Source organism: Sorghum bicolor, chromosome 1 (assembly GCF_000003195.3).
Source record: "Sorghum bicolor cultivar BTx623 chromosome 1, Sorghum_bicolor_NCBIv3, whole genome shotgun sequence".
Taxonomy (NCBI): domain Eukaryota; kingdom Viridiplantae; phylum Streptophyta; class Magnoliopsida; order Poales; family Poaceae; genus Sorghum; species Sorghum bicolor.
In genome coordinates this window covers 26833847-26905411 of record NC_012870.2, presented here as the reverse complement: position 1 = coordinate 26905411, position 71565 = coordinate 26833847, and the positions used below count along the sequence as shown (strand labels likewise).

Below are 71565 nucleotides of genomic sequence, written 5' to 3'. Positions count from 1 at the left end.
CATCTTTCTTCTTTGCTGATGTGGCTTCAGTGACCAATTTCACCGCCTATAATTAAAAAGCGCAGTAGTTTAGAAGGAAAAATATCAGCAGTTGAAACTTATACTGTAGCAATGAATTGGGTTGCATGTGTACCGCAGAAAGAGTATAACCCTTTGCCGTCAATTCTCTTAGTTCATGCTCAAGGAAATCCTCTGATGGAGATTCGTCAACTGAAATTAACTTCCCCTCTATGAGCACTGTTATTTCTCCCTTTGGTTGTCGAGTTGCAAAGGCTTCATTTGCTTCACCTAAAGTTCCCCGCCAAAACTGCAAAATTTAAAGTAAGATCAAGACTACATAGCAAGCAAATATAAATCATAAATTTACAAGGAATGGGATAAAATATTATCTATGTTTGCAATGAGGATGTAGATGCAAAGAGCTCACAGCTCAGCATTCAGAACTTCATACGAAATACAAATAATTGAGTCCAACAGCCAAAAATATGTGAATGAGGTGGACATGATCTTGTTTTCATTTTTAATCACACTACCAAGTAGGCGAAGTACATCTGATGAGTTGGCAGTAGGTTCAGAATATCTCATGAAACCACAGCACTGCATACAAACTGAAGTACTTTTTTGAAGATTGTGTGATCAACAGACAATATTGTGATGGAAAAGGGAAGGACAATTACAGAATATAAAACTTGAAGACTACCTCTTCATGTATTTTTGTTATCTCCCTTGCAATAACGCATTGCCTGTATATCAACATACAAACAAAAACAAGAAAATCAACATGTCTGATAGAAGGCTTGGAGCCTTGGACAAACGAACTCCAGAATCCTAATATTTTTTTGTAATAATATATTCATATAGCAATTAATGATTGTAACACAATTAGCACAAAAAAAATGATTGTAACACAAAATACCACATTATATATAAACGCACAGAAATGCACTATGCTGTGATTTTCATACAACAGGATCTCAAATCATGTAACGGCATGCAGAGGTGACTTAGTATCTGTTACCTAGAATCACCAAAAGATGAAGCAGCATCAACAAGAAACTGATGAATGCCATGGGGAGGAACATAGAATATTTGTGTAGCAGCTTCATGAGCAGATATCTCAAGCCTATCTCTTCTTGACCGAGCATGCTTTGGTAAAAACCCAACTAAAATTGAAAATCAGGACTGACCCCAATAGTTCCTTACAACTGAAAAATAAACTGAGTAGTGAGTACAGTATCAGCATTTTTTACCAAATGTGAATTCATTTGATGGCAGACCCGATGCAGAAAGAGCAGCAATTGCAGCCGAAGGCCCAGGAATGGGAATGACAGGGATTTTCTCAGTTGCACATAGTCTAGCCTGTGAAAAAACAGTAGAACAAACTTAACGTCTCACAGGTTTAAATTAGGAGAAGCATTAGACTTAAAGCAAGAAGTTGGTGCTGTTCACTAGTTACAATGTTTTGTTCCAGGGTAAAGCGACTATGAGATGACAACTGCTGGCTTCTTCACATGATATGAGGATAGCAGCCAGAGATGTTCTCTAATAAATAGTCACATGTACGATGAACTTTGCAGACTTAAAATTAGGTTAATCAACTTACCAGTTCCATGCCAGGGTCACTAATACCTGGCGTGCCAGCATCACTTATCAGTGCAACTGCTTCGCCTTCATGAAGCCTCCTTAAGATACTGGGCTCTCTCTCACGCTCGTTGAACTTATGGAAGCTAAGCTGCAAGCTTATAGCTTAACAAGTTGAATTTCCCATATTCTACAACGTGATGCAACTATATAATTGACTCACAAGAGGTGTTTTGATGTTGTAATGTTGAAGTAGCTTTCCTGAATGCCTTGTGTCTTCAGATAGTATCACATTAGCACATTTAAGGACACGCAGTGCCCTGATGGAAGAATTACCCAAGCTTAATGCAGGAATATATTTCAGAAAATGATGTAAGAACACGGTGACTCTAATATATAGTATGCAGCTCCAATTAAAACCAGTGAGCCACTGATAAATTTTGCAGTGGGGTTAAACTGAGATCCATTCACAATACCAGCATAAAAGATATGTTTCACGAAAATCAAATTCTTTGTGAGATAGAAGAGGCTAGAAAGAAAAACTATAGCTAATTGCAATGACTAGATAAAATTTTAAAGTACGGATTTAAAACGAGCATTGCTCTGTTACTCCCTTTATTTGTTAAATGAACAAGGGTTAGACTCTCAAGCTTTTATAAAGAGTTATTTGGGGATATATAATGAAAACTAAGAAACTTCAATATTCTACCTTCTCTTTTGTATATGGTATGTTTACTTTTGATTTTATCACCTGAAAACCCCCTATAACTTGGCTGGCTGCATGGCATACCGGTTACTAGTGATTACCAGGAAATATTCCATGACCTAAAGTGATTTCAAGGCATAAGCACATGTACTCGAAAGTTTTTCATGTGCGAAATGGTTATGAACTGAGGTGCGAGGTTATAGAAAATGACTAATAGGTGAAGCAAGTATACCTTAAGGTGATATCTTCAAGGTTCCCAATTGGCGTTGCCACAAGATACAGACCTGATTCCAGATCCTGCATATTAAAATGAAATATCTGAAAGTGTCATGGCACAGGCGCTGGACAATAAAAAACAAACCATGTAATCATGCTTTTGCCCCTAAAGCGAGCAAATGCCTAAACTTAAAGGCCAGGAATCAGGTGGCAATGGGTAGCCCTTGTCCTCTACTTTCATCCTGAATATTTCATAAATCAGTAAATCCAATTCTAAGAATAGATTTACAGGAGCATGCCAGAGCCCTCATACAGGCCCAACTTTTCTTGTCATAAATCTACCCACACTCATCGACCCATAAGGCTAGAAACAGAGAAACATCTCCTAAAATGTTCGAGCTCTAACCAAAGAATAAATGTTTTGGTGCAGAAGCAACAAAAGAAAGGCAATTCCTTTCCAGTATTTGTTTTTTCTATTAGGAATCACTTGAAGAAAACAATCCCATAAACACTATGAAGAAAATCTAACAAGGGGCAGAGCTTTGTGTAGCCTAAAGTGGGCCATGACCCCCTTTTTTTCATCTCTCTAATACAATGAAATGCAGCTCTCCTGCATTTTCAAAAGAAAAAATCCACCAATAAGTGCTGATGAATTGGTAATCTAGCCCCCTCTATTAGTGCCTCAAGTTTGATTGGCCTCGGTGGCTCAATACTCTGGCTCGGCCCCTGCATCTATAATAATTGCCAGAGAGCATGATTGGCTTCACATAATAATCGTATAACGTCTTCAGAATCACATAAGAAGAGTTTTTGTAGTCCTAAATTCTAACTTGGTCAAACCTAAACCAATCGCACTGAGCTAGAAACAATTTTAGTTTGATAAACGAGCAAAGCGGAGTAGCCACTTTGATGCAACCACAAGTCCACACTACAGGAACAGTCCACGCCTCCACTACTGGAACTGTCCACAAAACATCGGAAGGTATTGCTGGGGCTGGGAGAAGGGGTTCACCGGTTCCGAGACGCGTGGCTCCGGCTTGTTGCTGGAGACGGCGGTGGAGAGGCGTCGAGCGAGCGGAGCCGTGGCTGCAGAGGCGAGGCGGAGAGGGGAGATGAGGAAATGGTGGCGGGGAACTGTCATGGCTGGAGCGAGGGCCTGGAGGCGGAGCAGCGACGCCATGGGATGGGAGGCGGCGCGGCGGCGCTGGGACTCCCAAGTCGAAGAGATGGCACACGAGCACTAGGCACCGTTGATTCGATGAGATGGCCCCTTTGGTCAGTTGCCCAAAGTCGAAGAGATGAGTTGTCTTCTCGTTGACTCGTTTGAGTGTCCATACTAAAAAAATACAAAACTCGTTTTCCAAAGAGTAAAAAAAATCTTTACTCAAAAAAAAAAGAGTAAAAAAAATCTTAAGTTTGACCAAGTTTACAACAATTATGAATATTTATATTTTCAAATATATTTATATAAAAAATATTATATACTTTGTCTAATGATACTTATTGCAAATATATATTTTAATATTTAGTTGATTTTGATATTGTTTGAGAAATCGGAAAGCAAGTGTATTCTATTTAAGGTTAGGGAGTAGAATCTTATTATATATTATATACAACAAAATAGGTACTCTTTATATTTTACAATGATTTTATATTATTTCTACTACGCATGTAGATATAACGACTGTAGGCCTTGTTTAGTTCCAAAAATTTTGCAAAATTTTTTAATTCTCCGTCACATCGAATCTTTAGACGTATGCATGGAGTATTAAATATAAATGAAAATAAAAACTAATTGCATAGTTTGGTCGAAATTGACGAGACGAATCTTTTGAGCCTAGTTAGTCTATAGTTGGACAATATTTATCAAATACAAACGAAAGTGTTACTATTTCTATTTTGCAAAATTTTTTGGAAGTAAACAAGGCCAATGTATCCAAAAGTGTGAGACATCTGGAGGTGTCTTGTCATAACCGTACTAACAGAAGCAAAATAATGTTTTGTATTGTGTGAACTAGGAGGTTTCTCATCAAATCAAAATCAGGATATATGTTAGGATATGTCCCCTAGTGTATTGTATTTTTTAAGAAGACTTCATTTAAGTAGGCATGTGATTTTTGTACAAAACTAAAACAGCTCGAAAATCATCTATATTGAAACATTATCAAATCGACGAATCACATAAAGTACATTTTAGCTATCTAAAATTAATGATCGATCCATGAAAAAAGACATACATGATCTTGCCTATAGTGATCCATGTGTAGTTCGTATATTAAGCATATTGGCAAAGTAACCTAAAAATGTGAATTGAGTCTAGTTCAGTTGATTAGGTTCCTTGCGGTGGAACTTATCCACCCAAGTTTAAGTTCTCAACTTGGCATAGGTGCCCTCATTTTCTGTATTAATTTATCTTATATAATTCGCAAAAAAAAAACTAATCTAAAAATGGTTGTGATAAAGTCATTGTAAATAAAAGAGATCTACAACTCTATAGGTAATCTCTTTTAAATTTTTTGAATAGGAAAACCTTGTTTGAGTAAATAATTTTAAAGCAAATGAAAAAATAACCAACTAATCAAACTGTGTCATTATAAAGTGAAAGAAAAATGCCCTAACTTGAAAACTAAAATAAACACACAAGAAAATAAGATGGGAAGAAATCTATTTGCACTTGATGAAAACTTTTATGGTATGGTAAGTAAGTTTATGGCAATCAACCACTTCAATATCACAAAAAATGATAAAATACAACTATTAACCTAAGTGATTTATTTTTATTCCTATTACTTTATTATCGACAGTCATGAGTTGTTTAGTCGCGTGGGGAGAAGGTCATGTGGCCCTTGGACCTTGGTGGTCTGGGTATTACCAATCTAGAGGTCCTAATTTTTTATATTTTGACTTTTTTTCTGAAATAAATTTACATTTAGCCCCTTAAATAACATAAACTAGTCTTTGAACTTAGAGGGTCGGTGCCAGAACTCATGTCTCCGAGGTAACACATCTCGGCGTCATAAATCTTGGCTCCGAGGTGTCTGGTCATGCACAACAGGACATTCTAGGTGGTGCTGACGTGGTCAGTATCTCGGAGTCACAGATCTTAGCGCCGAGCTCAGAGTTATAGATCTGGACGCTGAGGTCAAAACCATACGAAAAGATATATCTGCATCATTTATGTACACAATTGCAAAGATACTGGTGGGTATCATACTAGCAAAAAAAAATCAAACAATGAGCCTAAGCCGACCTCCTCGTAAGCTTGGGAGTATCTTAAATGATATACATAGAGAATTTATAATACAAACCGATCTCGAATGAGTATACTTAAACTGATAAATATATATATATATATATATATATATATATATATATATATATATATATATATATATATATATATATATATATATATATATATATATATATATATATATATATATATATATATATATATATATATATATATATATATATATATATATATATATATATATATATATATATATATATATATATATATATATATATATATATATATATATATATATATATATATATATATATATATATATATATATATATATATATATATATATATATATATATATATATATATAAGGTCCAACTATATTTGCTACTATATAAACCTGATAATCATAAAAAATATAATATAGGATAAATGAACGGTGAACCTATAGTTTGGGTGATCATGTCATATATGACTAGGCCTTATAAAACTGTCCGGAGGGAGTAGTAGACTGTAAAAGACATCAACATTTTATTCTTAAGTAAGGTTAGATAACGAGTCAGCTCAGCTCGACTCAGTTTATTATCTTAACGAGCCAGAAAGCTGACTCGGCTTGGCTTGTTACGAGCTAGAGCTGATTCGTTAAGCTCGCTAGCTAGGTATAAAAATCACACAAAATATTCTCTCTATTTCCTAAATATTATCTCCACTTCAAATTTTAAATCACCTTCTTTTTGGTACATAGATTTTATTATGCTATATCTAGATATGTAGTAGAATTGATGTATCAACAAAGTCAAATTGATTTATAATTTGAAACGAAGGAAGTATATATTAAAATGTACTCATATTCATATTGTTTATTGATTATATTTTATATTAATTTTATAGAGATATAGATATTGTTGACGGTCCTTAATGCTCACATTTAACCATCAACTAATCATGGAAAAGGATTTATATGCAACCAACATCCAGACTTAGGGTTTTATCTGACAGAATTCCACGAGTTTTGGTGTTTGTCTATTTCTGCAGGGGGTTATCAGGAAATACGGAGGAAAGGCCCACACGTCGGGTTTACATAGAGATATTAACGTGTCGCGCAATTTTCTATCATCTAGAAGACTCCAGAAGCCACGGGAACGAACGGAAAGCCGAGATGGCTCACGGACAGGCCCCCGCTCTACTCTCCTGGGCTCCCGCCCACTTCTAGAGTCCAATCAGGACACGTTTCGCGGATCACGCTCCACCGACCTAAAGGATCAAGGAAAACCGTGCGATTAATGTCGGTTTGATCCGACGGCCCAGATTCATCTGAAAAGACTATATAAGCAAGCCCCCTGGCCCCTGAAGATCATACCTCTTCTACAGAATCAAAGTTAGGGTTTCAATTCTTCATCCAAGTAGAGAGGATCCCTCTAGTTCATCTAGTTCTAGTTCTAGTTCCTCTAGTTCTAGTTCATCTAGTTCTAGTTCCTCTAGTTCTAGTTCTAGTTCGTTCTAGTTGGAAGGTAAAATGAGTAAGTTTAAATCTTAACAGTTTACCCTAACCCAGAGATGAGATCTTGTTTGAACGCATGTGTATCTTTAAGGCATGAAACCACTGCAGAAACTCTTGAGTCTATCCTTACTCAGAGACGAGCAAAGGTTAAGCTTGGGGGAGCTTGTTGACGGTCCTTAATGCTCACATTTAACCATCAACTAATCATGGAAAAGGATTTATATGCAACCAACACCCAGACTTAGAGTTTTATCTGATAGAATTCCACGAGTTTTGGTGTTTGTCTATTTCTGCAGGGGGTTATCAGAAAATACAGAGGAAAGGCCCACACGTCGGGTTTACATAGAGATATTAACGTGCCACGTAATTTTCTATCATCTAGAAGACTCCAGAAGCCACGGGAATGAACGGGAAGCCGAGAGGGCTCAGGGACAGGGCGCCCGCCCTACTCTCCTGGACGCCCGCCCACTTCCAGAGTCCAATCTGGACACGTTTCGCGGATCATGCTCCACCAACCTAAAGGATCAAGGAAAACAATGCTATTAATGTCGGTTTGATCAGACGGCCCATATTCATCTGAAAAGACTATATAAGCAAGCTCTCCTGGCCCCTGGAGATCATACCTCTTCTACAGAATCAAAGTTAGGGTTTCAATTCTTCATCCAAGTAGAGAGGATCCCTCTAGTTCATCTAGTTCTAGTTCTAGTTCCTCTAGTTCTAGTTCATCTAGTTCTAGTTCCTCTAGTTCTAGTTCTAGTTCGTTCTAGTTGTAATCTAGAAAATAGGGAGAGAGAAGAGGAGAGCGGAGGAGGAGCCGGATCTGTCGGATCTTCCTCAACATTATTCTTTTGCAGCAACTGGTTCGTTCTTCATCGTTCTCCAGGTTCTTCAATTCATAATTCCTAAGTTCTTTAATTACTTTTATTTACATTCAAGTTATTTATTGGATTCCCGCTTACATCAAGTGCTCTAGTCTTTATAACGCTAGAGTAGTAATTAATAGATTAGACGTGGTGTTTAGTCTTGCAATTACCTGGAATTGCACCCAATCCTGCGGATTGTTGTGGTAGCCCTAGGGTAGTGACAGCCCTAACGGTCGACGTATTCTACCTCGTTCGGATCGGTGTTTGTAGGACCGTAGTCAGAGCTTCCTAGCCCCCTTCTCATCTCTTTTTGTGGTTAGTGTTCTGATGTCCCGAAATAGATAATCTTGAAGTAATTCTTGATTCTTAGATCAACTAGAGAACTCTCAGGAAACTTCCTCTCTTCCCACCAAAAATAATTATATAGTTATCCTTGGGCGATCTTGATTCTTAATTAGTACACTCACGTTTCCTGTGGAAAATCGATACTCTGGAATACTCCCGGGTGAAGGCTACATCGGTATCCGTGCGCTTGTGGATTTTTCTGTTTGCGTTTAAAATACCCAACAGATATATACGATGTTATTTTTAAAAAATCTAGTCAAATTTCAAAAATTAACTTCTAAATACGAGATGAACGTGTATATGTATACTAAAATTTAAAATTTTGGTTTTAGCTACTGTAGCACTTTCGTTTTTATTTGATAATTATTGTCCAATCATGAACTAATTAGACTTAAAAGATTCACCTCGCAAATTATAGGCAAACGGTACAATTAGTTATATTTTATCTATATTTAATGCTCTATGTATGCGTTTAAAGATTCGATTTGATAGAAAATCTTGAAAATTTTTGGAAACTAAACAAGACATATTTTTATTTGTGTTTTGTACTAGTATACCATGAAAGCTAGCTATAGCTACTGTAGGCATGCATGCTACTTTAGTAGGGCTTTGTTTAGTTCACATCAAAAACCAAAAAAATTTCAAGATTTCCTGTCACATCGAATCTTGTAACACATGCATAAAGCATTAGATATAAATGAAAACAAAAACTAATTACACCATTTGCCTGTGAATCACGAGATGAATCTTTTAAGCCTAGTTAGTCCATAATTAGATAATATTTGTCAAATAAAAACGAAAATACTACAGTACTAAAATCCAAAAAAATTTCGGAACGTTCCCGGTCGTCCTCTGTCTTGTCTCAAAGCATGCAGACATATCTTTTCATCTAGTTTTTGACCTCAATGCCGAGATGTATAGCTCTCGGCACCAAGATCTGTAGCTCTGAGGTATTAACCACGTCAGCGCCATTTAGGATGTCCTACTGTACATGGCCAGGTACCTCGGAGCCAAGATTTATTACGCCGAAATATGTTATCTTGGAGTCATGAGTTGTGGCGCCGACCTCAGGGTCCAAAGATGAGCTTATGTCATTTAAAGATCCAAATGTAAACTTGTTTTAGAAAAAGGGTTAAAATGCAAAAAATTAGGTCTAAAGGTCATGGCTTGGGCTTTGCAGGCAAGATGGCAGTGGCATGAGAAAACTCGAGCTGATCGTCCATGGACAAATGACCTCGAACTCTCCTCTCACCATAATTCTCTTCTCATATTAGCTATTGTTGTTAACACATAAATTAGAAATGGGAGAAATACTCTGTTTTGGTCGGATAGATGGCTTCATGGTTGCACCATTGAGAGCCTTGCACCTTTGGTAGTTGATTGTGTGCCTCCCCGAATCAGTAAAAAGCGAATAGTGGCTAAAACCCTTGAAGATAATAGGTGGGTTCTTGATATTCAGGGGGAGTCTCTGGGGTTGAAATTTGTGAATTTCTTTAATTGTCGTATTGTATCTAGGAGTTGATTTGAATGACCAAGAGGATCATCATATATGGAAGCTAGATGTCTAGAAGTTGATTAGAATGACCAAGAGGATCGTCATATATAGAAGCTAGATGCAAAGTGGCAGTTATTCCTCCAAATCAATCTACAGAGCATTATTTTTTGGTTCTGTAACTTTTGAACCTTGGAGACAACTATAATGATCTTGGGCCCCCAACAAGTGCAATTTTTTTCTGTGATTGGCAATCCATAATAGGTGTTGGACAACAGATAGATTGGCGACAAGGGGTTTACCCCATCCAGATAAGTGCCCCCTTTGCGATCAAGAAGAGGAGACGATACAACACCTTCTAACTTCAAGTGTAGAGGAGAGGTGGTGGACTGTGAGAGATTCAGAGGCGCTCGGAAGGAGAGAAACGTCGGAACAGGCGTGTTACGTGTTGATTAGATTGATGACTGGAAAAGCCCCAGCCGTGGCTTACATAGGGGAGGTGTATCACCGAGATGAATGGCCAGGAGATAATTCAGGAGACAAATTAGCAACAACCTATCTCTTTCCTTTTACTACGCTAACTACCATATCTCCTGGCCTCTTCTATCTTTGGTGTACACGTTTACATTCACAAGATACAAACACGGTTACATACATTATATTCTAACACTCCCCCTCAATTGAAACTTCCTAAGTTGAGATTGTTCTTGAACATCTCCAAGTTCCGCACAGCCAGTGGTTTAGTGAAACCATCTGCAACTTGATCTTTTGTAGAAATATACTCAATATCAAGTAGTCTTCTTGCTACTCGTTCCCAAACAAAATGATAATCCACCTCAATATGCTTTGTTCTAGCATGGAAGCCGGATTTGTCGATAGATATTTAGCCCCAATATTATCACACCATAATTTTGCCTTTTTCGGTGCCTGAATACCCAATTCATACAACAAGGTTTGTGTCCACATTACCTTAGCGGTGGCATTAGCAACTGCTTTGTATTCAGCTTCTGTACTTGATCTTGAAACTGTAGACTGCTTCCTAGCACTCCAAGAAATAAGATTAGATCCCAAGAACACGGCAAATCCTCCAGTTGACCGCCTGTCATCCTGATCTCCAGCCCAGTCTGCATCTGAAAAAGCACTTACAAGAAGAGAGGGTGACTTACAAATCTTAAGTCCAATCTCCATAGTATGTTTGAGATACCTTAGTATTCTCTTTACTGCAGCCCAATGAACAGTAGTAGGTGCATGTAAATATTGGCAAACCTTATTTACGACAAAGGAAATATCCGGCCGAGTCAAAGTCAAATATTGCAAACCTCCTACAATGCTTCTGTAAGCCGTGGCATCTTTGGGACCAAGGGAATCACCTTCATGAGCAGATAGTTTTTTCGAGGTGGATAATGGTGAACTAACCGGTTTGCACTCCATCATATTAGCACGCTGCAACACATCCTTCACATATTTTCCTTGTGTTAGCAGAATTCCATTATTTATCTTCTTTACCTCTATACCAAGGAAGAAGTGTAGATCCCCTAGATCTTTGAGTGCAAATCCCTTGCTCAAATCCTTTAACAGGCATGTCGTTGCTTCCTGAGTAGAGCTAGCAACAATTATATCATCAACATAAATCAAGATATATATAGTGATAGGACCTTTCTGATAGAAGAACAGAGAAGTGTCAGCCTTTGATGCTTTAAAACTCAACTGACACAACTTACTACTCAGTCGTGAGTACCATGCCCTTGGTGCCTGTTTAAGCCCATATAAAGCTTTATCAAGTTTGCAAATATACCCATTCTTCGATTTGTCCTCATAACCAGGTGGCTGTTTCATATACACATCTTCTTCTAGGTACCCATGAAGGAAAGCATTCTGAACATCTAATTGGCGTAAGCTCCACCCATTTGAGACAACAACAGATAGTATAGTTCTGATGGTGGCTGGCTTCACTACTAGACTAAAAGTATCTTCATAATCAATACCATAGCGTTGTCTAAAGCCCTTTGGTACTAGCCTGGCTTTGTATCTATCCAAACTCCCATCAGATTTCCGTTTAACTTTATATACCCATTTACAGTCAATGCCATTGATACCTTTCTTTGGTGGGACTAAATGCCAAGTTTTATTATTAATCAGGGCATCATATTCTGTATCCATAGCTAGTTTCCACTCTTTACTATTTAGTGCTTCATCAAGAGACTGTGGTTCCCCAGAGGCTGTAAAACATCCATACCTGACTGTACCATCTGTATAAACCTTCGTCTTACGGATGCCATCACGTAGCCGAGTTCGTGGTCCAGGTGGTGTAGCAGCCTCAACAGCATCTGTTGTAGCCGCAGAAGATCCAGTGGCTGGTACAGACAAGGATCCGCCGCTGTTGATTCCGGCAGCAGCAGGGCTGTCATTTCCAGCGGCAGCATCTGTCCCCCTAGGCCTGCAGCCGGATCGGACGCAGGAGGCAGCACAGGCGAGACACCATGCTGTACCGCATCAGCGGTAGGAGGCGTGCCCTCGTCTGATTGGCGCGTACCAGGTGACGAAGCCGCGGGCGGGACATCAACCTGGGGTGCCCCCGAGGCAGCAGGAGCGGTACCGGCGCCTGCAGTGTCAGCGGGAAGTGACGCCGGATCTTCCTCAGGTTCCGCGCTGGGAGGCAAGTGGCTCCCCCTGTGATCATATGCTGCATCTTCACTATTAGTAGCATGGATAGTGGAATAAAAAACGTGATCAACTAGCTGTTCCGTCCCAATAAAAGGCACAAGACTGGGTGGGAGAAGTGCTATTTCAGCACGGAGGCGGGCACCAGCGTTGGAATGAAGGGTGGAAAATGGAAAGACCCCTTCATCAAATATAACATCACTAGAAATGTAGACCCGTCCAGATTGGATATCAAGGCACTTATAGCCCTTGTGAAGGTTACTGTAACCAAGAAAGGCACACTGCTTTGAGCGAAGCTCGAGTTTGTGGCGATTGTAGGGGCGAAGGTTAGGCCAACATGCACAACCAAAAATACGGAGAGAATAGTACTCCGGTTTTTGTTGGAGTAATTTTTCAAAGGGTGTATGATTATCAATGACTTTGCTGGGCAACCTATTAATAAGAAAAGTAGCAGCCATAAAGGTTTCATCCCAAAATTTTAGTGGCATAGACGCATGAGCTAGGAGCGATAACCCAACTTCAACTATGTGGCGGTGTTTACGCTCAATAACCCCATTTTGTTGATGTGCATGAGGAGAAGATACATGATGAATGATGCCAACTTGGGAGAAAAAACTATTTAATTTTTTATATTCCCCGTCCCAATTGGTTTGCATAGCAAGAATCTTTCTATCAAATTGTTGCTCAACCAATTTTTGGAATTCATGGAACTTTTGGAAATCTTTAGATTTATACTTAAGAAAATAAATCCACGTAAAGCGACTGAAGTCATCCACAAAGCTAACATAATAGCGTTGCCAACAAATTCAACTGCAGGACCCCAAACATTTGAATGAACAAGTTCCAAAGGAAAACTGGTTGAACTAACAGATCTACTATAAGGTAGCTGATGGCTTTTTGCTTGCTGGCAAGCATCACAAACTGATGTTTTATTGGACACAGACGAACAAGAAAGATTATTACTGTCTATGACTTTGGTACCGATAGGAAGCGAGGGATGGCCTAAACGATTATGCCATCTAGACACTATTGGCTTGTCAACAGCATTCGCCTGTTTGACTGGAGGATCGGTAGGAAGGGGGTACAATCCACGACGACATGGTCCCTCAAGAATCGTTTTCCTCGTAGCCTGATCCTTGATAAGAAAAAAATCGGGATGAAACTCAATAAAGGCATAGTTATCTTTTGCAAGGCGATGAACAGAGACTAGATTTTTTGCAGCTTTGGGGACATGAAGGACATTGTTTAGCTGTAAACTACGGAATTGAGTTGGAACAGTAGTATGACCAACGTGTTTGATTTCCATACCTGAACCAGACGCAGTGTGAATCTGGTCATTTCCGTGATATTTCTCCCTCGTCGTCAACTTGTTCAGATCACTTGTGACATGATCCCTCGCTCCCGTGTCGGTGTACCAGTTGGTGTCGACATTGTAGGCGTTCATGGTGACGGCGGCGTTGACGTGGCGTTCTTCTGGGACATAGTTTTCATCGAAACGATGCCAGCACTTGGTCGCCCTGTGACCTGTTTTGAAATAGATCTGACAGAGTGGTACATCATCAAACCCACTCGCATCAGGTCCTGGTTGACGCCCTCCATTGTGTTGCTTCGGTGCGCCACCTCCTCGGCCACGCATCTGGCCACGCCCACGCTGACCACGGCCACGAGCGTTGCCCAAGCCACGGTTGCTGCTGCCACGCCCACGATTTGCCACGTGAGCATAGGAGCCTCCATCTTGTAGCTCCAACCTGGTCTCAAAACTGAGTAATTGGGCATAAAACTCAGAAATTGAGATGGAATCTGTCCTGGCAGTGATCGATGTCACCACAGAATTGTACTCGGCATCAAGTCCATTACAAATATGTGCCACCAGCTCTTCATCATCTAGAGATTTGCCTACAGCAGCCATCTCGTCTGCAAATCCTTTCATCTTGGCAACATAGTCTGTAATTAACATGTTACCTTTCTTCGTAGTGGTGAGGGCAAGCCTCACATTCATCGTCTTGGCGCGGGTCTGTGCAGAGAACATCTTCTCCACGGTCGACCATGCCTGTTCTGCCGTTGTTGCAGCAATGATCTGCGCCTGGACGTCCTTTCCCGCGCTAGAGAGGATAAGCCAGAGAATCTGTTGATCCCGGGCATACCACGTCTCGTACGCGGGGTTGGAGATGGTGACGGTCGTGCCGTCCGTCTTCTTCTCGACGATCTCAGCATCGGGGCCTTCGTCTTCCCATTGATGTGCCCCTCGTATCTAGCACCGCGGATGGCAGCGAGGACCTGCGCTCTCCATAGCGCATGGTTGGTCTTGGATAGCTTCTCGGTCACTTGAAAACCGAAGAAGGTATTAGCGTTGGTACTTGAACTCGTCGCCATGGAACCCTAGGCTCCGATACCATGTGAGAGATTCAGAGGCGCTCGGAAGGAGAGAAACGCTGGAACAGGCATGTTACGTGTTGATTAGATTGATGACTGGAAAAGCCCCAGCCGTGGCTTACATAGGGGAGGTGTATGACCGAGATGAATGGCCAGGAGATAATTCAGGAGACAAATTAGCAACAGCCTATCTCTTTCCTTTTACTACGCTAACTACCATATCTCCTGGCCTCTTCTATCTTTGGTGTACACGTTTACATTCACAAGATACAAACACGGTTACATACATTATATTCTAACATGGACGACAACGGAAATAACGGCAGTGGAGAGGAGCGGCCAAGAGGCTCGACCAAATTTTCACACTCGCGTCTCTTCTTGTGTTCGCTTTGGCAACCGCCACCAGGTGAGAAACGAAGGAGGAAAAAGGGTTTTTAAAAGTGAGCTTTGTACTTTTATGCCATCCAAGATGTAACTGGACTGTTTTAGACCTTATGCTGGGCTCAAAATTTAAAATTGGGGCAAAATTATATCTCAGTTTAGTTTTGTCTGCGGTCTCACCGAATTGGATGAATTCAATGAAATTTGGGGCGAATCCCACAACCTTGCTTTTACATTCTTATTTGTCACCATCCACTGTTCAGTAGTAATAAGATTATTCAATAAACCTCTAAAGAACAGGGAGGGGCTAAGGAACAGCTTTCTCCTGTTGTCTTCCTAGTTTACCCATGGTTCTTGGTCCTTCTCCGGTACGCTCATCGGCGACGAGAGCAAGGTGGTCCAGCCACCAGAGTTTCTCTAGGCCCTCCAGCTAATATATCCATTTAAGTACAGCAATATTTTACAAGCATAATGAAGATCTACCATATAACAGGAAAAGTTCTTTTTTCTCGAGCACTATGTGAATATATCATAGTAAATGTAAAATGAAAAGAGAAGTTAGATGATAAGAACAAATGTTGTTCACATAATTACTTGATTCTACAACACCACATATTTAGATTCTAAAAATTTTCTTCAGAAACTTTATATAAATGACATCGACAGCATAGAAAAATGAAGTTCTCCATGAAGTAATGAAAACTAATGATCCAAACCACAACCACAGTCCACATACAGCTCCGGCAATCATCGAGTAGTAGACATAAACATCTTCAATTTCTTTACTCATGTCCAATAGTGGTATACCTGAACTGTTGGGACATGATATACTCAATGGGAAGCCACAAAGACCGTAGTTGTTGCTGTAAATTGAAGGATCGGCTAGTGTTTGGAGTTGACTACCAGTTGGTATCTCACCTGAGAGCATATTGTTAGAGAGATTTAGTAAACTAAGAGACATGAGTTCTGAGATGCCTGAAGGAATAAGGCCAGATAGTTCATTCCATGAGAGGTCAAGGGACTCGAGGAGTTTTAAATTGCCAATGTTAACTGGAATAGCACCGGATAGATTATTTCTTGATAGGTTCAGAAGCCGAAGGCCTTGAAGATTCGTTAGCTCAGCTGGAATTTCACCACCGATAGAATTGCCTGACAAATCTATTCCGGTCATCAGCGCAATCGCCCCCTGAAATTCATAAGTCTGAATCTTCCAGTTCACATCAACTCGATCGGCGTAAGAAAAATCTGCTTCTAGGTTTAAAATCTGATGATGGACTCTCGATTTCATGTTGAATTCAGTCTGTGGTTGCACCATGGATGTTAAGTTGGAGAGACCATGTGGTATTAGTCCTTGTAAATTGTTGCTAGCCAGGTCCAGAAATTGGAGATGGGAGAGCTGTAATAGCTGCAAGGGAATACTACTTCCACTGAACATGTTGGATCGCAACCGGAGAATTCGTAGCAAAGGTAACCCTGACCCTATCCATGATGGGATTGCACCAGAGAAGTAGTTGTCACCGAGATCTAGGACAGATAGCATCTTCATGTTCTTGATCACAGATGGAAAGTCACCTGAGAATCTGTTATTTGCTAAATGCAAAGATTCCAACGATAAACTAGAGTTTGTGGATGAAGCGAGTACATCCCCTGAAAGAGTATTGCTGGACAAGTCCATGAACACGAGTTCCTGCAAGTCCCATATGCAACTAGGGAGCTGACCAGAAAGTTGGTTGCTCGATAGATCCAAGATTTCCAATGACGTGAACAGGCAAAATGACAGAGGGAAACCTCCTGAGAAACTATTATCGTCCAATTCAGCAGTGAGCAGTTTGGTACTACGCAAGTCGGGGACGCCGCCAGTGAAGTTGTTGCTCTTCAAGGAAAGATAGTAAAGATCATTGAGCAATGAGATGGTTTCAGGCAGCTCACCGTCCAACTGGTTGTTGTTGAGGTCAAGGTCTTGTAGCGCCGTCAAATTGCCAATCTCAGCCGGGACTGTGCCTGTGAGGCTGTTGAAGGACAAAACCAGTATGACAAGGTGGGCCAGATTCCCCACCGAAGAGGGGATCGGTCCGGTGAGACAATTCTGTCCCAGATGCAGCATCTGCAAGCTCGCCATGCCGCCGATCTGCGCCGGAATCACGCCGGTGAGGTTGTTGCAGAGAAGCGAAAGCAGCTGCAGCTTCTTCGCCTCGCCGATCTCCACAGGGATGCTTCCGGTGAAGGAGTTGTAGTGCAGGTAGAGCAGTGTAAGGTCCGGCCAGCTGCTGAAAATGTCAGGTGGGATCGTACCGGAGAGCTGATTTCTTGACAGGGAGAACTCCCTCATCCTCCTCATCCCGGCGAAGGACGGCGGCAGCTGACCGGAGAGCTCGTTGACGGAGAGATCCAAGAACCTGAGGTTAACCAAGTTCCCCATCTCCGGCGGCAGTTTGGAGACCAGCCGTGTGGCCCTGAGGTCCAGCCGCTCCAGCGCGTACAGCCGGCCGAGAGACGCCGGGATGGCACCACCGAGGGAGTTGTTGCGAAGAACGAGGACTCGCAACTCCGGCAGCGTCCCCAGCGTCGCCGGGATGCCGCCGGTGAGGTTGTTGCTGGAAAAATCGAGCGACACGAGGGATGTTAGTTTGGAGATGGTGTTGGGGATGGCGCCGGCGAGGCGGTTGCCGCTGAGGTTGAGCCCCGTGAGCGCCGGGAACGCAGCGAGGTCCAGGGCCGCGAGCGTGCCGGCGAGCCCGGCGGCCGGGAGGGCGACACCGGTGACGCGACCGTTGCTGGCGTCGGCGCACGTGACGCCGGCCCATGACGTGCACGCGGAGCCCGCGGTCCCTGGTAACCACGAGGATAGTGGGGAGCTGCTGCTGGTGGAGTTGGGCGGTAGCAGCGTAGACTTCCATCGCAGCAGCGCGTGGGCTTCGCCGGCGGCGGCGGCTGGCGCTGGAGAGGCGATGGATGACGAGCGTTTCAGTAACTGGGACGTGAGCACGTAGAAGAGGAGGACGGTGATTCTCCACATTTGGCGGCCATGGCGATGGCATCCTCTGCGCGCGGTTGTGATTTGGGTTGGGAGCAGCAGAAATGTTTCGCCACCGGTGAAGAATTTCGTGGAACCACCAGTGGAATGTAGATTTTCGAAGAAATCAACCATGCTACAAATGTCATGGTCGTCTCCGTTGTTCACACGCATGCGACGAGGACGACACGACGTGTTCCGGTGTTCGTTCTTAGTCCACCACTCCACCTAAACGAGAAGGCAACTCCAAAGTCTTCTTTGCGTCCAGATAACTTCCAGTCTTCCACACCTTAATTCTCCCAAGACACGCTAAAAAAGCTAATATAAATTCTTACAATAGTTAAAAATATCTAACATTTAACTTAATACTGTACTTTAATCATCATCACTAGTAATAACCATAGAATGCGTTCTATTTTCTAAAAAAAATATTCACCTTTACCAGTATAAAGAAAAAAAATAGCTCACTAATTTGTATCTAAATTAGGCACCCTTGCCATGATATGATAAAATATAATTTAAAAGAAGCCGTAAAGCTATATCTAAAGTACTCGCATCTGCCGATATAAAAGATAATTTACAATAACCTATCTAAATTTACGCATATTTACCATTATAATTTTCTAAATTTGTTTTTTAATCACCTAAAAATACAAAATTAAAGCAAACAAAAAATGTTCACAAATCTACATGTAAATATCAATATAAATTATTGTGAAAAATAATTTAATAACCATAAGAGCAACCACAATATATATAGACTCAGTAGTCCGTATAAGTAACTTTTGTATCAGTCACCATCTAGAAGTCTAAATGGACCAAAATATGAGGCCTACTAAGAGCAACTCTAACGGTTATGTACTTTTTGTTGAGCAAAACATGGAGTTTGCCAACTCACAAATGAAAATGGCAAAGCTAAAAAGAGTTCATCTCCAACTGTTTCCCATAATTCTTTTGCAAAAAAATAGAATTATGGACCCACTTATTGCCATGCTTTTTTTCTTGCACGCCGCCGCCAGTTCGCGTGGTTTTTATTTTTCTTCGCCAGTTCGCCTGGTCACCGGCGATTGCATCTAGCCGACCAGCAAGTCCTCCTAGGGAGGCACGCTAGGCTAGCTAGCAGGCATGACACCGATGGATTCCAGGTCGCTGGAGACTCCACCAAGCCGACAACGGAGCAATCGCACAGGAACTCTGACGGTAGATTGAAGTGGGAGGGATTAAGTGGGGACATTAGTTTATCTATACGATGTAGGTTTAGTCCTACATCAATAATTGATGGTGGGAGAGCATAACATATAAGGTGGGATAACCCTCACATATCAGACTAGTCTTTTGGGTTGAGCTAAGCTCAAGGCCTTGATATGTTACGGTCCCGGTGGACCTAGGCCTGAGGCGGTGCTGGCTCATGGATATAGACAGCTAGTGTGAATCCGTGCATTGTGCACTCTAACAAATAATAACAGAGGCCATGCTCTAAAAATCTGGAGAAATCTCAAGGGTCACAGGGTGACGGGGGAGCCCGTGTGCGTTGTACACGGGCCTAGAGAACATCTTCTAAAGATCACATGAGGTTGTGTGATGTAAAGAGTTGGGCCCAATGTGTGACGGGGAAGATTGTTAGGTTTAGTCATATATCGGTAATTGATAGTTAACGAGCACAACATATAAGGCGAGGGTAGCCCTTGTGTTGGACTCAGGGCTTGTAGAGCATCTTTTGGAGATCACACGGGGTTGTGTGATGTGAAGAGTTAGGCCCGATGTGTGATGAAAAAATTATTAGGTTTAGTCCCATATTAGTAACTGATGGTGAGTGAGCACAACATATAAAAAGGCAGGGCAACCCTCACCTTTCATACTAGTCTTTTGGGTTGAGTTAGACCTAAGGCCTCAGTATGTTGTGGCCCCATGGACCTAGGCCTGAGGGGGTGTCGGCTCATGGGTTTTGCGAGCTAAGCTGGATCTGTAGCGCACTCTAACATTGATATGAACAATTCTCAAGGTCGGTAAGTCCTTGCAGTTGAGTTGTTCTTACGACTAGCCAAGGCAAAGTGGTCATAGTGCAACATGTATCTTGATTGTGTATGTGCAGGCGTTGGAGAGACTTGGTGGTTGATGGCGATGGTGAAGATCAAGCAAACTCCACATCAATTAATGTGCCTTGGGTGGTGAATGCAAACAAGAAGGCTAGACCAAGAGATAGAGGCCTAGAGAACCATAGTGATCTAGACCAACATGGATCTCTTAGAAGGGATGAAGACAACATTGACCAAATCTAAGTGAGGATCAAGAGTCAATTGCATGGCATGAACAACTTGGAAATTTGTCATGTTGAGGACGAATTGAACACGTGTTGATAATGGGAGGTTTGGCGATTTCATCAACCTTGAAATAAAATATGGGCAGCGAGGTGGAGCACCAGGTTAGGGCTCGGCATAAGAGAAAGGAGCTATTCATGGGAGAAGAGGAAAGGGAAGAAGTTAAATGTAAAAAAACATGTCACGTTGGCATGCCACATCAGCATGGAACATGTACATACCTGGCATGGACCTACAGTGAACCATTTAACAAGTTGAGAGACTTAGAAATGCATTTTTCAAGTTTGTGGAGCTAAGTGATACACCCTCCCTTACAAGTTTGAGGGATTCTAGTGTGTTTAACTCTTTTAAATTTTGTCATGACCTATATATGGGATGTGACTAACTAGGGAGACATCTCTTGCAACCCTAATTTTATTTGCCATAAGGTTAGCCAAGTGTTCAAGACAAGAGAGGCTATGTTACAGAGTGTGGATATCCTCTTGTTGTAGCTTTTCAATTTCTAGTGGGAGTATGATGGGAAGAGGATAAACATGGTTTGTATAGGTAAATTCCTCGTGATTCGATTGAAATTTTTTTGTTTGATTTCGTGCTCCCATACCTCTCCCTCTGGAATACAATATTTCTCTTTTTGATGTTTTTTTATCTATTGCGTTGTTGAGATTTGGTATGATTTTGGAGTGTTTTGGGTCATTGGAACTTTTCATATCATGTTTTGAAGCACAATTCTTATTTTACAAGCTACTCCCTCAAATACCTTTTACTTGCCTCTTTTGGTAGATTTCATGATTTTTTTGAGATGGATTTCTTTGGGTGTTATTGACCAGTTTGTAGGTGCTAGGATATCTTGGGAACATATTTAGGCTTTTCATTCAATAGATTTCCCGCAAACATCTTCAGTTCTATCTTTTGTGCTTACTTCGAAAACCTCATTTGAGAGACAAATTCCTCAATTTATTGTGAAACCTAGACCCTTTTGGAAAGACATTCCTCAATTCATGAATAGTTAGTAAACGTTTGGACCAAATTTCATAACTATTGGATGTGATTTAGAGTGTTTTGAGATTTTTTGAGTTAGTCCGAGAAACAAACCAAGCAGGTTTTTGGAAATTGGTTATTCCAATTTTTACAACTTACTCTTTTTAGTAGATCTTCTAGGGATTGATCCATCATGATGTCCTCTGAAATGTTATTTCAAATTTTATAACTTTAGATATCGTTCGATTGGTTTTATCTTTTTTTCTCCAAAAACTACCCATGTTGTTTTCTAGATAAGTTTTGGCAATACAGGTTATGCCGGTTTTTTATTGTGTTTTGTCGTTTTCACCATTGATTACTCGTTTAGCTTTCACATCTTTTAGCCTTGTTTCTAAGATTATAGTAGCTAGGTATATTGTGACTATGTGATCGTGATATGGAGCTTCTCATCCAACATGGAGAAAGTAGTCTATTATTACATGCGTCCCAAGCACAGGCCCACCAAGCGAGCATCTTCCCTGCAACTTATCTCCCCCACCTCCTCAACATCTCCTCTCGCGTGTGTGGGGCCATGTTTATTGGGAGATGTGAACCATTGGATGGTTGAAATTGTGAATCGCTGGTGAGGTCTACGTGCACACACTTTGATCTTCGTGTAAACTATGGCAAAAAAACCATTTAAATTCACTAAAAAATCATACATATAGATGATATGATGATACACAACCTTATAAAATATTTTGTCCAAAACTCAAATTCCTTTGTGAGATATAAAAATAACAAATTTCAAGCTAGAAAGCTGTCCACAGGATTTGTTAGAAATTTGTTATTTTTATATCTCACAAGCGAATTTGAGTTTGGATAAGATATTTTACAAAGTTGTGTATCATGATATTATCTACATGTGATTTTTTGGTGAATTTATATGACTTTTTTTATCATAGTTTGTACGGGTTTTTATAAAAATTATGGTTTCCGCCAGATATTCCCAAGGTTAAATGCCCTGTCACCTTTTTGGTCCTTCCATTTTCTCTCCAAAGCACATGTATTGGGAAGAAATGGATTTATCCAAACAAGCTTTTTGCTAGATCAAACCTACAAATTATTCAGAGCCAAAATCTGTAGGTCGGATATTGATTGAACAAATGCCAGAGGCCATTTCCTTTTATTTTATCTGATGGATGGAGCACATGGTCCACGGACTTTCCTTGTAAACCCTATATATATATATATATATATATATATATATATATATATATATATATACAAGTGCTATTCTACACCTTAGGTGTAGAATATCGTTCAGTATTCACATTTCAGTATTGTTCAGTATTTCGCGGCCCTGAGTGTAGTATTAGATGATTATATATATATATATATATATATTTTTATATACATATAGATATAAATATATATCTATATACATATATACATATATATCTATATATATATACACATATATATATATATATATATTTATATATATATATATATATATATATATATATATATATATATATATATATATATATACAAGTGCTATTCTACACCCTAGGTGTAGAATGTAGAATACTATTCTACACCAAATTGTTATACTGAGCAAAATTCAGTATCGCTCAGTATTCGTGTTTCAGTATTGTTTAGTATTTCATGGTCTTGAGTGTTGGACAAGTTGATACTGAACACTCTCCAGTACGGCTCAGTATTTTTTCTACTCAGTTTTGACTTGCGGTGTAGAATAATATTCTACACCTAGGGTGTAGAATATATATATATATATATATATATAAACCCTGTATGTGAGTAGGTCGTGCGCATTGGCGTTTGGAACTGGATGATTGCCTGTTTGTCATGTCACCCCGCACATTGCATCTGCCGGCAGCTCGACTGTGGATGCACGGAGGGAGCTGGGTGTCGGCGGCACGCGCACGTGTAGACGACTGACGAAGCAATCTTGGAAGCCATCTTTCCATGATCGGAAAGATTCGTAACGAGGACGACACGAGAACCGATGCAGATTAGGCCACCAGTCATCATCACCATCACCGTCACGGCGGTGACCCGGCTGGGCCCCACGACCACTCAAGATTAACCAAACCTACGATCCTGGCTGCGGTGACGAATTAACCATGGTATAAAACACTGGAATACAATAATTTTTACTAGTAGCTTAGCTCGAGAAAATGCAGGTCTGAAGCTGTGTCTGTGTGTGGCCTCTACGCATTCCTCTTCAATAATCTTCAAGACATGGACAGTGTTGAGTTGATCTGAAACGAGACGCCAGCTGGAAGATTCAGAGCACGATTGATTGAAGATGGAGGAACCGGCGGCAAGATTCATGGTGAAGCAACACTGGAACTCTGAAGAAAAAAAAATCAAAACGAGAATGGAATGAAACACTTACTGCAAACAAGAAGACTTCATATTGCTGCCAGCAGCAAGCACGCGAGTTGTTCAGATCACAGCAGAGATCAGATCACCGTCTTCTTCTTCCCTGACTCCGTGATGGATTGAGCTGTTGAGGGGAATGAAGCCTGGTCCGAGACCGTCCGATCCAGAGGACGCCGCCGGCCGACTGTCCGGCCGGTCTCGCGCCAGACGACATTCCCCTCAACAAGACGATCGTCAGAACCAAGGAAGACGGAGGAGGAAGAGGACCGACCGCGAGTTTTTTTTCCTTCCTTTCTTTCTTATACAGGCTGCCTGGAGCAAATGATGCTGCCTTGTGGCCGGCAATGGCGTCAAGTCCACAAGCAATCCCCTTTCTAGCCGAGCTGAGCTTCTTTGCTGCTTTCACACTACATCTTGCATTGCCTGCACAAGTACACCAACAAATCTTTGCATTGCCTGCCTGCACATCACAACGCGATGTCTGCAAATGTCAAAAGGAGGTTTATGTCAAGGGGACTGACTGAGACATTTAGTCATGGTCATGCATTTGAATATGGGCATACACATTTAATTAGTCGCAAATCGCAATCATGAGTAATATATGCTCAGCTATGATGATTATGCAAAAAACTTGGCACCAAGATTCCGTGAATAATAGTCAACTAAGCAGATAAGATTATAGACACAAAAGTCAATTAGTCCTTTCTGAAGTTTTAGCATCATCATTACGCTTATTCTTGGCTATGATTAAGCATAATATTGAGTCGCTGCTGAGGGAAAGGGATTAGTAAAAAGGTTTGTTCTTTCAGGAGTGCTTGACTCCGACATCAGTTCATGATTTTTATTCCCCATCAAAGACCAAATTATTATAGGGGGTTCTTTATATTAGCTTTGCATAATTGCATTGCATTGCCCGGCTGTTTTGATTCCAGGCTTAGCACTTAAGAAACTACGGCCTTGAGGCACCGTGCTCCTGCTGGCTGCTGCTACGCAAAATATCAGAGAACAACAGTCTTGTTCTCCTCTTTATTTCTTTAGTATTGCACTTTGGCATTAATGAACAAAATATTTTTCTTCACCTAAGTTGTTTATTTCTTGGTAAAAGATCGCCTAGTTTGTTTTTGTTATTTCTTTTTCGGTGGGTAGACCATAGCAGAACTTCACTGTCAGGCTTTTCGATGGCTTTTGTTGTTTCTTTGCTTAACCCACTTGAATAACTTAACTGAAACATATTTGTGAAACCTAAATGGCACTTAAATACTTGGAAAAAACTTACTGGCCCCTGCAACAGCAGGAGCCCAGGAGGGTCCTTTTGTCAAGCTTTGAAGATCTTTCTTTTGTGCTCATAAGAGTAGTCATGAACAAATCTGTTTCTTATTTGCCTAATAATTCCTTCTCTTTCTCTTTTTCATTTCTCTGTTCTTTTTGTTAGAATTTATTATTCCCTCTATTCCAAATTATAAGGCATTAAGAATCTTAGAGAGTTAAAACATCTTAAGTTTGACCAAAATGATAGAGAGAATTATAAAGGTTTATGACATCAAATAAATATACTATGAAAATATAATTAATGAAGAATCTAATGATACTTAGTTGGTATAATAAATGTTATTATCTTATCATATAATTTTGGTTAAACTTGAGATGCTTTGACTCTCTAAAATTCTTGGAATGTCTTATAATTTGAGATGGAGAGAGTAAATGTAAAGCCTTTTTGATTGGCAGGAGATCAAGTTCATGTTCTACTGCCTATCTGGCATCAACATCGCTTCTTCCAAGACTAACAACTTTACTGAACGATAAAATTAGAATGTAGGAAAACTATTTTGATATTATCCATCACAGTCCCCTATTGTGCCAAAGAAAACATCCATTAAAATATTCATCAAAGGAACTTTGCTCATACTACTAATTTTTACTTTACATTTGACCTAGATATCCGCAATAAACGTGAACGGAAAACAAATGACCCTTTTATATTGTCAAGGCCACTTGATTTCAATTACTAAGCACTAGAAAATTAGTTTTTTTATGAAAGAAGCTTTATTAAAAAAAATTTCCGAACTCTGTAATGAAGTGGAACACAACCATTAAGGCATGTTTGGGATGTGGGGAAAAATCCTTGTTCCTGCGTTTTTCTAGTGAAATTGAACTGATTTCTATGAAATTTCTGCACGATTTTGTTAGATTATTAGACAATTTTCATGTCATTTTAATTCCATAAATTAACAATATGATGATGACATATATGATATTACTGATAAATATAAATATGACATGAATCATAATTATGACATGTAACCATGATCCATAAAACATATCAAATAACAAAGCATAACATGTTATATAATTATCTGTAACAGCACCAAACATGATATAACTATCGAAACAGATAAACAGATGTACTGAAACAACAACAGAACTGTAGAACAGAGGCATATACGCAGAACTTAAACATAACAGGAGATATCTTCTGAAACAACTAAACAGACCTACTGAAATAGGTATGACACAACTATTGAACCTGCACGACAGAGCTACTGAAACAAACAGAAACAGAACGACGTAAAACTGAGGGAAGACGAACAGATCATACCCTGAGACTTGCGCATTCAGATTTCCAGAACTTTGTCCTTCCTCGATCGCCATGGAGTAGAGACGAAGGTGAAGACGATGAACCAATCACCGGGAAGGAGAATACGGCGATCGGCAACACCAAGAGACCTCCGGGAAGAAGATGAACAGCAGCAATGGAGTTGGGCAGTCGCGTAGACGCTCCCCAAAAACCTAATTGTCGATTCCTCATGCAAGGTCTCGAACGGCAAGGGCTCCGGAGGCACCTGCCCTCTCGATCCTCCGTGCGCGCAGAGTTACGAGATGGGGATTCCTACTTTGCAACGAACTGTGATCCTGAGTATTCTCACTTGTTGTACCAAGGAGATGAGTCTCCTATTTATCCTTGTGGCTGAAGAGGAGATGAGGGGAAGGGACTCCCCTGCTGGCGGCTGAGGAGACAGGCATCTGAAGGGTTTTCACGCGGAGTTGAAACTCCTTCAATTAATCATCGAAACACCCGCAGATAATGAGTTGAAACTCCCACATAATTGAGTTGAAACTCCCGTACCATCAGTGAGCCACTCCAACCCTTGGACTTACTCCTATTTGGTACAATATATATATTGTCCATAATTACACACCATAGAGTTTATAGATTTATTAAATCTAAATGGGTCTAACCCATAATAAATCCAACAATCCCCATCAAACTCTAGGGTTTGTTATGATGAAGCATCAGAACCACAGTTCTTTGATATATCAGTGTTTCGATGGAGACGGTTAAGTTGAACATCCATCTAGAACAAGAGTTTCACCCACTCACAACTGAACAATGGACTATGCCTTGAATTGACAGTTTTGTGCGAGATGAGTTCCACTCAAGCCCTTTGCTGATACTTGGCTGCACAAGGCATCCCCGCTGTTTGAAGCATATAAGTCACACTTCAGTGCCTTTCATGAGTATTTAGGGATTACCCAAGTCCCATAGACTGTGACCAGCAGTCTGACTCATATAGGTGTTTTCCACAAAAGATGTTCTGTAGGCCAACATCTCATCTGTATAAGACTCTTGTAATACATTAAGGTAAATACCAACCTGCCTTACAGAAGGAAAGTTGTACATCAGAGATAGGTTCAAAAGGGAACTTTCCTCTCAATCTACTCATAGCTTGTTTCACCACTCTACTTCACGGGATCTCTGATCACATAGAGCAGGTTATCACTACAGTAGATTAACTTGTGGGTCTCATACCCATCTCTCTCGATGCACTTTCTATCACATTACGTGACAGTCCCTTAGTAAATTGATCTGCCAGATTATTCGACGTATGGACATAGTCCACCGTTATAACTCTGGAGGTTTTCAACTTTCTGATAGATTTTAATCTCTCTTAACATGCCTTGTAGACTTCATATTATTCCTGGAACTGTTGACTTTAGTAATCACAGTTTGGTTGTCACAGTTCATGGATATAGCTGGTATCGGTTTTTCAACTACCGGTAAATCCATCAGGAGTTCACGAAGCCACTCGGCCTCAGCCCCAGCAGTGTCTAACGCTGTGAGTTCTGCTTCCATTGTAGACTTCGTTAAGATAGTCTGCTTGCAAGACTTCCAGGAAACAGCACCACCTCCAAGCAGGAACACATATCCGCTCGTGGCATAAAGCTCATCAGCATCAGAGATCCAGTTGGCATCACAATAGCCTTCCAACACTCTAGGGTTTCTGGTATAGTGAATATTGTAGGACATAGTCCCTTTCAGGTAGCGCAACACTCTCTCAAGAGCACGCCAGTGATCATCGCTCGGTTTTGACACAAACCGACTCAGCTTGCTCACAGCATATGAAATATCAGGTCTCGTTGCACTCGCAAGGTACATAAGCGAGCCAATGATCTGAGAGTATGTTAATTGATCCCTTGCTATTCTTTGATTTTTCCTCAATAGCACACTAGGGTCATAAGGCGTGGGAGCAGGATCATAGTCACTAAACCCAAAGCGACTTAATACCTTTTCCACATAATGGGATTGTAACAAAGTTACCCCACCATCACCTTCTCTGATAAGCTTGATGTTAAGAATGACATCAGCTTCTCCCAAATCTTTCAAATCGAAATTACTCGATAGAAGTTGCTTTACTTCCTCAATCACATTGAGATTAGATCCGAAGATCAAAATGTCATCAACATAAAGGCATAGCATAACAGCCTCACCCCCACCATATCGATAATACACACAAGTGTCTGCTTCATTCACAACAAAGCCAGCAGCTATAAGTGTACTATCAAACTTTTCATGCCATTGCTTAGGTGCTTGCTTTAGGCCATATAATGACTTTAACAGCCTACACACCTTGCTTTCTTGACCATCCGCAATGAACCTTTCTGGCTGATCCATATAGATCTCCTCATCTAACTCTCCATTAAGGAAAGTCGTCTTAACATCCATCTGATGAATGATAAGACCGTATGAAGCTGTCACGGCAATCAAAGTGTGAATTGTAGTCAATCGAGCGACCGGTGAATAGGTGTCAAAGAAATCTTCCCCTTCTTTCTGGGTATATCCTTTGGCCACCAGCCTTGCCTTGTACCTCTCAATTGTACCATCAGGCCTAAGCTTTTTCTTAAAGATCCATTTGCAGCCTATAGGTTGACACCCATAGGGACGGTCAACGACCTCCCATGTTCCGTTGGACATAATAGATTCCATCTCACTCCTTACTACCTCCTTCCATAAGTCGGCATCAGGAGAGGAATATGCCTCAACAATGGTAGTTGGCGTGTCTTCCACAAGGTACACTATAAAGTCATCACCAAAGGATTTTGCAATCATCTGTCTCTTGCTCTTTCGAGTGACTATAGTGTCACCCTCCTCAGGGATGTGCATGTGAGTCTCCTCAGCATGATCTATAGGAATAGACAATTCTTGCTCATGGGGTATTATAGTCTCATGACTTATTTTACTAGGTGTATTTTTCATGAGAAACTCATTCTCAAAAAATGTAGTGTCTCTCGATTCCATGATAGTATCAACATACATATCAGACACATCAGATTTTATAATTAAGAACCTATATCCAACGCTGTGAAAAGCATAACCAAGAAAAATACAATCAACAGTTTTAGGTCCTAATTTACGCTTCTTGTTGATTGGCACATTCACCTTTGCCAAACAACCCCAGGTGCGTAAATATGAAAGATTTATTCTCTTCTTTTCCCATTCCTCGAATGGAGTGATCTCTTTGTTTTCAGTAGGAACTCTGTTTAGGACATGACATGCGGTCAAAATTGCCTCACCCCACCATTCCTTGGATAATGCCGCTGTATTTAACATGACATTCACCAACTCTGTTAAAGTGCGGTTTTCCTTTCAGCAATCCCATTGGATTGTGGCGAGAATGGCAATGTCCTCTCATGAATAATACCGTGTTCCACACAAAATTCATCGAAATCATTTGAGAAATATTCTCCACCTCTATCAGACCTTAAATGTTTTATTTTCCTCTCTAGTTGGTTTTCAACTTCAGCTTTATAGGTCTTAAAATAATGGAGCGCTTCATCCTTTGTTTTTAAGAGATACACATAGCAAAATCTAGTGGAGTCATCTATAAATGTGATAAAGTATCTTTTACCGCCTTTAGTCAAAATACCATTCATTTCGCACAAATCGGAATGAATAAGTTCTAGACGTGCCAAGTTCCTCGCCTCGGCAGCCTTATGAGGCTTGCGGGGTTGTTTTGATTCAACGCATACATGGCACTTAGATTTATTGACCAAGTTAAATTTAGGAATTAAATTCAGATTTGCTAACCGCATAAGACAGCCATAACTTGCGTGACAAAACTGTGAATGCCATAAATCTGACTCATCAGAAATATCAACAAAATTCACTAGTTTATTACACACATCATGTAGAGATAAGCGGAACAAACCTCCGCAATCATATCCTTTACCAACAAAGGATCCATGTTTCGACACAACACATTTGTTCGATTCAAGGACAACTCTATAACCATCTCGACATAGCATAGAAGCACTAACAAGATTTTTCTTGATTGAGGACACATGTTGCACGCTCTTCAATGGCACCGTCATCCCCGAAGTAAACTTCAGAATGACTGTACCAACACCAAGAACATGAGCACGCGACCCATTTCCCATCAACAAGGCGCCAGACCTCCCGACCTGGTAAGTGGCAAACAAGGAAACATCAGCACACACATGTATATTTGCACCACTATCCATCCACCACTCAGGTGAATTACAAACTGAAAGAACATATGGCAAAGAATTACCATACCCAGATGTTCCTACAGTCTCAGTGGTTACAACATTAGCTAATTTCTTCCCTTGGAAGAACTTGCAATCTAGGCACTCACTTGCCCAGTGTTCCTCACTGCCACAAACAAAGCAGCCTCCCTTCTTCTTATTGTTGGTAGTTTTCTTGAATTGAGTGGACTGATTGGGCTTATGGTTGTTCTCTTTCTTTTTCTGGTTTTTCTTCTAGTTAAACTTGTGGAAGTTCTTCTGCACCACATTGGCAGTAGAAGGCCCAACACTTTTCCCATTATCCTTTGCTCTCGCCCTCTCCTCAACATCAAGAGTACCAATGAGTTCCTCAACATTGAACTCTTGCCTCTTGTGTTTGAGAGAAGTAGCAAATTCCTTCCAAGAAGGTGGTAACTTGGCGATAATACCGCCAGCCACAAACTTGTCGGGTAGGGGACAAGGGAAAAGTTCAAGTTCCTTAGCCAGTGCTTGAATCTCATGAGCTTGTTCCACTACAGAACGGTTCTCAACCATCTTGTAGTCATACAACTGCTCCATAAGATACAGCTCAGTACCAACGTCAGTAACTCCAAACTTAGCCACAAGAGCATCCCATAACTCTTTTCCGCTTGGAAGAATTATGTAGCTTTTCTGGAATTTTGGATCAAGTGCGCTAATCACTGCACCTCGAAAGAGGTTTTCATCAGCCTTAAACTTAGCCTCATCCTCAGGAGACAAGTTTGCAGGCTTGCCCTTAGCGGCATGATAACATGACATAGCAGTTAGCCACAATTCCATCTTAGCTTTCCAGATCAAGAAGTTTTTACCATCAAAAGGATCAGGTTTCAACACGGCAGCAAAACCTCTGACAGAAAAATGCCTATAATTAGGTTTTTGGATTGTTAGATTATTAGGCAATTTCCATGTCATTTTAATTCCATAAATTAACAATATGATGATGACATATATAATATTACTGATAAATATAAATATGACATGAATCATAATTGCGACATGTAACCATGATCCATAAAGCATATCAAATATCAAAGCATAGCATGTTATATAATTTTATGTAATAGCACCAAACATGATATAACTATCGAAACAGATAAATAGATGTACTGAAATAAAAAAATAGATACTAGCGAAACAACAGAACTGTAGAACAGAGGCATATACGCAGAACTTAAACATAATAGGAACAGACAACATATATCTTCTGAAACAACTAAACAGACCTACTGAAACAGGTATGACACAACTATTGAACCTGCACGACAGAGCTACTGAAACAAACAGAAACAGAATGACGTAAAACTGAGGGAAGACCTGAGACTTGCGCATTCAGATTTCTAGAACTTTGTCCTTCCTCGATCGCCATGGAGTAGAGAAAAAGGTGAAGACGATGAACCAATCACCGGGAAGGAAAATACGGCGACCGGCAACACCAAGAGACCTCCGGGAAGAAGATGAACAGCAGCAATGGAGTTGGGCAGTCGCGTAGACGCTCCCCAAAAACCTAATTGCCGATTCCTCATGCAAGGTCTCAAACGGCAAGGGCTCCGGAGGCACCTGCCCTCTCGATCCTCCGTGCGCGCGGAGTTACGAGATGGGGATTCCTACTTTGCAACGAACTGTGATCCTGAGTATTCTCACTTGTTGTACCAAGGAGATGAGTCTCCTATTTATCCTTGTGGCTGAAGAGGAGAGGAGGGGAAGGGACTCCCTTGCTGGCGGCTGAGGAGACGGGCATCTGAAAGGGTTTTCACGCGGAGTTGAAACTCCCTCAATTAATTATCGAAACACCCGCAGATAATGAGTTGAAACTCCCACATAATTGAGTTGAAACTCCCGTACCATCAGCCAGCCACTCCAACCCTTGGACTTACTCCTATTTGGTACAATATATATATTGTCCATAATTACACACCACAGAGTTTATTGATTTATTAAATCTAAATGGGTCTAACCGAGGGCCGTGCACAAGGGCGTGCAGGCTGTTCGACGGTACAGGGCCTTAAATATTTGGGGGCCCAGAATTAGAATTTATTAATAATTAATATTTAATATTTTGTGCTAGCTTTTTTGTGTAGAGTTCACGATAAATGTCTGTATCAGCTATAAAATTGCTATATTATTTCTTCTTATTTGGCACCATATAGTTTCATCTAAGTCGTTTGTCCGTCAGTCTGACTATCTTGATCCAACTTGCTGACTCACGTCTTCATTGACAATGGACACTAGAAGAAGGTGTGTTGGCAAGTGCCAAATTATATATTATTGTGTCATGGATCCATAAAAAAATTAAGATAATTGGTACTTCGAGGCTAGAAACCAACAAGTACCCTAATTCTCTTAGACATGTCTATAATTCACGGCTTGCATAGAAAATATTCTTAATTACTCAGTGCAATAAATTAGTGCTACATAATACTGCATATGATTATTGTTCTATTTTTTCTAGATAAATTGAGCCTATTTTAGAGGTTAGAACAGGGCCTTATTTTTTGGCGACACGGCCCTGGTCTAACCCATAATAAATCCACCAGATTTCTGTATTCCAAACATGCGTGCAATAAAAAGAAAGAAAGAAGAATGAGACCCAATAGACTCAATATATATACAACTTTAAACCACATACCTCAAACTATAGTCCAGTCAATCAAAAGAAAGAAAGAAGAATGAGACCCAATAGACTCAATATATATACAACTTAAAACCACATACCTCAAACTATAGTCCAGGGCCGTGCACAAGGGCGTGCAGGCTGTTCGACGGTACAAGGCCTTAAATTTTTGGGGGCCTAGAATTAGAATTTATTAATAATTAATATTTAATATTTTGTGCTAGCTTTTTTGTGTAGAGTTCACGATAAATGCCTGTATCAGCTATAAAATTGCTATATTATTTCTTCTTATTTGGCACCATATAGTTTCATCTAAGTCGTTTGTCCGTCAGTCTGACTATCTTGATCCAACTTGCTGACTCACGTCTTCATTGACAATGGACACTAGAAGAAGGTGTGTTGGCAAGTGCCAAATTATATATTATTGTGTCATGGATCCATAAAAAAATTAAGATAATTGGTACTTCGAGGCTAGAAACCAACAAGTACCCTAATTCTCTTAGACATGTCTATAATTCACGGCTTGCGTAGAAAATATTCTTAATTACTCAGTGCGATAAATTAGTGCTACATAATACTGCATATGATTATTGTTCTATTTTTTCTAGATAAATTGAGCCTATTTTAGAGGTTAGAACAGGGCCTTATTTTTTGGCGGCACGGCCCTGCTATAGTCCAACTACTAAGAAATAGCTTGACATGCATGGTTGCCTCTATTTTCTGGTGCCATGAAGTGAAATATGGGCAAATCCTTCAAAACTCTGACATATCCTCCAACAAAAGAAGGTGATGGACATTGCATCTAAAGCATCTCACATGTCTCGTCGGCTGTCTGATAACATGACTTACAATCACAAATGATGACTAACACTACGTGAAAAAAGCACTAAGAGAACGCCACCCCCTTCCACTGTAGGGGCGGCTGGCTTTGGAGCCGCCCTTACAGTGGCTCGAGCGGGCCCCAACTGGTCACCCGCCCCTACAGTGGCCACTGTAAGGGCGGCTAGTGTTATCAGCCGCCCTTACAGTGGTAGGTCACAGTAAGGGCGGCTCAATCACTAGCCGCCCCTACAGTGGTTTTAGATAAAATTGACCAAATGAGACACTAAATGATCTCAAATGAAAAACTTTTGAATACTAAGATTGTATAACTCATCAAGATCTACATTTATAGTTTATTTTTGCATTTGAGAAAGTGTTAGTAAACACTAGTCATAGGGTGGCTCAATCCCCAGCCGCTCCTACACTGGTTTTGGACAAACTTGGTCAAATGAGGCACTAAATAACCTCAAATGAAAAAAATTAAATACAAAGGTGTTAGACTCATCAAGATCTACATTTGATACAAATTTTGTATTCATGACTTTTGTATTTGAGACAATCTAGGGTTCAGTCAAAGTGTCTTTAAAAAATCCATTATTTACAACTACACTTTCCTAAAACTTTGTCAAATATAAAAATGGCCTATGTATCAAATGTAGATCTTGATGAGTGGAGCAATCTTGATATTTATTACTTTTTGAGTTGAGACCATATAGGATTTCAAAAGCTAGCATGTAGGTGTGAAATTTTCAAAATTCAAAATTTGAGTGGTTCAAACTTTGTCAAATGAAAAGTTGACCAATACACCAAATGTAGATCTTGATGAGTTTGATATTATTTGTATTCATTACTTTTATAGTTGAGATGATCTATGGTCAAGTCAAAGTGTATTTTTGTTAAAATCTAAGATTTGACTTGGTCAAATTTGGTCAAATGAGACACTAAATGACCTCAATTGAAAAAAGTTTTGAATACAAAGATGTTATAACTCATCAAGATCTAAATTTTATACACAGTTCATTTTACCATTTATAAAATTTTTAGTAAACTCTAGTCACATATTTTAAAAATCCAAGACGTGATTTGGTCAAACTTGGTCAAATAAGGCACTAAATGACCTCAAATGAAAAACTTTTGAATACAAGGGTGTTAGAACTTAGCAAGATCTACATTTGATACATAGCTGATTTTTGCATTTGAGAAAGTGTTAGTAAATGCTAGTCATAAAGTCTTGAATTTCACATAGACTTTATGAAACCATATGTGAGACTTGTGAATTTAGAACTATAATTTGCTAACACTTTGTCAAATGCAAAAATGAACTATGTATGAAATGTAGATCTTAACAAATGGACAAATCTTGGTATTCATGACCCATTTGATGACTTCAAATGAAAAACTTTTGAATACAAAGTTGTTAGAGATCATCAAGATCTACATTTGATATATATTGTCCATTTTCCATTTGGATAATTTTGAGCTAATCCTAAGCACATTTCTTTAAAATCCAAGACGGGTTTTGGTCAAACTTGGTCAAATGACAAACTAAATTACTTAAAATGAAAAAATTTTGAATACAAAGTTGTTAGAGATCATCAATATCTACATTTGATATATAGTCCATTTTTCCATTTGAGAAAGTTTAAGTTAACAATAGCCACCAAATCTTGAATCTCACACAAACTATATGAAATTATATGTGTCAATTGTGCATTTTCAACTACACCTTCCCAAAACTTTGTCAAATGCAAAAATGGTCTATATATTAAATGTATATTCTGATGAGTGGAACAATATTGGTATTCATGACTTTTCCATTTGAGACCATCTAGGGTTCCGAAACCGCTGTGTGGCTATGAATTCTCTCAAAATTCAAAATTCAGTGGTTCAAACTTTTCCAAATGAAACGTTGTCCATTAGACTAAATGTAGAACTTGATGAGTGTAACAAACTTTGTATTCATGACTTTTCCATTTGGGACCATCTAGGGTTCGGTCAAAGGGTGTTTTTGTAAAAACTAATGCTTTGACTTTGGTCAAACTTGGTCAAATGACCCATTTGATGACTTCAAATGAAAAACTTTTGAATACAAAGTTGTTAGAGATCATCAATATCTACATTTGATATATAGTCCATTTTTCCATTTGAGAAAGTTTAAATTAACAATAGCCACCAAATCTTGAATCTCACACAAACTATATGAAACTATATGTGTCAATTGTGCATTTTCAAGTACACCTTCCCAAAACTTTGTCACATGCAAAAATGGTCTATATATTAAATGTATATTTTGATGATTGGAACAATATTGGTATTCATGACTTTTCCATTTGAGACCATCTAGGGTTCCGAAACCGCTGCGTGGCTATGAATTCTCTCAAAATTCAAAATTCAGTGGTTCAAGATTTTCCAAATGAAAAGTTGTCCATTAGACTAAATGTAGAACTTGATGAGTGTAACAAACTTTGTATTCATGACTTTTCCATTTGGGACCATCTAGGGTTCGGTCAAAGGGTGTTTTTGTAAAAACCAATGCTTTGACTTTGGTCAAACTTGGTCAAATGACCCATTTGATGACTTCAAATGAAAACAAATTGAATACAAAGTTGTTAGAGATCATCAAGATCTACATTTGATATATTGTCCATTTTTCCATTTGGATAATTTTGAGACAATCCTAAGCACATTTCTTTAAAATCCAAGACGGGTTTTGGTCAAACTTGGTCAAATGACAAACTAAATTACTTAAAATGAAAAATTTTTGAATACCAAGTTGTTAGATATCATCAAGATCTAAACTTTTTATATACATAATTTTTCCATTTGAGAAAGTTTAAGTTAACAATAGCCACCAAATCTTGAATCTCACACAAACTATATGAAACTATATGTGTCAATTGTGCATTTTCAAGTACACCTTCCCAAAACTTTATCAAATGCAAAAATGGTCTATATATTAAATGTATATTTTGATGAGTGAAACAATATTGGTATTCATGACTTTTCCATTTGAGACCATCTAGGGTTCTGAAACCGCTGCGTGGCTATGAATTCTCTCAAAATTCAAAATTCAGTGGTTCAAACTTTTCCAAATGAAAAGTTGTCCATTAGACTAAATGTAGAACTTGATGAGTGTAACAAACTTTGTATTCATGACTTTTCCATTTGGGACCATCTAGGGTTCGGTCAAAGGGTGTGTTCGTCAAGATATATATTTTTATATGATAAATAGATTTTTTATTTGATGAAAACTATAGCATTCCGAGTAATAAATAAGAAAAATAAAAAGTTTAACGTCAATATGATGTGAAAATAGATTTCCAGGTTATTGGATATAGTTTTTGTAAATTTATTAGAATAATATATTTTTGCATTAACAAAATACTAAACATTCCTTACAAAATTATTGCAAATTAAAAAAAATACAGTAAGATATTTAAGGTCAAAATTTTTTATGGGAAGCTTATACACCCACATTATGATCCCATACCAATTCTTAGAATTTTTAGACCACTTTATGATATTATTAAGTTTTTTATCGGAATCGCCAAAATAGTAGTTTTAGTAATGTTTAGCAAAACACTTAGTTTTTCATCGATTTTCGAGATGTGAGCAAAATAGACATGTGTTCTTACCTATACATTATTTTCTAATTTTTTAACATTGTTAGATAGGACACGTAGTTCAAGTTGCAGTGATTTTCCAAAAGCGTGCAGAAATTCATTTAAACTATAGGAAATAATAAATCAGTTCTAAAAATTGTGAAACTACTACAAATAGACATATATGCAGTCTATTTTATTTAAAAAGTATTTTAGGTATATGAACACAATTGGAATAGAGTGTTTACTTCACAAGTTTGTCTAGTAATCAAACAATGCTTAAATAAAATCTCGATAATCAGGAAATAAAACAACTTAAATGTTTAAGGCCTAGTAGCCTGGGCTTGGGCCACACATACACAGCAGGCCACATAAATCTGCCAGCACCGCTAAATCTGAACCGTCCAATTCTAATCGACGGCCATGGTTACAGCATGCGGGATAAAACTCTCCACCGTTAGGTCACCAAAACCCTAAAACTTCATATCTCGCGCATCCACCTTCTGTCCTCCTTTGCCGTCGGCGCCGCCACTACCCCCATCTCCCAGACCATCACGCCGCTCAGGCCCATCGCACCCTCCCCAGCTTGTGTAGTCTCCATGTTGCACCTCTCATTGGTCCCAATTGGGGACCTCTCTGTGCCCGCGCGAGGCGACGATGGCCTGGGAGTCGTCGGCCTAGGCCAAAGGCGGCACGTGGAGGTCACAGCACCAGCGCCCAAGGTCGATGCGCGGAGGTTGCGACCCCGGCGGCTGAGGGTGTCGCACACGGATGTCGCGGCCCCAACGGCCGAGGGCGGCTTGCTGAGGTCATGGTCCCAGCGGTCGATGGTGGTGCATGGAGGTCGTGGCCCAGTGAGGAGTTGTCGTCGTTGCACATCTATCTCCGTTGAGCCCTCAGCACGGTGAATGTCCTTTCTCTGTCTTCCTCCGTTGTGTATTTTTTCCCCTCCACTTATAAATGCACTAAGTTACTTGCTACTTGTGACGAGTTAAATAAACTTGGTGCTGAATTGATCCTTGCAGATCTTAAGGCCTGAAGTGTTCTTAGTTTCTTAGTTTCTACAATGTTATTTCTTGAATTGAGGTGTCTATGTCTTCAGTTATTTTTGGAAAGCTATATCAGGAAGGGATGAATAAGCTTGGTAGATTAGTTTTCTTAACGTTGATTTGGTGCTCAAACTGAAAGTTTTAGATGACTTATAGTATGTTCAGAAAAAACTAGGTGCTGAACTGGTTGGGATGCAATGTGCTCTGACATTTCTTTTAGGATTTTATTTGATCTTGCTCTTGCTTTCGTTGGATTGCCCCATGTAGGATCTTATTTTATACTGAAAATTCATGATCTCACTGCACATATAGATGATGCATGATGATATTTTAAATATATGTGCAGGCATTATTTATTAACAGCACGAATTTGCAATTCAATTATATGTGTAGCATTCTACCTTCGGGCCTACACTATGCTTCTTTACGAGGGAAAAAACTCCCCAATCTTTTGTACTTAATTATTTTTGTAGTTACTATTGTAGTTGTAGATGAACACAAGTATCCAAGTCTAAGAACCAAGAATCTAGTATAACTAGCAAATGAGTATCCAATAATTATCTTGAATTACTATGTTCTTTAATCAATCCGTTTCAAGTTGTGTGTTTTTGTATTTTTATTTTTCATACTGCATACTTTTCATTTGGTGTTTTATTATTGCTTATGTCTTGCTTTTTTCTAACAAGTATTTATCATACTATATTTTCCTTTTGTTGCTTCTTTGTTGTGGACAGATTGCCGAATGTGGCTAAGCGTGACCTTCATCTTAATTGGAATGGTTTTTTTCTCAAACAATGATAACATTTGATTCTAGATGGAAGCATTGACCATGGTAATTGTGCTGGCACTGGTAAGGCTCACCTGCTCCTCCTGGTAGGCGCTTTTTTCATCCTCTTAGGAATTCTTCATTTTTAATTGCTATATACTACTTCATAGAAATTGGGTTGTAAGCATTTTTTAGTTAGAATGGACTGTAAGCTGTGAAGCCCCTGATTAGTGGAATTACTTGTCTATATTTATTGGTCCAATAATTGATATTTTACTAAAACAAAGTATTGTTCACTGAGCATATTTAGTTAGTTCTGAACTTTTGATCTAGTTCTCCTGTCCATCTTATCATGTGTCATTGCAGGGGACCTATACAACAGGAAAGTGAGGCTCGTAGGTTGTTGTGTGGCATACACCACCGTGAGTCTGTGCCGCTGACCCATCTTTGCAAACTTGGGAGGCTAGAGAACAGGACCCAACCATTTCCTCAACATAAATGGTGTTTCATGACATAGGAGTTAGTAATACCTCTACCACTTTAGAAACTATTATTGACTTGTGTGTTATAATATATAGTCTTCATGTAAGGGTGAATGAGAAATGCACTTGTTATATTCTTATGGAAATGTTAATGTCAATATAATGCATGGTTGGGCTCAATAACAAAATTTCTATATGCATGTCATGTGTCAACTGAGTATATTGATTGGATTTCTTTTGCATATATTAGTACATGGTTTGATACTAGGACGATTTGTAGAAACATTTCCGAACCAGTAACCTGGTTTGATACTATGATGATTTGTAGCTTGATGGTGTTACTAACATTTAGATAAGAAAATAAATGGCATAATCATTATGATATCATTTGGCAGGTAGTACTGGATGTATATCCATGTAGAGGTCTAACAACAAACCAGCGCCTGGTATTTCACCACTTCCTGTGTGCTTGCTATTTTTTAACACATGTTTCTGTGAGGTATACTTACTGGATTCGTAAGTTTCTGTTAATTGCTTTCCTCTCACTGTTTCTCTGCATAATGAATATATTTTGCTAATTGCCTTATACTAAAATTAATTAGAATGCACTTGTACTTGGTTCTTGTTCAGAACAATATATTTCATCCTTGCAACCTAGTTTTGATTTTTAAGAGAAGTTTTCATTTTGAAGAGAGAATTGTGTACTGCCAGCAAGATTTGGTCGCTGGAGATCTATTGTTAAGTTTTCATTTCTTTGCATCTTTGTAAACACAGGAAGCCAAAGATCCGCTGTTGCTAGAGCTGAGACACATGTAGGACGAGGACACTATCGATCTTCTACAAGCGTGAGCTTGTAAGGCAAGGATCTTATTTCTTGCTCTTCGGTGATGGATTTTGATTGCAATTCTAGCTAGCTAGTATATTAGATTTCTTCATGGATTTTTAGATATGTAGAAAGAGTGGAACTTGTGGATTTGACAAACTTGTGGAACTTGTGATGATAGAACTTTTAAATTTGTAAAATTGATGATGTAACTTGAATTTGATGTTTGTGATGCGATGTGGTTAGATTTAATACTATATATATGCTATGTTGTCTGTCCTATTTGATTATTGTAATTTTTATTTTTTTTTTGTTGAAAATTAACTGTAAGGGCGGCTCTAGATTGAGCCGTCCTTACAAATGAAGACAATAGGGGCGGCTAGAACACCAGCCGCCCTTACTAATGCTCACAGTAAGGGCGGCTGGAAACACCAGCCGCTCTTACAGTGGTCACCAGTAAGAGCGGTTAGTGTTCCCAGCCGCCCTTACAGTGGACCACTGTAAGGGCGGCTGGTGTTGAACCGCCCTTACAGTGAAATTCACTGTAAGAGCGTTTGCATAAGGGCGGCTAGGCCAACCGCCATTACAGAGCTTATTTAGCCGCCCCTATTGTGCCTCACTGTAGTAGTGTAAAACAACTGATGAACGACATTCATTTGAGCACTCATAGTCTTGTTCTTCTCACAAAGTTCATCAAACTAGAGCCTCTCTTCTCCTAGAATATAGGACAACTAGCTGCACAGCCAAAGAGAACTCCACCATGTCGGCAAGGCATTCTAGGTCCACCGACAATAACGCCGCACATAGTAGGTCGTCCAAAGTAGCACTTCCAATGAAAATGAGACATGAGATGCCACCGCTGCTTGTCAAGTTAGAGCAAAGTTGACATGTGACGCATCCAAATAGTCCATAGCTAAAGCCAACTAAATTTTAGGTGAAGGCCAAAATGTATACAATCTCATTAGCCGTTTGCACCTAGCTAAAACCAACTAATGGAGTAGTATATACGGTACAAAGTCTTCAATTAGCTGGTGCATCCAAACATCTTTAGCTAAAGTTTAGCTCTAGCAACTTTAGCTGGGGTGCATCCAAATAGCCCTTAGACAAGAAAGATAAGAAAGCCTGATAATTTGCCATATTCCGTTGTACACTTGTACGCCTGCTTCTTTGTCGCCGATCATGAGTTGCACGGTCTCTACTCTCCAGTCGCCTCCACCACGGTGTGGGCGTGTGGCTCACTTTTGTACCGACACGTCGCTCACTCCTAATTCTCATCGGCTGCGCTGCCGCTGCCGTTGAAGCTAAGTCCTCATTAGCTACTGTACTGGAAAGAAGAAAATATGCAGCAAAAAAAAAAAAGCCAAGGAGAGGCTCCATTTTTGTTGGCATGCTGATTCGCTTGGCAGAAAATTCATGACTGAAAGTACGGTTTACTGATTTTTTGCGAGAGAAAAATACTACTAAATGACTAACAAATTCGACAAATAAGCTCAAGCGAACAGGCTAGACGATACATCAGGTACGGACGTCGATAACATCTTACCTTATGAGCACCTCTAAAGAATTAAGTTGGACAGAACAAATTAAATCTACATTAATCATATGCTTAATGGATATTTTTTTGTTTGCTGTACCACCGATATCTATTCTTTAGAGTACAATACTTTAGACTCTTCTAACATTCTGATTAGGCCCCTTTGGAACTTAGGATTAAAAAAATACAGAAATAGAAAAAACCATAGTAACGAGATAGGAATGCATATGTAAAATAGAGGAATGAAAAATAAAAAAAATTATGGCCAACGAGGACATGTGATCTCTACGGAGAAAAGAATAAGTCAGCGTTTATGGAAAAAAAACAAAAGAAAAAGATCCAAACTAAATAAATTTATCGTGGTTTAGTATTATTAGGAATAGACCTCTGCTCTTTTCTTTCCTATATGGATTTAGATTACGATCATGTCCAACTTACAAGGAGGTATTTATTTGAATTAAAATAGGATTCCTAACTATATTTATGCTGAAAAAAATAGAAAAAAATTGTGGCTGGTAAGACACAATCTCTATGGTTAAAAGAAAAAGTCAGCATTTATGAAAAAAATAGAAGAAAAAGATCCAAACTAAAAAAATTTATCGTAGTTTAGTATTAGGCATAGATATCCACTTATTTTTTTTTCTATATGGATTTAGATTACAATCCTTGTCCAACTTACTCGGAGGTAGATAAACAGTAGGCTCAAATTCTGGTTCTTTATTGTTAAGGTAGGTTTAGATATATAGATAAAAATGGTAAAACATAAAAAGATATGTACTATTCCTGTTGTTTTCATGAACATTTGGTAATTTTTTTTCTTTTTGCAACGCACATGTATATTTGCTAGTATAAAATCAGACACAAAAGAAGTTTCATGTTTTAGGTGTCTGCACCTAGGAAATATATGATTAATAAATGAAAAGGACAAAAATTAGTACTTCCTCTAAAATTAAAAGTCATTCTGACTTTTTTATAAATTTTTGTTATATACTCCCTCCATCCCAAATTGTAAGTCATTCCAAGAATCTTAAAGAGTCAAAGCATTTTAAGTTTGACCAAAATTATAGAATGAACTACAAAGATTTATGACATTAAATAGATATAATATGAAAATATAAGTAATAAAAAACCTAATGATATTTAGTTGTTATCATAAATGTTATTATCTTATGATATAAATTTGGTTAAACATGAGGTGGTTTGACTCTCCAAGATTCTTGAAATGACTTATAATTTGAGATGGAGGGAGTATCTAGCAAAAATCTCTGTATTTTTCCTGTATTTTAAAATCGAATATTCGCAATACCCGAATTCCTAAATACCTGAAGTACACTGTCTATTTTTTTTCACAAAAGTCTGTTTTTCCTTCATGAACTTTAAAACAGGGTAAAACACATTCTTTAACTTTTAAAAGCGTTCATCGTACCTCCCCGCCCTGTTATAAGCAGTTTTGAACACGGTTTTATCTTTATCTTTATTTATTTACTTTGACCGAATCTTTAAAAAATTATAATAAATCAAAGAAAAACCATAAAATATAAAATTTAATTTTATTGTGTAGTTCTACTCATGTGGAGTCCAAAAAATTAGATTTTTTATTTTATGATTTTTCTATAATTTATTTATAATATTTTAAATATTTAGCCAAAATAAATAAAAAATAAAAAGATAAAACCGTCTTCAAAACTGCTTATAACAAGGCCAGAGAGGTAAGATAAATGATTTTAAAAGTTGAGAGAGGTATTTTGCTCGGTTTTATAGTAAAAAAAGAACTTTCGCGAAAGTTGAGAAGTTAACATGGACTTTTTTTATCAAATGCCCATCCGTATTATGTTTTTTAAGGAAAGTCGCCCTTTATTAACTTATTATTATCACTGAATTACAAACAACGTGGCGACAAAAACTAGACATGTCTACCAAGAGTCAAATTAATAGAGCTCCTAGCTAATCTATGTGCATCCATATTTGAAAGTCTTCTTTCATGGACAAACTCCACATGAAAGAAGGTTGCTTTTCTCGTATTGATCTTCTTCACAATTAGCCCATATAGCCCCATTCCCTCTTCATAGATACTCTTCACCACATTGATATAGTCACATCCAACCCTAAACTTATGCAAGAACAAGTCCGAAGCTAGCCTCAATGCTTCCCGGCAAGCAATCATTTTAAGGCCTTGTTCGTTTTGGCCGGAACGGCCCGAAATCTGGCCCGTTCCACCCGGATTGAATAGGCCCGGTTCCAAGTCAGGCCGGATCAAGAATTGCTGTTCGGTTAGATTTGACCCGTATCGAAAACTGGTCAATCCGGACCATTTTCCTCTCAATTCGACCCGGAATGAAATCGGAACCTCATAGGTCCAGAACGAAACCTGACCGACGGCCCGGTTCTAGTGGCCACTTAATCCTGGCCTGGATAGGATATGGGCCTGGCACCGATACATGTGCTGCCGAACAAGGCCTAACTGTTTCTGGACCAGTTATGTCGTCCATCACTCATCACTAGAACTATGCTTCAAGAAAAATCCCCGCTTCGTCTCTCGCGTCTCGCCACCGCAGCTGAAAGATCAGAGGCCCATCCGTATTCTTAGGCACGCAACGTTCCGAGGTCCGAACCATTCACAATCTACGAGCAATTTTTTTCAGCCCAGCCCACTAAAAAGCCGAACAAGGCCCAACAACTACGTTGCGGCGCCGACGGTCTGCTCCAGCTCCAAGCCAAAATCCAAAATCGGAAAGAACAACAAAACCCCTCGCTGCTCTCCACCAACTTTAAAAACCACTTTCTTTCTTCCTTTCTCCACTTGATCCCTCACGTGCTCCGACGCGCCGGGGCTCGTCGTCGCGCCGCCGCCGCCGCCATTGCCGCCTCCTCCACGTGCTCCCCGTGTACGCCTCCCCACCGCCCCCCTTGCTGCGCGGAGGTAAGGGTAGCCTCCCCCCTAACTACTACCTGTCCTGCTTCCCCTGCGTGCGCGCGCGCGCGTCCCGGGGATCACGCCCTCTGGTTGGGCTGGGCGGCGGTTCGGAGAGCGAGCGGGAGCGGTCGGCGGATGAAGCGGCGCTTCCGTTTCTAGAGTTGGGGGGAAGGTGACGGGGTTTGGTTGATGTAGCACACAGAGTAGACCTGGGTGTTTCGGGGTGCAAAACGAAATTGACCCAATCGCGAGCTATGTTGCTGGATTGTTTTTCATCCTTTTTGTTCTTCTGATGCTTGCTTAGTTTTGGGTTTGTGTATGCGGATTTCTCCTCATCTGATGCTCGCGTAGGGTCCCCTTTTGCCACTCTAAAACTGCGATTAACTGATTATGGTCTGGACGGTGAATGCTGTTGCTTGAGAGCAGCATCAGACGTTGCTGCCTTATGCACCTGCCATTTAAGTGTGAATTTCACTTGTATTGTATTTGTGAGACAGCGTGTACCACTTATTTCCAGGCCTATTAGGTTATATTCTATCGTATATCTGTGGAAATGCCCTGATTGTTCAACATTTGTACATTACCCAAGCTTATTGCTTTCGTTCACTCTGTCAACACATATATGTCACTCATATTTAATTTCAACATTCTAATATCTTCTACCCATTTAGGATGCACCTCAATTGTTGGGCGTTGTTTCACCTGTTTTGTCTATCTGTTTGATGCTTCAGTGCTGGTGACCATGGCTCAGATGCAGTCAAGTTCGAAGGAGAAAGAGGTTTATGAAGTCACTAGGAAATCCAATGAGCAGAGTGTTCTGAAGCTAGACGCTGTTGACGACGAAGACTCTGGTAATACCACTTCCTCTGCTGGTGAAAGCAAGTATCCTGGTTGGCCTGGAACTAGTGTCTTCAGGATGCTGATTCCTGCACAGAAGGTCGGTGTAATAATCGGCCACAAAGGCGAGAGGGTCAGAAGACTGTGTGAGGAAACAAGAGCCTGTGTTCGTATTATTGGTGGTCATCTTTGTGCGGCAGAGCAAGCTGTAAGATAGCCATCATCTGATCCTCTACAGCTAAAACTTCCTTTCAATATGTCCTGGTGGATTCTGAGAAGAAAAACATGATTTATATGTTTTGGCTCTATTGAAAAAGGAAATCCTAAATTTGCTATCATTTTTTGAAGGTAATCATTTTTGGAAGGGAACAGCCTGAGGAGCCATTACCTCCAGCCATGGATGCCCTACTGAGAGTATATCAGCAAACTATTAACGATGAATCTTTAGATGTGGGATCCGATGGTGTGATTGTGAGGCGGATTCTTGTACCTAGTGAACAGGCAGAAAGCCTTATTGGCGAGCATGGTGTGATGATTAATTCAATCATGGAAGCTTCTCAAACCGACATCCGTGTCCTTGGTAACTTAATTTGATGTAACCTCTTAGCTCAGTTTTTGACAACTACTATTTGCTTCTGCTCAATGCTTGTGTGTCTTTAGATTATTGCACTGATGTGATTGGAATATGAGTAATCTGCCAGGAAGCAACAGATTTTGTGTTTTACTGAAGTATAGTTAGTCCTGTTGCTGCACAACTTTGCTCTGGTAAATCTGATGTTTGGAAGCATAAAGTATGTTTTGCTACTATCACAGAGGCCTAACTGATATTGCATTTGGACCTTTTATGAAACATGGTTGCACTTAGCAACGCTAGGCAGAAGATGCACTTTTGAAATATAGTGTTGCACTGTTGCTGTCGCAGTTGTTAGTGACACATATGTGCTCTATATGCTGTCAGATATCCGTATCTCTTAATGGTCATGCCTACCAATTTGATTCTGACAAAAATCAATCAATCTATTAGTTACAGAACAAGCAGAGAAGTCAGTGTACATGGTCTCTTCTTGTACTGAACTGGGACTCAGCTACATTCAAAGAGTTCTGGTAAAGTATAAAACTGTGCTAGAACTTTTGAGCTCCTTAATTTTCATGTACTACTTTTTGTTACTTGATTTCTCGGCCTATCTTGCAATAGCAACTTTAACACTGAAAATGATTGCTCATGGCAACTGGCAAGTATGAATTGATCAAATTCTCATATCATCTGTTGATTTTATGAAGCACAATTCTTACCTTATCTGTATCTAATTTGTTAAATTCACTGTTTAGATGGTGATCTGCCTCCTGTTGCACTGGAAGAAGATAGGGTTGTTGAAATATGGGGACTGCCTGCAAGAGTGCATAAGGCTTTGGAACTTGTTGCTTCTCATCTGAGAAAGTACCTGGTTGATCGAAGTGTGATCCCATTGTTTGACCGTCATGTAAGTTGTCAGCCACTATTTTGAGCATTTGTTACTCAATTTCAATGTCACACTGGAAACGGTCACATTTGTATGCTCACCAATACATAACTCTGAGGACTTGTTGCTTCTCAGGTACCTATGCCAATCTTGCACGTGGACGTACCCCCATGTCACTACATTGACTATCCTGAGGGCCCTGTGCATCCAGTTAGTCCAGGCTATCACTCCGTATCTGCTGAAGATCTCCAACATGAACAATGGATTGACACTGGCTATTTGAGGGGTAGGCATCCTATGGGAAACCTTCGACATGCTGATACATTTGAATACAGATGGGAAGCACATACACCTTTCAGGAGATATCGATCTGTTACACCACCAAATCATGCTATAACTCCATATGGGCCAGAAGCATCATCACCTATGGAAGCATATCTATCAGCTCCTATGGAATTACATTCACACCACAACCTTCAAAATCGTTGGCATGCATCTCCAGTTAATTCAACAGATTCTGTTGAAAGAATACGCTCCCTTATATCTGTGTATGGACAACAAGCACGGCTACAGAAGCAGACATGTCAATCAGCTAAACTGGGTAAACATCCACAGTTCGGAGTATCTTTACATGGAAGAGAAGCCCATCCAACTAGGGTATCTCCGTCAGATTCTACTGAACAACCTCCATCTCCTGGTGTTTCTGCATGTGGACGTGAAGCATCTCCATGCTTCAGAATGCACCCACCAACTACTGTGGAAAATCTTCTACACTGTCGTGTATCTGCATGTGGACCAGAAACACCACTACCACTACATCTGGCTGCAACATCATCAACTAGTCGATCAACAGCAGCTTCTCAGGTCTGAATGATTTCCAAGGAGTCTTATGTATTTGGTTGACCACATGTTTTTATTGATTTGCTAAAAAATTGATTTGTGTCTATTTGGTTGGTGGGTTGTTTGGCAGGTTAAGAAAAAGATGCAAGTACCAATATTCTATGCTGAAGCTGTCATTGGCCCAGCTGGTGAAAGAATTGAATACATTCGTCGTACCAGCAGGTCGAACATTTTGATAAGCAATTCAGATGGCGCAATGTCTATTGAGATCACTGGAAATGCTGCAACAGATGTTCTAACTGCAGAGCAACTGATTAAGGTACCTCTGCTGAGATAGTAATATTAATCATTTACATAGGACATCCCCTGGCTATATGATAAGCAAATACTTAAATTTCCCACCTGACTCCTCTGTGGTTACACATGTAAAACATAAAGTTTTCTGTACTTTTATTTTAAAAAAAGAAAGTAGTTTCTTTGGTGGGATGCCTATGTTCAGTGTCTAGTGTGTTCAATATTTTTGATTAATTGATACTTATTCAGGTAAGAATATGCCTCCGTTCAATGGATGCCGCTGGTCTTGTTCAGACATTCAATGTTAGTCTAAGCGCGCTTGCGCATTCTAGTTGTTAACGTTCAAATGCACTACAACTGAGTCTTTCAATTGTAACCTGATTTTAAATTGAGATTGACCAAAGAAACAACTCAATACTTTTGTTAGGGGCTGTTTGGTTGCCCACCATAGTTCGCCACAGCAAACCTTCAGCAGCACGTTAAAATAGTCATTATTTGGTTGAGTAGTAATGTTTGGCAGCCACAGGAAAGCTAGTTGATCTTTCACTGCATTCACGCCACACTTGTGGTGCTGATTTAGTGACCACAAAACTGTGGCGCCGCCACACCCCTGCTGGCTGGACACGGCCAGCAACCAAGCAGCCTCTTTAGTATGACCAGTGTACAGTAGTCATGGTTCAGATTTACTTATTTTTGCATTTCATCTTATCTTCTTCTGTTGTACTACTCAAAGAGATCATTTTTAATACTCCCACTGTCCCAAAAAGAATGTAATTCTTGCTTTTTAATGAGTCAATAAATCTCAAGTTTGGCCAAATATATACAAAAAAGAATTAATATTTATGATGTGCAATACGTATCATTAGATTAATCATGGAATATATTTTTTATAATAAATCTATTTAGAGATACAAATGTTGATACTATTTCTACTCCCTTAATTCTAAATTACAAGACGCTTTGGCTTTTCTAGATACATAGTAAAAACAATGTATCTAGAAAAGTCAAAATGTCTTATAAGTTGAAATGGAGGGAGTATAAAAGCACTCCCTCCGTCACAAAATACTTGACCTTATAGGATTTAAATTTTGTCCCAAAATATTTGACACTCACTTCCAATACATATTTCTCTTCCCCCAACACACCTTTTTTCTTTTCCCAATACATCTTATCTCTATTCTCTCTATCTCTCTTTGTTACCGGTCCATCACACATTTTCACTATTTCTTAATTCCGGTGTTTGAACCTAAAATGTCAAATATTTTGGGATGGACGGAGTAGTCAAACTTGAGAGTTTAACATAGTCCAAACACCTAGGATTACATTATCTTTGGGGCGGAGGTAGTAATTTAAGCTGATGCTTTAAATTTTGTTCTGTTTATGGTTATCAGGGTTATAAACATCGGCTTTTCACACTCTTGATCATTGTTTCCTTTTCTAGAACTTTATGGCCGAAGCAGCTGCTGCCTCCCCTGGTCACAGTTTCGACTTCATTCCATCATATTTGCCAGCACCCAGATCTGCCCAAGCTGATGTTCTTGCTTCCCCTGGGACAAGCGAAGTGTTCAGTTTGCCAGAACGCCACCTGCAAATGATTTACTGAATATCCCCAACAGTTCCATTTTCTGCACATACCACCAAAGATAATACCGGCAACACAGGAATATACCAGAGACAGTAATTTCGGAAGATGTTTTGATATTCATCCTGAGACTATGATAGCTTTACAATTTCAACCCTGAGGGTTTCATCTGGATCACTTCTAGACCCTTTTTTTGTTGTAGCCTTGATTCATTCCATGGGTTGAACCTTAGAAACTAGAGCCTGAGCATATGCTATATATGGAAGTAAAGTTTTGGTTGATTCAGCGAAGATGGGGTAGCACCATATGTGTGCCCAGATGATTGAACGGTTGCGCTTCGCTGAAACAGATTCGTGCTAATCTTTGCTCCATGAGATACCTATTGTCTGTTGTCTATGTTAGCTGCTCTAGTGTCATCTGTTAGTACGAATATTTGCTGGTTTACTGGATCTGGGTGCTGCACAAAGGTTCCTCCACATGTGTGTTTTTATTTTTCTGATTCTGTTCCTTTTGGTCCCGGACGTGAGGCTGCGCTGAAACCTCTCCCCTGACGCTGTTGGGCATGCAGGCATTAGAGAGGGAAAACGCCGCGTTTGGGGGCTCTGCTGCAAGGCAGACAGACGCATTCGGCTCCTCGTTTCTCTCTCCTCTCTTCGTTCCCGCGCGGAGAGGGAGAGAGAGAAACAGGGGAACGGACCCCCTCTTCCCTGCCAAGAAACCACGATTTCTTACGGGTTTGTACCCAATTTTTGTTAGGATTTCTGATTCGTTTCTCCGGCGAGGTTCTCCATAGGGTATCCGTCACTTTTGTCCCATTTTTCTTTGTCGAGGATGTGACCTATCTTTGTTCTCGTTTGTGGAATGTTTTTCTTTTGTGACAGTTTTGATTTTCTTTTTTATCACTACCGCAAAGAGGAATCTTGACCAGCGTGGAATGCCACATAATAACGTTGCTGCAGCCTTTTTGCAGGGAAATTTTTTACCTCTGCTGCGACCGGTGCAAAATTTCGAATTCCTCCATTGCACTTCTCTCCGTGCAATCAGCCATTCATATTTTGACTCTGGCATTCGCTCAGCCTTCTCAAGGATCGGAAGCTCCTTATATTATATATAAAGATCAAACTTCCTTGGGCTGCATCGAGGCATTGGTGTGATTCATTGGGAAAGCGCTGTCACCTGTATGCAAATTTTGATGTAAACCGACCAGACATGGCTGCGAAAGACGGCTCGGGATCACAAAGGTTCTGGCCCATGCTGTCCTACGCTTGCGGCGAGCTATGTGTGATCATACTGCTCTACGTGGCTGCCCTGGCATCCTACGCAGCCACAAGGTTGGCGCGCATCTGCGGGCTCCGGCCGCCCTGCATCATGTGCACGAGGCTGGACCGCGCCCTCCACGGAAACCCATGGTTCTCCGGGGACTTGGTCTGTGCCGTGCATCGCTCTGAGATCTCATCTCTGGCTCACTGCAAGAGCCATGACCAGCTTGCACGCTCTGGTGATCTCTGCAAAGCATGCCTACTTTCATGCAAAGCGGCAGGTGTCGGTGAGGAGGTGAACTCTCGATCTGCATCCAGCAGGTCAACAAGGTTGTGTTCTTGTTGCTCGGATCCATTCAAGAATGCTCGCAGCGCGCAGAAGCATTCTGAAGCAGCCAATGCCGTGGAGTCTTGGGATAGTGTACCTGCAGATCATCCAAATGAGAAGAGTATGTGTAGCTATCTATCTATACTGCTGTACTGTAGTGTCATTAGTATATATAACAGGATATATATTTTGATCTTCTGACTAACCATTTTTCTTGATGTAGCTTTTGTGGTGGGTATTGAGGAAGTTCATGAATCAGATGGTTCACCAGGCTCACATGGACAATCCAGAAAGGACAGCGCCCCTTCTGCGAATCTTGGGACAGCAAAGAGCAACTATAGATCGGCCGCACCAACACGCATTGCTGTGGACCGCAACGTCAGTGTGAAGAATGCTTCCGTTGCTAGGGTCAACTTGACATCTCCTCGGCCATCAGAAATTCTGTGTGCCAGGGACAGCAATTCAACAACGCAGCAAGAAGTGAAGGCGCTCCTTTCTCAAATATCTTCTGTACGGGGCCTTGATAGTTCTTCGAGTGAAGGATCTCCTAGCCCTGGTATCAATGCTCTGAATGAGGAAAGCAACCCCGCGAGCAAGAGGCCATATCTCGAGAGGAACTATTCTGTGCTGGAACCTTCAGACGGGAGCCTCATCGACGATGTTGAAGGGGAGAGCTCTCTCGAGAATGTAAAGAAACAGCTTGAGCTCAACAAGAAGTCAATGGCTGCTCTTTACAAAGAGCTTGAGGAAGAACGGAGTGCTTCGGCAGTCGCAGCTAGCCAGACGATGGCCATGATCAATAGATTGCAGGAGGAGAAGGCTGCAATGCAGATGGAAGCACTGCAGTACCTGAGGATGATGGAACAGCAGGCGGACCACGACCACCTAGCAATACAGGATCTACATGATTTACTTACAGAGAGGGAGAAGGAATTGCTTGACTTGGAAGCTGAACTTGCACAGTGCAGGAGGATCCTGCAGAACGATCCATTCAATGATGACAGACTTAATGGCACTGATACAATGAACAATACGGATTTTGTGGGGAGCGCCATGTCGCATTTTGAACATGATAAGGCATACATTTTGGAATCCTTGAGCAGATTGGAGGAAAACCTTGGCATTTCGACAAACAGACTTGCTTCTGGTGACGCCGGAAATAGTCAAGAAGACATACTGTTTGAAGATCATACAAGAGCTGATGGATCTCCTTCCAACAGTGACAAGTTGAGTGGTGCAGCAAGTCTTAAGATTGAAATTTCTCTGTTGAATATAAGAATGAGGGCACTTGAAGAGGATCAGGAGTTTCTCAAGCAGGTATTGAGTTCCCTCCGATGTGGTAGTGATGGACTGCAGTGTATACATGAGATAACCAGCCATTTGGCAGAGTTACGAAGAGCTGTGACTCATTAAGGAAAATGTTTTTGCCCCGAGTTCACACTATTTGGCCATCATGAGGTACTATTCTAGTCATTTTTTAATTGCAGGGAGAACATGTTCTGAAAAGCAAAGAAATTTTATAGCATGCTTATATTATGTAAACATTGTAACAAATGAGATCCTGAAACCTTCATTAGCCATGATGCGTGAAAACCTTAAAATGCTCATCATGGAAACCTTATGCTTTGCGATACAGAGATGTTACAAAGGTTGACCTTTTTAGGAAATATATGTGTTGAGACCCAGAAGCTCACCTGTGTCTAACCTAAAAATGACAAATATAGCTGTTTCACCATATTGAGGTTTCAGAAGTTTCCGGACTAACAACTGTCTACTTTTTAGCCTAAATTATGTATACTATCTTGATATTTTCCCAACACAGTAGAAACCTATAGATTTTTCATGTCAATTTTCTTTGAACCAAAATTCTTGCGGTGGATACTAGTGTTTACAGTTCCTAAATATCCAATGCCTTTACAGGTCTTCTCATGCAGATATATGCAGGCTAAAGAGAGCGCTTCCAGTGAGTGCCCACAATGCCATCTATCTTAAATCGTACAAACCTGAAGATGGATGCCATTGCAGGAATACCCATGCTCTTCACTTCTGATCAGGCTCAATAGCAGACCAAAATTTTCCATCTCTTGCACTTGAGTTTCTCGTCGACATTTGCAGATTACTGAAACAGATGGAACTCTAAAAAGAATTACTGAAAGAGATGAAACATCTATTGTATGTGATATGGCGGTTGTTGGAATTAGGAGCAAACCTGTAACTGTAGATGTAACCAACCTTGATTGTTCCTGCAAAGAGGAGTTAAATTGTACATGATATATGCAGTTCATGTAAAGTCAGTGAGTATCCCTTATTCTGGGATGCAAGGTTATGACTATCCAATTTCCTTGTCTCCAACCTGCCAATTTTCCAATGGCTGGCGTTGATGTAGCTTAACATTCCTTGTGGACTAAACATCACCATCACTCACATGAAACATATTAGTCCACTAATGTTCTCAATTACCAAAACCCAAATAGGGTCTAGATGCTTCCAGCTTTGCCCTAGCTTTCCAGTTGGTTAAATGGTCAGTCTCCATCACAGTTGTACCTGCTCCTTTTCAGCCAAAGCAGACGCAAGAATAGATCGGTTAGAAATGCAATTGTGGGAGGCTGCTTGATTGGAGACATCGCTCACAACCTTACGACTGCTCTGCTGGATGAACTTTTCAAACTTTGGAGATTGAGGCGGTCCATTTAAATCTCGAAGATGATAGAGAGAACAACATATATAACATGGACACTGGAGTGCTCGGAAAGTCTACAGCAAAGTCAGCCTACAAAATCCAATTTGAAGGCCAATGTCTCTCCAATTTTCCTAAATTAATTTGGAAGAGGTGGGCACCTCCAAAGGTGCAAGTTTTTCTTGTGGCTGCTACTCCAAAACAGATTGTGGACGTCAGCGAGACTACAATTAGGCCTTGTTTGGATGTAGTCGTATTCACATCAATCCACATGTGTTGAGGTGGATTGGAGTGGAACTTGAACTAAATTCCACTCCAATCCACACCAACACACATGGATTGAAGTAAATACGACAACATCCAAACAAGGCCTTACGCGGATGGGAGAACAACTACTTCTACGCCTTGTGGGAAAGAAATTTAGAGACAGCCCACCATCTATTTATTGAATGTCCTTACTCCCGCTGGGTCTGGGTGCTAGTCTCATCTTGGAGTGGCTGTTTGAGTGCGAACCCAGCCCAATGGTCTGAAGTACGGGATCTTGAAGCATGGCTCGACCAATTGGTGACGGCTGGAAGCAGAATCGGCCACAGCTTGACAATCCTCTTTGGAGCATAATGGAAGCAGAGAAATGCAAAAAAATTTAGAGACAACAGGAAATCAGAGCAGGCCCTGATCGTTGAGATAAAGGATACCTGTCAACTATGGTCTCTGGGCTTTCTTGAAACCTCTATTCGTTATGCACCAAGATGTTATGTAATAATGACCTTATTTTTTTATTTCAACTCCCTGTAGCTTAGGCTGTGGCGTGCATGTAATGGTGTTGTTTTTGATCTGGTGTTGTTTTTATCTCCAGAACTTTCCGACAAATCTGCATTATTTTCGGACATCTAGAATCCACTGCTTTAAAGTGCAAAAGAAATTTCAAGATTTAAGCATATTCCCCCCTTCTAGGCCGTATTTTTTTGACAACACCTTCTATGCCATATTGATCCTTTCACTTTATTTTTTCTATCCTATGATGACCCAATAGTCTAGAAGATGCACTTTGGAACCACATAACAAAGCAGGGATGAGGTCAAGATATGTTGTATCTAGAGGTGTAAATGCACCCTAAAAATATGAAAATAGCGAGTTTGATTGCATCCTCTATAACACATATCTATACACCGATAAGAAAAAGGCAAGTGAATCCCTCTTGAAATCCCGCTTGTTCTGATTATGGAGTTGTTTTTCTTCCTTTCACAGGCATATTCTGCCTCAACTAAATTCAAACTTACATACAAACAAAACTCTCTGTTTCAAATCATCACGTAATTATAACGTGAAACTCATTTCATGTACTTGTTTTTGGAATAATTACTCATTTTATGTACTCGTGACTAGGGATGAAAACGGATCGAATATATATGGACGGATAACACCAATATTATATCTGTTTTCATATTTTTGGTCGAATTCGGATTCGAATATGGATAATGTCAACCATGTCGGATAAGAAAGGATTAGATGTCGATATCATAAATATAAGATCTAAGTATTCGAATACGGCGGATGTTGAATATTTGAATATTACAGATAGATCTGAACCCCTCTAAACGAATTCGGTCTCGAATACGGTCAGAAAATATTCATACCGTTTTCATCCATGCTCGTGACCCTAATATCGCTTTAAGCTAACACAACACAAAAACTGGATAGATCGACGATATGCCACTTATGCTTAGGCGGACATGTGGCCCTGAATGTCAGTTAGATGCTACTTCCATAGAAAGAGAATCGTCTGACGTCATTACAGGCTGTATTCCAGTTTCCCTGTTGTCCAACATGAGAGGACAATCTTTCTCTCGGCTTTGTACTCTGCAGTCAACAAAGCCAAATCGGTGCGCCATTTTCCTTGTGCGTCCCTTTCGAAGAAGGGTAGCCATGAACGGGCAAGATCTCTGTCTCACTTGAGTATGAGCACCACCTAACAGCAGGCATCTCTGCCTCTGCCGGTCTGCCCTGCCCTCTGGTGCACCACGTGCTCGTCTCGTCTTCCTGAAGCAGCTTGGTGAAGAGAGCAGCAGCAGCAGCCTGCAGCTTCACAGTCACACATGTCGTCACCGGCGAGAGCCGGCGGCGCACCGGAGGATCAGGCGGAGGCGGACGTGGAGGAGGAGACTGGGAGAGGCACGTGGCGGCACGCGGCCTTCCACGTGGCGACGACGATCGCCACGCCGGCGGCCTACGCCCCCTTGCCGTTTGCTGTTGCCTCCCTTGGCTGGCCTCTTGGTGAGCGCAAGTAGCTGGCTTTATTAAGTCACTCGAAGTTTTATGGCTTAATTTCTAAAATACTTGTATTTTAGAAACAGAAGAGTGTTCTATTTTTATGAAACTATCTCAACTCCTATAAAACTCTCATCATCTCTCTCTTCATCATCAGTATAGTGTCACTCAGTATATTTAATGTGTATGAAACTGTTCCTTACAAAAATATGTATAAAACTTCCGTGAAACCTTGATTGAGACTGACCTTAGTGTATTCGTTTCATTGTGTCGTGTGCTTGCTTAATTGGTTAACCACGCACAGTACAGGTGTCTGCAGCTTGGTTATTGGGACACTGGTTACATGGTGCTCAAGCTTGGTTGTGGCCTCGCTATGGCGGTGGAACGGGGAGAAACACACCAACTACCGGCTCCTGGCAGAGAGCATCTTTGGTCAGTAATAATTGCATTATTATTATTTGCCACAGCAAATAAACTTCTCTCTTTATTTATACCTGGTAGTAGCATTCTAATCTAACAGCAGAAACTTTCTGAAAAAGGGACTGGTTATTGTACGTAGTTTTGATTTCTAGTTAGTGAATTCCGTTTCAGTATAGAGTAACACTCACTGCTAGCAGTACTGCAACTAAAAAGTTACTTATTACAACTGTGGTTTTAACTTGTTCAGGTCCTTGGGGCTACTGGTATGTCTCCTTCTTCCAGCAGGTGGCATCGGTAGGCAACAACATTGCAATCCAGATCGCAGCCGGCAGCAGCCTCAAGGCCGTGTACAAGCACTACCACACCGCCGACGACGGCGCAATGACGCTGCAGCAGTTCATCCTTGTCTTCGGTGCATTGGAGCTGCTCCTTTCCCAGCTCCCTGACATCCATTCTCTCCGGTGGGTCAATGCTATCTGCACTGCCAGCACCGTTGGATTTGCAGGGACAACCATTGGTGTCACAATATATGACGGTAATATAACATGACATCAGAACTTTTTTTTTTGTCTGCAGAACAAGATGGGAGTGGAATTGTCACTGATGAATATATATGGTTACTGAGTTAATTCATGCAGGATATCGGATCGAAAGAACGGGAATCAGTTACAGTCTACAAGGAAGCACTGCAACTAAGATCTTCAGAGCTTTCAACGCGTTGGGAACGATAGCCTTCTCCTTTGGCGACGCCATGCTGCCAGAAATTCAGGTGCCCATCTGATCTGATGTTCATATGATGAGATCCATGCCGTAACCTGCCATTCCCAAGACTCTGCACTGGAAATCTGAAATTCAAACGTTTCCAAAAAAAAAAAAACTGAAATTCAGAGCACTGTGCGAGAACCGGTGAGGGCAAACATGTACAAAGGCGTCTCTTCAGCGTACACGATCATCGTCGTGTCCTACTGGACCCTCGCGTTCAGTGGATACTGGGCGTTTGGCTCTCAAGTCCAGCCCTACATCCTGTCCTCCCTGACTGCTCCAAGATGGGCAACTGTAATGGCAAACCTGTTTGCAGTCATTCAGATAGCAGGTTGCTTTCAGGTAAACTAAAACGCCTGCTTGCTGTTCCCATCTGCAATCAATTTGGTGGCATAACCATCAAGTAACACTACTTCTTTGCCCGCCAAGATATACTGCAGGCCGACATTTGCGCACTTCGAGGAGCGGGTTCAGGCGAAGAAGAACAGGAGCTGCAGATCCTGCCTGTGCCGGCTGACATACACGTCTGCATACATGGCCATGATCACCCTCGTCTCCGCTGCAATGCCCTTCTTTGGGGACTTTGTATCAGTCTGCGGAGCAGTTGGGTTCACCCCTCTGGACTTCGTGCTGCCTGCACTGGCCCTTCTCAAGACCAGGACGATGCCTGATAACCCAGGATTGCAGTGTGCTGTGAAGATGATCAGCGCTGCTGTCGCGATCTTGTTCTCGATCATAGGTGCGCTGGCATGCATCGGCGCAATCAGGTCCATCGCGCTCGATGTCAAAACCTACAAGTTCTTCCATGATATGTGATGTGATGATGGTTTTGCAGCACCAAGTTACCTTGTTTCCCGACATCACAACAAAGTGTACTGATCAAAATACTCCCTATGTCCCTAAAGTTTCAATTCCTAGAATTGTCTTAGATCAAACTTTTTAAACTTTGATCGAATTTCTAGAAAAAAAAAACACTAAGATTTATGATACCAAATTAATACAATTAGATTTATCATAAAATATATTTTTATAAGATATTCATTTTTTGTCATAGATATTGATACTCTTTTCTATAAAGTTGATCAAACTTAAAAAAGTTTAACTACACAAATTCTAAAAATTGAAGCTTTTAGGAACAAAGGGAGTAATTATAAATATTTCATCTATACATATCACTACAGCTACATTAGCACCAAAAAGAATGCGAGACGGAACCAGATTAAAAAGGGAATAAATATGGATGGAAAGAAATTTGAAATGGCTAAGACTTACATCGAACCATTGTCTTCCTAGGCAGAGTACTAGCTTATTTAATTATCTAGCTCAGCTAATCACAGCTAAAATCTTTTAACCTTCTCTTCAGCACATCCAAGGATTTCGAGCAGATGCGAAACGGGAGTTGATTAAAAAGGGCATAAAGAAGGATGGAAAGAAGTCTGAAATGGTAAGACTTGCACTGGACCATTTTTTTCCTAAAACTGAGTACTAGCTTATTTAATGATGTAGCACAACTAATCTCAGCTAAAATCCTTTAATCTTCTCTTCAGCACATCCAGGGATTTCTTCCGGGCGCTCTGCATCTGCACTGTGGCTCGGCTTGAAAGGCTCCCAAACAAACTGTCTGGGGCATCCTTGAACTTGTCACAAATTATTGCCACCTTCTTATGGTCTAAGGCTCCATAACTCTGCTCCCTGGTTACAGGATTCACGAAGCTTTCAGGTTGGTTGCTTAGCAGAAGATTTATTAGCTGCCTTATTTCAACTAGACAATCTCTGAAACTTGTTTCCTTTCTCAGGTCCGAAAACCCAGTCATGTGGTAGGTGTCATCAGCAAACCCCTCCAACACTTTCAAATCAATGTCAATACTAGCAACAGCATTTGCATTGAACCTTTTCACCCGGTCACTAAGAAGTACCGTTGTTATAGAATCTGAGATGTGGCTTAGTGCACCAGATACAACCTTGAATAAGGCATCTCTTGGTACAATCTGCTGCCCAGAAGATACCACCTCATGAAGATAGATAATAACTTCGTTCATGTAGTCATTTGCGTGCTCTGGGGTTTCCTCCAGAGTCCAATTGATGCTAGTCAACTGCAACATAAACTCATCAATCTTGGAATTGACCAAAGTAATCAATCCACTGTATGCTGCATTCTGGGAGGCTTTCAGCACAGCTCTAGCAGCCAAACCAGAATGGGGCTTCTCAAGGAGGCCCCTAGGGACACCACAAAGTCGAGCAGCATGCCAAAGGAACATATCACAGGACTGCTCAAGAATGGCAATATTTCCTGCAATCTGCACTACCTGTGGAAATTCCAGGGAACCACCATGTATCAGGTTCAGAAAACCATCATTCAACGTCTCAATCAAGAACTTGTCTAAGTAACTTTTCACCACATCATAGATGTTTGTGCTACCACTGTGTGACAAGTAGCTGACCAACTCTTCAATGAAAGAACGCACAATACGACAAGCATTGGGAACAGAGGAGGAAAATGGAGCAACATATGGCAAATTTGGTACTCCTTCAACAGGTTCAAGTTGGAATGCTGCTATATTTGTGTCATATTCATTTTCCTTCTTTATAACCATCCTCTCATATGAGTCCTTAGAAAAGGCATAGTTGAGCTTCTTCCGGCAGTCAGAAAGAAGAAGTTCAAGATATTTATCCCTAGTTTTGTCAAGAATTTCAACAAGTGACATGGATCGGTATCCGTATTTCTTCAGGGTTGCACCAAAAAGACTGACATATCCTTTTATGAGGAGGAGGTGGTTGGCAGCATCAATGCGGGAGAACTGTTCCTCTAAGATTTGAGTAACTTTAGAAATGGCTGTTTCCAACATTGTATCAACCTGACTCTCAGATAGAAGCCCATCTGCAGTTCGAAGGACACGGTCCTCAATAATAAAAAAGCCAGCTACCTGAGCAAGGAAAGGTTGATAGGACTCAACAAAGGGTTGTGACGTAGAAATTTGTAAGTCCAAATTGAGTTGCATGAGTCTGTTATTATAGTAATATTCTCGAAACTTCTCCCCAAGACCAAGGCCTATGTGGATATGGTGTGCTCTGTACACTGGCGCAAGATCAAATTCCAGCATTGCTTCCTCAGACATGTGCTCCACGTCCAAGGTGTAAGCATTCACGTCGAACCCAACACGGCTAGATTCTTCTGCTTCCCTCTGTCGGGCACACATTCCCTCATCTTTCTGATGAGTCAGAGATGTCTGGTCTATTGCAACTTGCCCAATCTCCTTAGCAGTCCTTCTGATATACACAAGCCACTCATTAAACTCACTACAAACTTTCTTCTCAATGTACAGCTTTACCATAGGAACTTGTTTATGAATAACCTTTTTCAGAAGCTTCAGTGGAATATTTTGCAGGTAGTCCTTCTCAATCAACTCCAATGTTTTCAATGCAGAAAGCAATTTTGCTTCGGCAATGTCCCTGTTGCATATCTTGCAGAGATTGGTTACTTGCAGACAAATCTTCAATGTAGCTAGGGCTTCCCCAACATTACTGTTTACAGAATAGATCTCAAGAAGCTCATCAAGCTTCAGTAGCAAGGCACTAGCAACCTCTTGTAACCGCAGGTTCTCATCAGACAATGTGCCCTTAAGCTCATCAGCATCAACCAGGACACCACGAAGCTCATCGACCGCAAGGATGAATTCCTCATAGTGGAGTCTACAAATCTCTTCAATCTCAACCTCCTTCATCTTCACGATGTTGTGGAGGCTGTGCAAGAGGGCTTCAGGCTTCCCAGACTCAAAAGCATGCCGGACTATGGGACCCACATCCTCATTGTTTGCAATGAAGGCAGCAAGGCCCAAACTAACACCACCATCCCCATTTTCCGCAGCGCCCCTCTTCTTTGTCTGAGCAGTCATGTTTTTAACTGCAAAACAAAAGGAAAGACCGAAAGAGATGGTGCACGTTGTAAGACATGCTTGGACTATCTCAAAATGCTTATTAGATGCCACAAATGCATAGAATAGAAGACCACCCAAGCAGAGAGAAATGGGAAAATTCGCATCATCTTTGAGAAAGAGAGAGAGGCAGGAAAATTCTGAATAGATTTGTGTTACAGGTACTTAGCGCCGTTGCTCCCCCAAACGAATCATGCTGGTAAAAGGAGCCTGGAGCATATACAAATCTGAGTGACTGCATAGTGGAGTCTTACATGGCAGAAGCATTGCACAATGGAAGATACACAAAAGTGCATAATATCAGGGCACATCACTACTGATGAGAGGCAGTGTATTACAAAGTACTAGGCAAGCAGTTGGGCTCTGCCTAGGAACTAGATGTGCCTAAGCACTTATACTTTTATGTGGACGGTTAGAGAAATGCCATATATACTAAATAAAGGGAACTTAGCATATTAGGTTAAAAAGTTGATGTTGTCATGCATCCATGAGTAATAGTACCATGATTCATTTTTGCCAATCTCCAAATTTTCCTAATTTCATGAATACATAAGCCCAAAATATATCTATGCGCCAAAGAGCCTAGAAATGGAGCTAGGCGCCGCCTTTTTAAACAGAGATGACACGTAAGGTTGTCCTAAAAGTGGAAAATTTCAAGAATACCTAAGCCCAAAACATATCTATGCGTGAAAGAGCCTAGGAATGGAGCTAGGCGCGGCCTTTTTAAACAGAGATGACAGGTAAGGCTGTCCTAAAATAGGATATCAATATATCATCCAAAATAAGGTGGGAAAACAGATCCAAAATAAAATGGGGAAATCGACTTGTTGCTCCACCCTCCTCCCTGTCTCTATCTTTTCCCCTTGATGTCATCAACACGCGGTGCAGAAATCGGAACGGAACACAGTGCTAGTATCACAGCCACTAGGGCAAGCAGGAAGTACTACTGGGCTCCCATCGGCTGGTTGAGGCTACGGATTTGGTCCCAAACGCCCATCCGGAGGCGCCGGTCGCCCAAGTAGCAGCCGCTGGAGTTCCTCCGCCGCCGCCGCCGACCTCCGCAACCATTAACGGCCCCCGCGTCCCATCACGCGCACATACACAGGTAAGGACGAGACGAGAGGAGAAGAGGGAGAAGGATTAAGGGAGATCCTTACCAGAAACAACGGAGAGCAGTGCGCGTTCGGTGGAGGACCTGAACGGACTCCCCGGGTCGAGTCCAGTGGGGCACGATTGACGGCCGGCGGCGGCGTCCTGCGAGGGAACGGGATAAGGTGGTGTGCGGGAGGGCTGAGAGAGGATGGGGGAATGGTGAAATGGGCGGCGGCCCGTACCTGGGATCGGTTGCCGGCGGGGTGCGCGAGGCCGGCGGACGGCGGCAGAGAGAGAAACTAGAAGAGGCCGAATGGATTTTAGCGGCTTCCACTTCCACTGAGGTTTTGCTTGTTCGGAGAAAACAAAGGCAGGCGGTGCGACCATGGGTTTTTGGGTTCCAGGCTGCGCGCCGGTACGTCCAATGTTGCCGGCCGCCGGCCTGCGTGCCTCGTGTGATCTGGAAAAAGTTTTCTTTAATAATAAAGACACTACATTGAAACATCTTTTTTTTTTGCAAAAAGCATTTCCTAAAGGATTTAGCGAAAGTGTTTTCTTCAAAATATTTTCTAAAAAAATAAACGACAAGTAAAAATAAAATTAATTTTTTTAAGAAAATGCAATACATTCTCAAAGAATAGGAAGTTGTTGTTATCCGGGGTCTAGGAGCATGTGATTTTTTTAGTGACAGAGCAAGCATGCACTTTGCTTTCTAAGGGGTTGTTAGTTCTCTTTTTTCTTTATTTTATTTTTGGGTTTTGGTTATCATTTTGCAAAATAAAACTAAATACCATGTAAAATTTTTGGCAAAAAGGTGGTTATTCTCCATTTTAGATTTTGGTCTCAAGAGGCAAAAAAAAAAAACCCAAAAAGAGCGGCTCTCATAAGGGCAATAAATTATGTATTTTGGATGGAACTAAACATGACCCTGAAACTTTTGATATTTTACATTTTATCACTCCAAAATAGTTGGCATTTTACATTTAAAATTCTATGGGGAACTAAACACCCCCTAAAGACTAAAGTTTATTTGTGGCATGTGCATTGCGGCATGCAAATTCCAATTACCGTAGAACACACATCCAAATTATGGTCTTCCACCATGGGACAGAAGAGCTAGAGTCTAAGAAGATAGGTTAAGGTTTGCGGGGTTTGGAGAGGCCTTTATGGCCACCAGAGTTACACTAGTAGAAATTTTAACTTCTATGATAAATGGAAAAAGTATACATTAGTATTAAGTTTGTTTGCATAACCCCTAAACAATTTTTGTGTTCATATATAATACCCGATTTTAAGAACAAAACCAGATACGCACTATATGTGAGTTTTAGAAGTCAAAGCTCACATATAGCTACAAATAAGGGGTAATATCAGAAGACAATGCATAAATATATAACGTACTTAGTATAAAAGATATAACCTGTGTAGCAAACAGCAGATAGACACTCCAAACTTCGGTTATTAACTTCACTCTACAGGATCCAACTGACTGGTTGATCACAAGCCTAAACTCCTCCTGAAGTATGGTGGAAATAGCAAGAGTGAGTCCATGTCGAACTCCACAAGTATAGCAACTAGATTGTATATATCTCACAATCTCATGATCAATGTGACATAAATAATGTAGAGCATTAAATAATAAATAATGGGCATATTTAACACACAAGATTCATCACCGCCGATGCAAGAATCCCCAAGGCCGCTCTTGCCGTGAGCACGGCTAGTATACCAGTTTTACACTCTGCAGAGGTTGTACATCTTTACCCATGAGTCATGATTTACCCTTTCGCCCGAAGTGATCAGCCTCTTAACCCAGTACCAAGGAAGGTCGGCAGGGATCACTATGAAACCTTTCAAAAGTTCGTCTAACATGTTAGGGCCGCAAGGTTTCCTTCGCGAGCAGATATAGATACCCTCCTTCCGAATGACACAATGACACGCAGCCTATACACATAGGGATAGGGGCTCACACTATACCCGTGTCGGTTCAGCCCCTCTAGCGCCCTTTCGGGTAACCTCAAGCTAGAAAAGTTACTCATACTTGACTAAAGCCAGAGCCATTATAGCCCTCATGGTTGCACTGTTGTCCCGGTTATCACTTACAGATAAATCATTAAGTGGCTAAAAAGTTATTTTTATCATTTATTACTTAACATTAATCTAGCCACAGGATCATGGTCACAGAAATAAAATCCAAATGTTATACTTGCCTTAATCCAAATGCTCTTATTGATCCTGCTAGTCTTACTAGTTGCCAAGGCTCTGATCTTGATCACTGAAGCACTCTTGATCACCACGAATTGCTCACCGACTAATTCCGATCATCGATCACAAACATACGACAACAAACATACACGAAGCAAACAAGGCTACAATTAGAATAGTACACCAATCATATAAAAACAGTATGAAAAGTTTATAAAAAGATTCTACGCATCGCTACGATCACACGAACATAAAGATCACGAAAATCGGAGCTAAAACGGAAAAGTTATGAATTTTCTAAAATTTCCTTTAGAAAAATAATTAATTAATTAGGGTCACGAAAATAAAAAGTTTCAAACTGGTAAATTAAGTTTACTAACATATAGATCTTTCAAATACGAATGCAACGCAATTTGAATGGGTCAAAACGGAGTTCAAATGAACATTTTATGGCTAAAATAGTTTTAGTGGCAATTTTGTAATTACTGAAAACGTATTTTGATTTAACCCGAGAGCTTTTACGTTTTCAACAGAGCAAAGCGTATTTAGCGAAAGGCGCCAGGGACCGCGGGTTATATTAGGAAATAGATCGGGGTTTCTTTAGCAAAATGACACCTGAAAGGGTAAGTTCTTTTGTGGAACGTAGATTTTCCATCCGACGGCCGAGATCGATCCCAGGGGAGAGAGAGGGAGGTGGCCGGCCGGATCAGGGCAGTCGCGGTGGCGCCATGGCCGAAAAAGGGGAAAGCTCGCCGGAGTTGGTGATTAAAGCGATTTAGGGCACGTTTTGAAGAATTAATCGCACAGGGAGCACGAGGAGGACAAGGCGAACTCACCAAGGGCACAAATGGGGTCAGGGAAGGCTCGGTGACGGGGTTCGACGCGAAGAGGCGGGCGGCGGTCCTTTTTCTACTCCGGCGGCGAGTAGAGCTCCGTATAGGCCAGTGTAGCGCAAGGATAAGGGTTTGTCAGCCTCGCGGGAACTTCGTGAAGCTCGTCCAAAGCTTGAATTTGTCGGCACGGCGGCGATGAGCGAGTTCCACGACGGCGGGTTCCTATTTTTTCGGCGAGATCCGAAATCGTCATCAGGTGGCTTCTTGCGTGGATAGAGGGAAAAGAAGGAGTTGTGGGGACTGGGGAGAGGCGAGGGGCTTAAAAAGGCTCGGTTGAGCGTGGGTGGCAGGAAATCCCGTGCGAATCGGGATTTGGCTCCCGGTCGGAGTCCTGCATGCTTACGGCGCGCGGTTGAAGAAGAGCAGGCAACTGACGAGTGGGGCCGAGCTGGCAGGGACTCAGCAGCGTGGGGCCAGAGAGTCAGCGAGAGCGAAAGGGAGAGGAGGCGCGCTGCTGGCTGGAAGGTGGAAGCGGGTCGCGATGTTGGGTTGGGGTGCTGCTGGCTCCTTGAGTCGGAGTGGAAAGTGGGCCGAGGGGGGGGGGAAAGGGAGCCGAGCTGGGCCAGAAGAAGAAGAGGTTGAGGAGTGGGCCTTCGAGCCAAACAGAGAGACGGAGGGATTTTGCTGTTTTTTTTCTTTCTTTATTCCAAATCCATTTTCAAAAATCACTTTGAAATACTTTTAAACTTTAGACAAACCACTCAAGTCAACAAAAATTAATGCAAAAGCATGAATGCACAACAAGTCGCTAAGTCCTATAATTAATTTTATTTAAATGAAAATATTATTTTCCTATATTTCATGAGCACAGAAATTCATAATTAAATCATTTTAGCTCTATTTCCCAGAAAACAATTTTTAGGGTGTTACATCATATCATCCCCATGGTTTCACAAACCAGCACACTTTTCACCTTTAGTAGCTAATTAAACTAGATTAGCTAACCCATGGCTGGTTTTGCCAAATTCAGTGCCATGCAAGCATACGACGTGGCAAAGAATTACTTAGCACACATAACCCCCTCAGTCTTCCCTACGGCCCAGCCCATCTCCTATCTTCTCTGTATTTCTTGTGCCGCCGTGGTTATTTCTTCGACGCTTCGGCGGTGTGCAGTCTTGATCGGAAGTGACCTAATGCTTGCAGTGTAGAAGAGTTGATTGGTGGTGACGATGACGAAGTTGACGAGGTGTGTTCCTCTGATCCTAATTGGATACAAATTCTGCTGTAGTGTGGAGTTTATGGGGTCTATAGGATAGGGTTGTAACAGTTGTAAAATATGGGGCTTTGATTTTCCTTTTGTTTTTAGGGATCACGTGGCTCAAAATCTATGTGGTTTATAATGATTTAGATTTTCCTTATGAAGTACAACTTTATTATTGTGTCATATTTGTTGTTGATAGGGGCTATGGATCCGGTAGACATTCTTCAGATTAGATTTCATTTTCGAGGCCAGTTTGATTATGATGGATTTGCAGTCTGGTGTGAGGGCTCTGTGGGGATGTCTTATATAGAGAGGGACAAGTTATCACTACCAGAATTGAGAGGGCATCTATCAGATCATACTACAATTAGTGTAGAAGACCATGTGGATTTTTATTGGCTATATCCTGGCGAAGAAATTAGCAATGGTCTAAGAAAGCTTGGAGATGATCAGACGTGCCTTGACATGTCTCAGTGCATAAGTGATAGTGGAGTAGCAGAGGTGTTTGTTGGGATGTACAAACCTAGAGAGACAGTTGATGATCAAGTGCAGTCTATTGCTTGCAGTAGGGAAACTACAAAGACTTCACAGGAAAAAGACAAAGATGAATCTGAATCTAAAGGTGATGAAGAATATATGCAAGGGGAGGAGGATACATCTGAATCTGATGAAGATTATAGCGTATGTGATGAGGATGCATCTGAATCTGATGAAGAAGCAAGCCAATTCAAGAGCACTGCATGTGTACTAAGAAAGAATCCTGCTGACAATGTTGGGACAGAACAAAGGAAAAGGTTCCTTAATGTGCAGACCCCACAAATTGTAGAGGAAGATGCATTACAAGATGAGCCTGACCCACCATTGTTTGACTCAAGTGAAGAGGCCAGTTATGACTCTGATCAAGCAGCTGAAGGTATTAGAAGACAGAGTAGGTTTGCAAGATATGATGGTGAGGCTCAGGCTCTAGTATTTTGTGTTGGCATGACTTTCACAGGAAGGAAAGAGTTCAAGGATGCCTTGATCAAGTATGGGCTGGAAACTAGGAGACACTTGATCTTTCCAAAGGATGAGATGTCTCGGATAAGAGCCAAATGTTCATGGAAGGGATGCCCTTGGGTCATCTTTGGCTCTAGCAAGTCAAACGATGATAGATTTCAGATCAAGTCGTACACTGATGAACATGTTTGCCCCAAAAGGAAAGACAATAAACTTGTCACCGGGCCAAGAATAGCAGAAAAGTATGAGCATATCATTAAGGCAAATCCATCGTGGAAGCTCCAGAACATAAAAGAGACTGTGTTGATTGACATGGGCGTAGATGTATCAATGTCCAATGTTAAGAGAGCAAAGTCTATAGTGATGAGAAGGGTGTATGAGTCTTGCAAAGGAGAGTACGCCAAGATTTTTGAGTATCAGGCAGAGATAGTTAGAAGCAACCTAGGGAGTACTGTTGCAATATGCTTGGATCCTGATTATGATCAACCAGTTTTTCAGAGAATTTATATTTGTTTTGATGCTTGCAAAAAAGGATTCCAAGCTGGGTGTAGAAGAGTGATTGGTGTAGATGGGTGATTTTTTAAGGGAGCATGCAATGGTGAGCTCATTTGTGCTCTAGCGAGGGATGCAAACAATCAGATTTACCCCATAGCTTGGGCTGTTGTGGAGAAAGAAACTGAAGACTCTTGGACTTGGTTCTTGGGATTACTACAAAAGGATCTACAAATGCCTATAGGTGGAAAAGGATGGGTTATCATATCAGATCAGCAAAAGGTACAATAAATTGCATGTTGTATGCTTGTCCTTCATTAACATGTACATAACTGTATGCACTGATGTTTTTTTGCAGGGTCTTCTCAATGCAGTTGCAAATCTGTTCCCTGACATTGAGCATAGGATGTGTACAAGACACATATATGCTAATTGGAGGAAGAACCATAGGAGCAAAGATTTTCAAAAGCCATTCTGGAAATGTGCAAAGGCATCAAGTGTTGTAAGGTCCAAATGGCTAGAGGGGTGGTGAATAGCCTATTTAAAAATTCTACAAACTTCACTAAGCAAGTGAGTTAGTAAAACAAAAGGCGAAGCAATTCTAGCACTAGCTCAACTAAGCTATGCAAGCCACCTATACAAACTAGTACAAGGCTAAACACTAAAACACAACAACAAGGGAAGGCTAGCTACACTCCTAAACAAGAAGACTAAACTAAACAAGCTAAACAACTAGCAAGGTATACAAGTAAGTAAAGGAGTGGGGAATGATTGTTATACCAATGTTGTAGAGTAGAGATATATCCAACCAATCACTCACATGCAATCACAATCACAAAAGATAATCCTTGGCAAGAGATGACACAAGATTTTTTACCGAGGTTCACTTGCTTCTCGGCAAGCTACTCCTCGTTGTGGCGATACACGCACTTGACGGATCGCGAGCTAATTGGCAATCCAAAGCCAAACCCTCAGCGGGTGCCGCACATCCACTCACAAGATGGGGATCCTCCAAGCCACGAGCAATCCACTAGAGTAGCCAATTGCGATCTTCTGCGGGGAAGGCTCAAGAACCCCCCACAAGTCACTTGGTGAGGCTCGAAACAATCTCCAATCACGAGCTCCACACCACCGCTGCTCCAAGCCGTCTAGGGCGTCGGGAAACACCCAAGAGTAACAAGAAATCCGTAGCAAACTCAAGAATCAAGTGCCACTAAATGCAACTCTCAAAGCAATGCACTTGAATCTCACTCAATCTCACTAGGATTAGCAATCAAGCAAGGAGATGAGTGGAGGGAGTGTTCTCTAGCTCAAAGTATGCCTCAAGTATTCAAAATGTCCAAGAGAGAACCCCCTAAAGCCGGCCACCAACTATTTATAAGCCCCCTCAAAGAAACTAGCCGTTGGCCACTTTCACTGGGCTGAAATCGGGGGCACCGGACGCTATCAAGTGATCACCGGACGCTCGACCCCCAGCGTCCAGTGCTCAGGGGTTGGCCATGTGTCCTTCTTGAATCTCGCGTGTCAGTCTCCAACGGCTACCTGCGGAACACCGGACGCTCTGCAAGTCCACACCGGACGCGTCCGGTGTACACCGGACTCATGCGCAGAGAGTTTCGCAAACTGCAGGGTCACCGGACGCTAAGCTAGTTCACACCGGACGCGTCCGGTGCTCACCGGACTCATGCGCAGAGAGGGTTGTAAAACGCCCTCACACCAGACGCACACCACCGGACGCACTCAGAGAGCGTCCGGTGCTCAACCCTAGCAGGGTCAAGCACACTGGACTCTGAGGCCAGCGTCCGGTGCCTCCGCACTCAGCGTCCGGTGAGTGTTTCTCAGTGAGAAAACACTCCCACGACTTCTCCGAATTTTCCATCGGCACAATAGAAAATATACACTTATTTTTCTCAAAAGCGCCGAATCCCGCCGAGCAAGCTCGGCGGGAGGGAGAGAGGAACCCAAACTCCTCTCAACCCTAGGAACTCTACCTCCTTTGCAAAAGTGCTAACACCAACAGGTGTCTACCACCAAAGTGCATGTGTGTTAGCTTTTCACAAACATTTCCGTCAAAGGAGAAAAGTTAGCTTTCTACTAGATCCTAATGCATATGCTCAAGATGTAGACCTAGTAGCACTTGATTCGAGAGATGTTAATGCAAAAGCTGGATCTGCAAACACAAAGGGCTAATACCCAATTTCAAACGTTAAGGCGTGCCAGCCGATTTGACCTTACTATCGGCAAAGGTGATAACTCGAATACTTTGGTCCCGACAACAGCGATGCGCCCGGATGCCACGGCCAAGAGGTATTCACGCGGAACTTGAGAACACGCGGAGCTTAAGTCGACGAATTCCTAAGAACTCGTAGTAAAAAGGAAAATATGACGAAATCGTCGAAAAAGTAGATGCTGGAATATGAGTAAAACTTGTGTTTGATTGATTGGTTGATTCCCGTATTACAATGCCCTAGGGTCTACATTTATACCCTGCTCAAAGAGCTACAACCAGACACGA

The 71565-nt window shown here is 41.0% G+C and overlaps 6 protein-coding genes across 10 annotated transcripts in view; 3 read left to right on the top strand and 3 right to left on the bottom strand.

The window, feature by feature from the left end:
- Positions 1-3777, bottom strand: part of LOC8064922 (ribosomal RNA small subunit methyltransferase I) — a 4482-nt gene extending 705 nt beyond the window's left edge. For 2 of the 3 annotated variants that reach the window (XM_021453084.1, XM_002464583.2), the window contains exons 1-9: positions 3516-3777; positions 2520-2584; positions 1805-1901; positions 1604-1732; positions 1251-1359; positions 1019-1163; positions 701-743; positions 134-307; positions 1-46 (exon numbers count right to left, since the gene is read on the bottom strand). The exon at positions 1-46 is cut by the window's left edge. In XM_021453084.1, the coding sequence (XP_021308759.1) occupies positions 1-46; positions 134-307; positions 701-743; positions 1019-1163; positions 1251-1359; positions 1604-1732; positions 1805-1901; positions 2520-2584; positions 3516-3683 (976 nt within the window). In that variant the 5' untranslated portion in view covers positions 3684-3777. The remainder of the gene's footprint in view (positions 47-133; positions 308-700; positions 744-1018; positions 1164-1250; positions 1360-1603; positions 1733-1804; positions 1902-2519; positions 2585-3515) is intronic. The other variant, XM_021453091.1, reaches the window with a different exon arrangement.
- On the bottom strand, positions 15911-18564 carry LOC8059632 (LRR receptor-like serine/threonine-protein kinase FLS2). Its single transcript, XM_021461317.1, has one exon. It carries the CDS (start codon positions 18554-18556, stop codon positions 15986-15988), a length of 2571 nt encoding a protein of 856 aa, XP_021316992.1. The 5' UTR covers positions 18557-18564; the 3' UTR covers positions 15911-15985.
- On the top strand, positions 45366-51001 carry LOC8059631 (flowering locus K homology domain). The gene is made up of 7 exons (XM_002467205.2): positions 45366-45518; positions 46244-46557; positions 46698-46929; positions 47679-47830; positions 47945-48673; positions 48780-48968; positions 50385-51001. The coding sequence occupies exons 2-7, from the start codon at positions 46255-46257 to the stop codon at positions 50544-50546; spliced, it is 1767 nt and encodes a 588-aa protein (XP_002467250.1). The 5' UTR covers positions 45366-45518; positions 46244-46254; the 3' UTR covers positions 50547-51001.
- On the top strand, positions 51137-54464 carry LOC8059474 (myosin-binding protein 1). Of its 2 annotated transcripts, none has more exons than XM_021448518.1 (4): positions 51137-51259; positions 51485-52233; positions 52336-53570; positions 54047-54464. In XM_021448518.1, the coding sequence occupies exons 2-3, from the start codon at positions 51735-51737 to the stop codon at positions 53523-53525; spliced, it is 1689 nt and encodes a 562-aa protein (XP_021304193.1). In that variant the 5' UTR covers positions 51137-51259; positions 51485-51734; the 3' UTR covers positions 53526-53570; positions 54047-54464. The 2 variants fall into 2 exon arrangements, with proteins under 2 accessions (XP_021304193.1, XP_021304191.1); XM_021448516.1 differs by having other exon boundaries at positions 51138-51259; positions 54033-54464.
- Positions 56357-59234, top strand: LOC8064921 (GABA transporter 1). Of its 2 annotated transcripts, none has more exons than XM_021448527.1 (6): positions 56357-57063; positions 57362-57489; positions 57760-58012; positions 58116-58246; positions 58366-58581; positions 58669-59234. In XM_021448527.1, the coding sequence occupies exons 1-6, from the start codon at positions 56886-56888 to the stop codon at positions 59053-59055; spliced, it is 1293 nt and encodes a 430-aa protein (XP_021304202.1). In that variant the 5' UTR covers positions 56357-56885; the 3' UTR covers positions 59056-59234. The 2 variants fall into 2 exon arrangements, with proteins under 2 accessions (XP_021304202.1, XP_002467248.1); XM_002467203.2 differs by having other exon boundaries at positions 56360-57063; positions 57367-57489; positions 57725-58012; positions 58669-59231.
- Positions 59457-63657, bottom strand: LOC8059473 (exocyst complex component SEC15A). The gene is made up of 3 exons (XM_002464581.2): positions 63506-63657; positions 63329-63425; positions 59457-62140 (listed from the first exon to the last, which is right to left on the bottom strand). Exon 3 carries the CDS (start codon positions 62130-62132, stop codon positions 59757-59759), a length of 2376 nt encoding a protein of 791 aa, XP_002464626.1. The 5' UTR covers positions 62133-62140; positions 63329-63425; positions 63506-63657; the 3' UTR covers positions 59457-59756.

Excerpts from the sequence above, each read along its gene's own strand:
- LOC8059632 (XM_021461317.1), bottom strand. The coding sequence starts at position 18,556 with ATGCGTGTGAACAACGGAGACGACCATGACATTTGTAGCATGGTTGAT.
- LOC8059631 (XM_002467205.2), top strand. The coding sequence starts at position 46,255 with ATGGCTCAGATGCAGTCAAGTTCGAAGGAGAAAGAGGTTTATGAAGTC. Across the intron at positions 46,558-46,697 it reads TTTGTGCGGCAGAGCAAGCT|GTAATCATTTTTGGAAGGGA; the intron begins GTAAGATAGCCA and ends CATTTTTTGAAG. Across the intron at positions 48,969-50,384 it reads CTGCAGAGCAACTGATTAAG|AACTTTATGGCCGAAGCAGC; the intron begins GTACCTCTGCTG and ends TTCCTTTTCTAG.
- LOC8059474 (XM_021448518.1), top strand. The coding sequence starts at position 51,735 with ATGGCTGCGAAAGACGGCTCGGGATCACAAAGGTTCTGGCCCATGCTG. Across the intron at positions 52,234-52,335 it reads AGATCATCCAAATGAGAAGA|CTTTTGTGGTGGGTATTGAG; the intron begins GTATGTGTAGCT and ends TTCTTGATGTAG.
- LOC8064921 (XM_002467203.2), top strand. The coding sequence starts at position 56,886 with ATGTCGTCACCGGCGAGAGCCGGCGGCGCACCGGAGGATCAGGCGGAG. Across the intron at positions 57,064-57,366 it reads CTCCCTTGGCTGGCCTCTTG|GTGTCTGCAGCTTGGTTATT; the intron begins GTGAGCGCAAGT and ends CGCACAGTACAG. Across the intron at positions 58,582-58,668 it reads AGATAGCAGGTTGCTTTCAG|ATATACTGCAGGCCGACATT; the intron begins GTAAACTAAAAC and ends TTGCCCGCCAAG.
- LOC8059473 (XM_002464581.2), bottom strand. The coding sequence starts at position 62,132 with ATGACTGCTCAGACAAAGAAGAGGGGCGCTGCGGAAAATGGGGATGGT.